At 28.3% G+C, this 72089-nt stretch overlaps 3 protein-coding genes across 3 annotated transcripts; 1 reads left to right on the top strand and 2 right to left on the bottom strand.

Annotated features, from left to right (window-relative positions):
• Positions 1 to 4521: 4521 nt before the first annotated feature.
• On the bottom strand, positions 4522 to 7170 carry LOC136076487 (uncharacterized). Its single transcript, XM_065789850.1, has 4 exons — positions 7052 to 7170; positions 5836 to 5931; positions 5121 to 5537; positions 4522 to 5011 (listed from the first exon to the last, which is right to left on the bottom strand). The coding sequence occupies exons 1-4, from the start codon at positions 7065 to 7067 to the stop codon at positions 4569 to 4571; spliced, it is 972 nt and encodes a 323-aa protein (XP_065645922.1). The 5' UTR covers positions 7068 to 7170; the 3' UTR covers positions 4522 to 4568.
• Positions 7171 to 17214: 10044 nt separating this feature from the next.
• Positions 17215 to 23490, bottom strand: LOC100197005 (TLC domain-containing protein 2). Its single transcript, XM_065790678.1, has 5 exons — positions 23269 to 23490; positions 21559 to 21994; positions 21357 to 21439; positions 20435 to 20514; positions 17215 to 17708 (listed from the first exon to the last, which is right to left on the bottom strand). The coding sequence occupies exons 2-5, from the start codon at positions 21726 to 21728 to the stop codon at positions 17331 to 17333; spliced, it is 711 nt and encodes a 236-aa protein (XP_065646750.1). The 5' UTR covers positions 21729 to 21994; positions 23269 to 23490; the 3' UTR covers positions 17215 to 17330.
• Positions 23491 to 25267: 1777 nt separating this feature from the next.
• LOC100200547 (calmodulin-A) lies at positions 25268 to 27750 on the top strand. Its single transcript, XM_065790679.1, has 3 exons — positions 25268 to 25442; positions 27069 to 27486; positions 27598 to 27750. The coding sequence occupies exons 1-3, from the start codon at positions 25440 to 25442 to the stop codon at positions 27624 to 27626; spliced, it is 450 nt and encodes a 149-aa protein (XP_065646751.1). The 5' UTR covers positions 25268 to 25439; the 3' UTR covers positions 27627 to 27750.
• The last annotated feature ends 44339 nt before the right edge of the window (positions 27751 to 72089 follow it).

Below are 72089 nucleotides of genomic sequence, written 5' to 3'. Positions count from 1 at the left end.
TGGTAAATTAGGTATTTCCTTTCTAAAAAAATAAAACTCGACTTTAGAGCTTAGAAATGCAAAAAAAAAAAAAAAATACCGAGAAAAAGTGAGTTTACTGAAAACTGTATCAGATCCAATGCACAGTGGGCCAGAATTCACTTTTACTGGACAAAATTCATAACTAAATTGATATTAAGGCTAAATTCACTAAAATTAGCATGTGTACTAATATGCCTGCGCTTCTTATAAAGGTCTTATTTTTTTTATTTTGTTGCTATGGTTACCTTCATTTTGCTTAGAAACAACCTATTTGTGGTATTAACAGATATTTTATGAGTGCAATATTCACAAAATTTGGCATGAATACCAATATGAAATCGCGCTTCTAATAAAGTGATTTTTTATTTTTGTTATGTTGCTATGGATATTTATATTGCTTAACTACCTTAGTTACAAAAGGGTAAACTGATTTTTGAATAAATTTGATCAGATATTTGACCCATTTATTTTGAATAACTATTAAATAGTTAGTTAATGTTTTAACAACAATGAAAACAAAAAGTAGTGCAAGGAGACATTGTCAATTTTACATTACATCGAAAATTTATAAAACAAAAAAATCGTTTTAAGATTGTTTTAGTAATTGTTGAACATCTGAACATAATGTTTTATGATTTGTTTGGTGTGACGTTGATTTACGCAGTCATGAAATAACAGGGTCACTGGAAAACAGAAATCTATCGATAAGATCAGTATTTGTTTTTCTGACTGTTTTTCGACTGAGATTTTTGCGATAAGACTTGAAGTCTTTGTTTCTAGCTTCTTGAGCTTCCTCTGACATATATTTTATGAGTAATTTAAGGCTTTGAACTATGTCATGTCAATGTATCGATACTTTTTGCACAGTGTAGTACCCTGTAAAAAGGCGCACATACAGTCTAACAGTGTCAAAACAATAATCATTGAATTTTTAGCATTCTATTTTATATCTTCAAGATAGTGTTACCGAGATAATGTAAAATCTGATTATGTGGTTTTGATTTTTTCAGCTTTTTGTTCATATGCTGCAAAAGCACGTCTTGAAGTATTGTCATTGTCGCTTGATCCAGAACCACTGGATCAACAACAAGTCGAATTTTGTTCATAAAATCAATCTGAATCTTTTGTTTTGCTACAAATAGCTTTTCTTTGTGTTCTTTAGATCTTGATTGCCGTTTTTGGTTTCTTTTTTAAATGTAATGTGCGAAATCATCTCAAAATACGAAACCCATGCATGGAAACTGGAAAGACCGTATTAGAATTCTCTATGAGCATAATCTATATTAAGAATATCAAGACTATTCATATTTTTTGGTGAGACACCACACACTGAACAGCATTGGTATGAGTTTTTTTAGATAATATCGTGTGAATTTTCCCAACAACCAACGTAAGTTCAATAATAATCTCATTTCAATAGAAGATCCGAAACCATCTAATAAAGTCATACCCATACTTTCTATCTCACTTTTAAACTTTTAATCTTCTTCGAGCACAGACTTCTTGGATTCCACTTTGTATGCAAACCTTAATGGTTTTTCTGCAATAGACTGTTGGTGATGACTTTCGATTTATCCAAACAGACACATTTTAAATAATTAATTACTAACACTAACAGCAATTAAATTACTGTTAGTGTTAGCAATTAAATTACAAACAACAACCAAAAATATGTGGTTGCTATGCTTTGCAAATTAAGTTATCCATAGGAAATTAATCAGATATTGGGCGAGTGTGTTAAAATCTCATTTTAATACACTCACTTAATATTGTGTACTAAGCGCAAATAATTAACTGTTAATGTAAAAATAGGTTGTTACTATGCATAATTAAGTACCACAGCAACCAAGTTAAAGCATATATAAAATCTGAACGGAGACTTAAGGAAATGAGCAATCAATGGAAACTCGATTGAAGCATCATATAGCTCAAATAAATATTAGGCAGCACAAATGTGTTTGAAATAACACACAACGTTGATTTCACCAAAATTACTTATTTATAGCTTATTTTTTTATAAATTCATAATTTTTTTTTTTTAATTTCAATATTTAAAATGCTCAGATAAATTTCTCTCAATAAATATAGAAACTAAAACTAAATTAGTTTTCAAGATTAGACAACTAAAATTTTTTCCCATTTTATCGACCAATCGCGCATTGCAAGGCTTATGTTCTTTTCTAAGTCATAGGCCCAGGCCCGTTTTTAGATTATCCTGGCCCCCAGAAAAATAACAATTGTTGCCTATTCAACCTCTCCCCTCCCCAAAAAAAAGATATCATACTTCAACTCAACTTTTTTAAATGGCTTACTTAACAAATATATCTGTAAACCAACAAATAAATGGGGTCAATAATTACACTTAATTATCTACCACGTTTAATCTTATTAAGTTAATCCAAAAAGAGATTACTAAATAAGGCAGGAGCAGCCAGATCTTTGTATTTTACATATATTTATATATGTCACAGTCGGGTAAAAAGAAATTTAACATTTCTTACGTGTACATAGTTTTCATCTAGGTTACGCCATTGCTTTATTAAGTAAATAAATTATTTTGATATCTTGCCACGGCTTTTTAAATAAGCAAAATGATCAATTTCACCTTCCGAGTTAATTTCTTTTAGAAAAATTTTTTCAATTTAAAAAACGGCTAAAGCTGACATGCGTTTCTGTCCATCATTAGACCTGAAGCAATTCTTCAGCTTTATAAAGTTGAAAAGGATCTTTTTCAGGTACAATTTTCAACATTAACAGAGAACAACATCCATTTATGCTTTAGGCTTATTTTGTGTAGTTGAAGCGCTTTATTTAGAGTTTAACTCAGAACCAAGAGATCCAAACCAAAAGGTTCGACGCTGGCCCTAGCTCAATAAGTGAGATTGTTAAAAAAAGAAGCGTGAACTTTCTAGTTAAATGCTCTTCGGTGGTGGTCTAAGATAAGCCTGATGGACTTTTGAGAGCACCTTAATAATCGCACACGCATACACACACACACACAAACTCTGCAAAAAATTGATATGTAGTTACCTTAACTTTAGCCATCATTTCTTTATTCCCAGTGAAGTCTGGTGCCTCAATAGACTCCGATTCGTCGTATTAACGTTTGCACGCTCATTTTAAAAACTTAATCTAACATATCAGGTGCCCAATAAATTTTCAGGCATTACATACCGAACAAGAAAAAGGAGTTAGTCTATGTTCGAGAGGTCTGTTGAATGAACGGTAATTGATTAATATTTGGTAGCTTTTGTAGGAAAGAAATTCGGCAAAACAAAAAATGTTATTTCAAACTTGTCAAGTGCTCTTTTTAAAGGAATTTCCCATGTCAAATAAAAATATACTAGTAATATTTAATTAATTTCAAAATCAGTATTTGATTTTTGTTAAAAGGTCTTCAAAAATTAAACTTTACCTGAAAGTTAGAAATTGATAACAGATTTCGCCCAATGCAACAACATTTTAAAAAAAATGAAGCGCACGTATTCAATCAGTAGATCCTAAATCTCTACTAAAAGTTTGACTCTCCAATTATACAAAGTGTTTATATTACCAAACCTTGATTGTGCACTCTTCTTATTTGAAAACAGATACGTCCTTGATTGTATAAGTTCAACACAAAGCAACACAACGGATATCAAGCTTTAGACACCATCAATAACGTTGACAACTAAAAAAACAAATTCTACCACCATTTGGTTTTTAACACTTACGGAGCAATCTATTCCGAATCTATAAGCTAACACATCGGTTTGACATAGTTAATGATATATTTTTTGCAAAAGTTATTACCTCCCTGTCACATCATTAAAAAATAAAACTTGCGTATGTTCCAAACTGCTTACAAAACACAACCGATAAAGTAACAGATAAGCAGGATCCTGTAAATAGTGACCAGAGCAAGTAACTTTCTATTCCACTGCGCATCAGAGCAAATATTTATAAAACTGGTTATTTATAGTGGGATGTTTCTCTGCTCTCTGTGTGTGTATATTGCACGTATATTTTTTATTCATGCTTATATGACATTTTCTTGTTATGTTTTCAAGAACTGCATCTATAAATTTGATTGAGCATTTTCTTTTCACGATGTGATTACCGAAAATAAGCTTCGGAAGCACTGGAGGGAGTAGTGTAAGAGATGCCTCTCTAACAGCAACGCCCATCAACCTCCACAATCTACCACTCTTGTGCTTAGTTTTTTCCTTCATCTTGTTATATACAACAAGTATATTACATGTAATATACTTTATAGCAATTGTAATCGTTTTTTATTTTGTTAATAACCGGGTAAAATTTATTCAAAATTTAAAAAAATAAAAAAAACAAAATAATGAGCATTTAAACCAGGTTGCACAACAAATAACAATATTAGAGAAATTAATGATAACAGTTAACAGTTAGAAAGAAACTATTCTTTTTTAGACAAAAATCCCAACAGGGTCCTAGAGATATTTGAACTTTTACAGCGTTTTTATATAGCCAACAAAGAAATAATCTTGTTTATATTATAATATTCACAAAAGTTAAATACATAAATATATATACTATTTATAACATTTAAAAAACCTTTTTTTTATAAAACTAAAAACTCTTGTAAAAAACCCTCTCTTTTGTAAAGTTTTACAAATACTGTCATCTTTATTTTTGTCGGTGTTCTTCGAAAGAGAACAACTGGAGTCGGTTACACAACTTTGAGTGGTTAATAAACCATTTTCTATAAGATCATTGCACTCTATTTTACTAACGTTTGATGACAAATTTTGAATAAAAGCTCTATGCGAGGATTTGTTGCATTTTTTCTTATAAACATCCTGATTATAAATCATATTATTGGCGTTTAACGTCAATAGACTGCTGATCAACGGAAGAGATGCTTTAACATCGACGATTTTTGATTGCACACAAACTTCAGATAAAGCTCGACTTTTTGTACTTCTTAATGTTGATAAGTCTGGTGAGGAAACAGATTTCTCTAAAACGTTGATTTCTAAAACAAACAAAAAATACTAAATAATGAATAGCTTATTAATGGCTTTACATTTTTAAACCTAAGTTTCAAATAAACAAAGAACTTCAATATACGTCAAAAAACCAACCTGCGTTACAGTTGTTGTCGACAACAGTTTTTATAGAACTTTGGTTACCGAATGCACTTAAGGTACCTTTTCTTTGAGTATCGTAAATAGACATTTCATGAAAGTTAATCAGAGAACGGAAAAGTGGAAGAGAAAGTCTTTCGTTAACAGTTACTGTTTTGGGTAGCATTTCAGACGCTGCACGTTTTATTTTATGAATACCAATTTGAGAAACTTCATTAGCAACTAAATGTTCTTTGCTTTTTCTTGTATACCTGCATTCTGTTTTTAAAGGCTTCATATCAAAAAGTTCGTTGAAATCAAAACACGAAGTAGTTTGAACAAGTTCAATGTTTTTTGAATATAACAACTCACTCATTTCTTTAAATGCGATAGTTTCTCTTATTGATGAAGGACAAACATTTTGTTTATGAGCCTCTAAAAATGAAAAACGAAATTTAATACATTATATTTTGTTCACTCTATTGATCTTTACCGCTTATTTGAGATTTAAAAAAACTAATTGTTTGGAATAATTTTGTCTAATATCTATCGATGGAAAACAGAAATGTCAAAAATACTTACCAATTAAACAATCAGTCTTATGACGTTATTGCATTACCCCCAGAAAAAGTTTGTGTGTTTACTTTTTTTTGTTTGTGCGAGGGCCCCTAATAACATTTTAAACACAGTTTTGACATTTATTGTTTAAAGAGAATGGGATTAAATATCTTACCTTGCTTAGCTAAGGAATATTTTGATATTTCGAAATCTTCGATTTTTTCATCCAAGTCGATGTGTATTTTAAATTCATTTAAATTTTTTTTTTCGACTAAATAAAAAGCAAACCTATTATGTTAAATATTAAAACATAAATTCGACTAAAATTTATTACGATTGTTTATTACAAATGTTTATTTGCTTAACTTAAAGAGTTAACTTAACTTGCACTGCGAAAACGTTTTTAATGAGTTTTTAGAACTATATTTAATATAAGCTATTTCTGATTATAGTTTACATGATTCTATAAATTATAATCTCTATATAAAATTATATAAAATAAATTTCTTTATATAGTTATATTAAATATCTGCTTGAAAATATTTTATCTTAGTAAATCTTTTAGTTCTTAGGTTATTAAGTGTGCTATAGCGCTAACAAATATTTAACATTTGAAGTAGTACTTTTTAATTGTTCTGCTTTCCTTAAATTTTTTATTATTTTTTGCCTGCCGCAGTATATTTAGATATAAATCGACGTTGTTCGAATATCATATGTTAGGACATGGATAATAGTGTTTTTTAAATACTATGAGAACATGTTATTAGTATAGTATATAGTTTATATTATGGTATATAGTATAGGTCGTGATCCGGTCATCAAAATTCGTTGTAAATCAAAATGTACGAAATGAACAAACGAAATATTTTGTATTTAAATTATAAAAAGAAGCTTATCAAAACTACACCATTTTATAACAGGTTTATTACAGGTTTTATTACAGGTATCGAGATTAAAAAAATAAGAGCATTTTATCTTAGAAAAAGATTAACCTTTATATTCTTTTTAAAAGTTGAATGATTTCAGTTTTAAATAAAAATTGTTTTTCGTTATAAAAAAATTATAAACAAAATCTCGCTTTTAGTCTTAAGTATATTTGAATAGCGTGTTTTTGATCAGCCCTTTAATGGTAATAAAAACGCTCGTGAGATGAAGGTGTTAAGGATTTAACTGTCTTTGAAGGTACAGCAAGATAAAGTTAAAAAACGAATGCTTTAGTAATTTGGATTTGATGGCATAGACTCGTTTATAAGGTCAAATATATTTATATTTTATAAATGCTTACTTAACAAAAACTTAAAAAAACCTTTTTTAAAAAAATAAAGAACTATGTATTCCTTTTAACAAAATAAACAAAAAAAAAACATATATATATATGAAAAAGTATTTACCTTTGGTTTCAAACATCTTTTACTTTATTAAAATATACTTTTTCAATTTTTTAAAGATACTTTAAAAATAATTTTAATTTATAAATTGCTTCTATCACTTAAAATTTTAAAGCTGAAATGTTATAAATATAATTTGTTTTTAAATTATAACAAAACAACAATTTGACGTCATACTTTAGGTTTACATGGTAAGAAAGGTGAAAAATTGTTTTAAAATCATTTGACGTCACTTAATTTCGTCCTTGTTTTTAAAATTTTTACTTATTATATTTTAATTGTTTTAATGTCATATCTTGTTGTACGTGAATATATATATTTAAAATATAAAGTATAAACACCACCTACGTGCCTACTAAATATTTCTTTGTAATATTTCGACCTGTTATTGCCGAGATCGACTATAGACGTATTAAAAAATTACAAAGAACATTTAAAAAATATTACATAAAAACGTTAAAGAAGACATTAAAAAGAAGCCATAAAAGATTATATAACAATGCAAATATAAAATTAGCAAACATTATTTAACTCCGTTTTTTTGGAAAATATTTTCAAATAAAGGCCTCCAACTGTTTGTGGATACTTTTACGCCGTTGCCCCCAGTTAATTGGAGCGTATTTACTTTCTTGGTATGTTGAGACATTACTAATTTTGAGAAATTCTCTCACTTTACGTTCTTCTGATTTTTTTTTTGCAAGAGTTTTGGAATGTGACCAATTAAACATTGCGTTTTTGACATTATTCGGTTGCCCCAGATGCATCCCACAAATCATTTATATAGTTATATAGTTGTTTTGATGTTTAAATCCATTTCGTTAGAACCCTAATTTTGTTTCTCTAATGTATAAGACGTCACCAGTACATGTGATTTTTTTGACACTGGGTTCACATTTTGGAATTAATTTAGACTTGTTTTTCCATAACATTGCATAATGCAGTGGGCCAGAATTCACTTTTACTGGACAAAATTTATAACTAAATTAATATAACACTATGTCTGCGCTTCTAATTATGGAGTTTTTTTTATTTTGTTGCTATGCTTACCTTTACTTTGTTTAGCAACAACCTATTTGTGTTATTTGCAGATATTTTACGAGTGCTATATTCACTAAATTTGGCATGAGTACCAATATTAGACTGCGCTTTTTATAAAAGTAATTTTTTGTTGTTGTTGCTATGGATAATTATATTGGATAATTATAGTACCTATATTATTTATATTGGATAATTATATTACCAGATATATTCCTTAGTAACAAAAGGGCAAATTGATTTTTGAATAAATTTTATCGGATTTTTGAACCACTTATTTTGAATAAGTAGGGTCGTTTCCACACTTACCGTGAGTTTAACAAAAGTTATTATAATATATTAAATTACTCAAAAAGTAGACAAGCATTAGAAATGAATTTTTGCAGCCGTCAATGTAATACGATAAGGGTTAGTTTAAAATTATTCTCACTCTGAAATTTAAATCAATAATGTACTTACTTTGATCAATCTTTTAAAGGGCAGTTTTCCATACTTATCGTAAGTGTTTCACACTTGTCGTATATATTGTCGACACTTATCGTATATCTTAAAATCTGCTTTAGTGTCTGGTTTAAAATGCGCTTGCGGTTTCAAATGAAAATTTAATGCATTAGTAACATTTTATAAAACGTTTTTAGGTATAAAATTAAAAAATAAGACTATTAAATAAATTTAATGTTTATTATCAAATAAACACTAATTATATAGTAATAAAAACATTATTATGAATTAAAATTAAAGATTTTAAAGCATTTCCATTACTTTAGTATACTTATCTTTTAGCCATAACCAATTGTTTCTTTCTCAATCTTTCTTCCTCTACTTTTGACTTTTTATCTTCAGCTTATTGTTTCTTTTTTAATTTTTCATCCTTTATTTTTGACTTTTCTTGCACTTTTGTCTTCTGAATTAGCTGCCACGTTTCAGATGTTATAACCGATGGTAAACGTTCTACTTTGCGCTTGGACAATTGGACTGGTTGTTTTGACCAAATTAAAACTCTTTCGATTAAATTTATTATTTCTGCTGCTACTTTTAAACTGAAACAAGCAGGTTTTGGTTCTATTACAGCTGCATTATTGCAATCAGGCATTTCCATATCGGTTATACCTTGCACATTTTCATACAAGTTGTTGGTAGATTTTTATTACCCTATTGTATTTCATCAGGTAAAATTATGGTCTTATATGTTTTAGATAAGGCTCTTTTCCAAAAGTGATACAACTGGAGATATTCAAGATCACCTTTCCAACCTAAATGTTCGTCAGCCAATTTAAACTGCTTTAAAATACTAAAATCAATGTACTTTTCAATAAAGGTTATGAGAGAGTAAGCTGATAAAGTCACACTTTAATGGTTTTTCTTCTAAGTAAGGAGCCGGAACAACAGTTGACTCAGATAATTTTTGAACAATTTTTTTGTAGTCAACACTATTAGTATCAAATGGAAAAATTCCGATATTTTTAAAACCACTTTCAATATTATTTACCATAGAAAGATCGATTATAAAAGAATTTAATGCTTCTGGTACATTTTCATTGTTTATTTTTTGTCCTTCATGGTCAATGCGCATTCATGGGTCAATGAAAGCAAAGTAGAAATCGGCAAAACGATTTCCACTTTGCTTTCATTGATCCAAAAACTGCCACATCGAGCGACTGCAAAATATGTGTTGCATTTGGGAACAAAGCAACATGAATTATTCCATTTTTAGAGCAAAACTCACTAAGTTCGATAGAAAAATGTGACGCATGACCATCAAAAAAAATTATAACTGGTAAAGGAATTTCTTCTTTTATCAAAAATGGATGAAAAACCTTTGTTATATACTCAAAAAAACATTCTTCGTGATAAACTATCTGGAAGAACTTCTTTGTATTTTCAAAGAAGTTCTTCCAGATAGTTTATCACGAAGCGTCTCATAAAGAATTCCAAGCGTCTTGCTCGCTTTGTACACAACCATACCTTTTTTAACAGCATTAATAGCATCACGTAATTGACTATCTGTAAATTGAAGTTTTCGTTTTGAACTACAAACTTTTGTCTTATATTTTTGTCGTGCCATAGTAAAATAATCTAAGTAAAATATTATTTATTTTTATAGTAAAAAAAAAACAAATTAATTATTCATTGGACATACAATGTGCATAGAATGACATTTTTTTTAGTTCATACTTATCGTACATTCAAAAATACTACATTGATACTATAATGATGAGTTGTTTTAATAATATTAATAATAATTCATGCTTTATTTACCTGATTAAGTCAATTTAGAAATAAAATTTTATGTTATCTTCTTAAATTTCCTTGTTTTATTTGGAACGCTTCTAACAGCTGGTACTTAAAAAAAAAGTATTTTCATAGGCTGACGTTAGGTGTGGAAACGACCCTATTAAATATTTAGTTGATTGATGTTTTAGCAATAATGAAAACAAATGCGAGAAAGCAATTGTCAATTTTATACTACATCGAAAATTTATCGAACAATAAAATCGTTTTAAGATTGTTTTAGTAATTGTTGAACATCTGAACATAATGTTTTATGATTTGTTCGGTGTGACGTTTATTTACGCAGTCATGAAATAACAGGATCATTGGAAAACAGTAATCTATTGATCAGATCAGTACTTGTTTCACTTCTGGAGGTTTTTCGGCTAAAATTTTTGCGATAAGATTTGAAGTCTTTGCTTCTCGCTTCTTGAACTTCCTCTGACTTAAGTCTTATGGGTAATTTAAGGCTTTGAACAATGTCATGTAAATAATACTTTTTGCACAGATTGAGCCGTTTAATACCATGGAAAAAGGCTCAGTAAAAACAATGATTATTGTTTTTACAGTGTAAAAACAATAATCATTGAATTATTAGCATTCTATTTTATATCTTCAAGATAGTGTTACCGAGATAATGTAAAATCTGATTATGTGGTTTTGATAATTGCAGCTTTTTGTTCAAATGCTGCAAAAGCACGTCTTGAAGTATTGCCATTAGTGCTTGATCCAGAACCACTGGATCAACAACAAGTCGAATTTTGTTCATAAAATCAGTCTGAATCTTTTGTTTTGCTACAAATAGCTTTTCTTTGTGTTCTTTAGATCTTGCTTGCCATTTTCTTGCTTCTTTTTTAATTTCCAGATAATATCGTTGAACTTTCTGATCAATCATTGCAAGTTTAATAATACATTTCACCTCAATAGAAAATCCAAAAACATATAACAAAGTCATTTTAAAGCTTTCTATCTCACTTTTAATGTACTGATCTTCTTTGAGCACAGATTCCTTGGATTCCGTTTTGTATGCAATTCTGGTCTGCAATAGATTGTGAATGATTCTGGTCTGCAACAGATTGTGAATAATGACTTTTGATTTCTCCAAATAGACACATTTTCATTGCTGGTGTTAAGTCCAGTCAAATTTAACGGGACTAGGCAAGTAATAAATAACGATTCTTCACATTTGAAATCAATGTTAATGTCAGGTACTGACAAAACTTGTTTATAAATGCTTCGGTCAGTAGCACCATCAAAACCAGCTTTACACTAAGTGTCATTGTTTTTAGCAAAGTACAAACCATTAAATCTTTTAAAGGAACTGAAGCTGAATAGCCTTCCACTGTTATATATCCAGGATAACTTTTCAACTTCATATCTCTGACATTATTGTAAGTGGGGCAGATGTTATATTTTTTCTCCAAAGCTCTACTTCTAATCAATTGATTGGAAGCTTTAGTCAGACAGCCATCATTTATTAAGCCCATTACTCCGTCTGCTGAATACTTACTTGCTTTATCTGTATTTGAAATGTTTAAAATGTTTTTGGCAGCAAGTACATTAGACTTATCTCTTAATTTCTTACTAGCAGCAAAAAGTAATTCATTCGATGAATGAAATTCAAGCAAAATGTGGAATATAAATAACAAAATTTAAAGAAGAAAGTAGTTTATGCTTACCCAAACATATCCTCAATGAATAACTATCATTATAAATATCATTATGAATTATATACAAAATATTTTATACTAAAATCAATTAAATATATTTAGCATTTTATATTTTATAGTTAAAAGACCTCACATTAGACCATATATCTAATATTCGATCTTAAATGGCATTACCAAGTAAGTTCAGTGACGAGAAAAATGCAAGGAACTTTCGGTCTATTTAAACGTATATTAACTTTTTTTGATGTGGAACCGGTGTGTGACCGGTAAATTTGATGTGGAACCGGTAAAATTACTAAATATGACTATTATGAGATCACTTCTTTTTTTTTTTTGTCTTAGTAAATAAATTACTTTTACAAACACAAACAAATTTCTGAAAGACGATCGTACTGATCTCAACTTCAGAACCTTTTACAAGCGTGTGTATATAAACTACATCAAAACATAATCAACAAAATAAAACGTTATTAACAATAAAAGTTCTAAAGAAAATATAAAATTACATTTAAAAAAACCTAACTACATCATGCATTAAGATAATTAAATTTTCAGTTTATATATTTGAAAATGGGAAAAGCAAAATGCATGTCGAAATTAGACAAAACAATTTTATTTCAAAGATAGGGTAATACAAAATACAAAACTGTAATACAAAACTGATTAAACTTGGTTCGACAAAAGGGTTCATATCCACGTCCCCGGTAGTACCGCGCTCAACTTGTTTCTCCGCGCTGCGGCCTTGTTCGTCAAGGTTCGTGTTTCGGAGTTATAATGTTGAGAGAGGGTTATAACCACTATTAAGTAGCCTCCTCATCTGTAGTGGCCTTCTCGGCCTTGAGGAGGTGATTAACAAAAAAAAGAGATCTTTGAAAATGGGTAAAGATATGTCATTTTTCCACATATACATAAAGCATAAAACATTAAAAACATTAAGTTCATAAATATTGCGAATTTTCATTTCAATAGAAAATGGTTTGGAATGAGTGTATCAATCCGCAAAATTTATTAAACGAATTGCATGTTTCTGACGGTGATAAAGGTATTTTAACTTTTTTCAGTGCTTCCCCATGCAACATTAGCATAATTTAAATAACTGTGAATTAATAAATAATAAAGTTGAGTTAGAACTTTTTTTACATAAATATGTTCTGGTTTTATATAAAGTTCCAATATTTTTAGAAATTTTTGTACCAATAAAGTCGATCTGCGTTTTCCATGTGATGTTTTCATAAAAAAAAAACACCTAAGAACTTTGTTATATTATGTCTTTTTATTTCAATATTATCAATAAAAATTTTAGACAAACTTAGGGGAAAATAAGCATTTTCCCCGAAGCACTGGGGGAAAAAGAATCCAATTTATATTTTTAATGCTAAGAGTCAGCTGGTTGCATTTAAACCATTTGGATATACTTTTAAGTTTTTATTACTAGTTGTAATAATTGGAGTTTTTTACCAAACAAAATTGTAGAGGCAAGATCGTTAAATGTTTTCAAAGCGTGAGTTGATAAATTTTTTTGTTAACCTGTGTTTTTATTTGTGTGGGCTGTCTACAACAGTATGCATACATTGTGTTCCACAATTCATTTTTTTATTTTAAATATTTTATTATATTTAAAAAAAATTGTGATTGTTACAACAACAAATATTAGTATTACTATTAATTAATTATACTATATCTAAAAATTATTACAGTTAAGTTTATTTAAGGTCCAAAATTTCAAAAAGAACTTTGTAAAAAGCTTCCATTTTAGTTCAATTTACAGATCTTACCTAAAAAAAATAATCGAAAAATTTTTGAACTATTTGTCAATTAGCAGCCGTGGCTGCTAATTGACGTGGCGTGGCGCATTGGTTAGAGTTCATGGCACAGAACAAAGAGCTCCCAGTTTCGACGCCGGCTCTGGGCCAATAAGTGACATTGGTAAGGAAGGAGGCATGAACTTTCCAGATAATTGCTCTTTTGAGGTGCTCTCTCATAAGACCGTAAAGAGTTCTGAGAGCGATCATACAAAAAAAGGATTAAAAAAATCTGAGAAATTTTATACTGGAAACAGTGTCTAAAAATAAACGAAAATTAAAAACCATGAAAAATTGAAATATGAAATTTAAAAATTTTTAACATAATCACGTAAAAGCAGACAATATGCTACACAGTGGTCTAAGAATCAGAGTCATTTTTGTTTGTCTGTTTACCAATAAAGCCTTTTGGCTCTAAATATTTTTCTTTGTTTTTTACCGGAATAACTTGATTTCTTGTTATGCATAAACGGTCCATAAAAAGTTTTTCATGAACCATTTATGCATAAATGGTCCGTAAAAATCTTTTTATGGACCATTTAATATATCTATATTGACTTTTAGGAAATCATGATCAAGCCATAGCATTAAGTGACTGATTGACATTTGTGCCAATGTGTCTCTTAATTAAGATGAAGTCCTAACTTTTTACAGTCCACAATTAAGGTGAAGTCTTTGCTTTCTTATCACAGAGCACCGCGGAAGAGCATTTAACTAGAAAGTTCATGCCTCCTTTCTTACCAATACCACTTTTTACGCTAGAGTCTTTAGAGCTCTAGAGCTCTAGATCTCTAAAGACTCTAGCTCTAAAGACTCTTTAGAGCTCTAGAGCTCCATGGAAGTTGGTTTTAAAACCAACTTTCATGGAGCTAAAATTTATCTTTTTCGTTTAAATTTTGCTCTCATCAAATTTTTTGTTGTAAATGTAGTTTGTTTTTCACACGTCTTGTATCGATATCAGAACTTTCTGTCCTTTATTAGGTAAATAATTTCTTTAGAGTTGAATATATTTTTACTACATTGACACATAGTGACATATAGTCTCACTTTATTTGCTTTTCTTTTCTTTTAACTATATATTTTTTATTTTATTCTTTATTAAATTTTGAGTATATTTTGCCATTTCTTTACATTCTGGGCAAGCTGAATACAAACACATTTTTTAGGCTATTACCAAAAAACATCTATTAAAAACTGTTTCTTTTCCATATTTTCATTTATTTTTAAAGCATTTGCTGAATGTGAAGCCTCATTTGTAATGGAGGAAACTCTGCAGTTATGCGGCCAAAATTAAGTTTTATTTTTTCTTCTAAAAGTAAGGTGGAGTATAGAAATGCATTTCAAAAAGTAAGGTGGAGTATAGAAACCCATTTCAATAAAATAAACAAATCAATTGCAATAATAAAATTTATGATAATTTAAATATTTGTTATAATAATTTTTATTATCATTAATAAGAAAAATATTTATAACAATAATTTATTTATTTTATATTACAGTCTATATTGCTATTACTTTTATTTTTTTATAATTTTTTTATTTTTTTATAATTTCTTAATTTAAATTCTACTATACTCCACCTTATTTTTAGAAGGAAAAATAAAACTATTTCAGGCCGCTTAGTTGCCAGATTATCGTTTTCTGAAGTAGAAATTTGATTAATTGCTATTTCTGGTGGTGTAAACTAAAATTTTTTTTCCATAAAATACTTTATTTAAAATGTTATAACCTGATTTTCATAACCCATGTAAAACGTTAAACTTTTTGTTTCTGCACTTCATATGTTACAGTATAAGACTCACAAATCGAATTGTAGTTTTAAAAGACAACCTTTGTCTTTCATTAGCTGTCGCGTAAAGTTAATGTTACATTCACATCTTGCTTATTGGAGTAAAATCATAGAAACTCAGCTCATTCTATTTACCTTTGTCTATTGTTATTGGTTTAACACAAGACGATCACGCATTACGTCGTTGGATGTTTGCAGAACCGGAAGTTTGTAGGTTCATAAATGATTTTCAATATGGGATGCGTAAAACCAATGGAGATTTTATACATCATGATCAACAGTAAAGTATTCGGAAACCTTTTAACATGATGTAAATGCCCTATTTGATATGGGTAATCCTTTTCATAATGACAGCGAAGATCTTGTGATATTATATAGGCGGCAAACTGTGAACTGTTCAACAGCCTTATGATATCAATTTGTGAGTTAAGCCAAAATCAGTACAAAGAACCTGTTTTTTTTTTTGGTGTGACTGTAAGTGTGTAAGTTCCCCTGAAATATTTACAACTCAGCTATCAGCAATCTTGTCTAAAAATGGCAAACGCTTGAAATCAATTCAAAGCAACTTTGAATTGATTTCAAGCGATATATTCTCTAAACTTGATTGGACCATTTTAAATTTATTTCCCAACATTGGTTGCCAAACTAAAGACAGCTATTTTGAATTTTGAACATAAAAATCTGTTACATCCCACATCAATCTCTGATTTTGGGGATCTTCGTTTTAGAACCGAGTCTGATTTGCTTACATGTTTTGAAAAGGTCACCTAAAACAGTATGCATGTCCATGGTTTATAAACTTTTTATTTTTCTGATCTTTAATGACGTAAGTGTGAGAGGCGATAAAAAAAAATAGTGCAAAAGTGTACCGTAAAACTCTTACTTATCAAAGTTGTTTTTTTCTGTTGGAAGTTCTATTTTATTTATTTTTTTCAAAGCTTTTCAACCATACTAGACAAGTTGACATGTAATTTAGGTTTTAATGAGAATAGTTAGACTTAGGAAAAAAAACGACTCATTATAATCGAAAGTCCGATAAATTAGTAAACTATTTTAACGATCAAAGTATATGCACTGCAGCACCACATTCACTATCCAGTAACAACTTTTGTATTATTAAAGATAGAGCCGTGGGTGAGTAAAAACACATAAATATAAACGACAGTTTATATTTATAGTTTACATTTCATACAGGTCATTTCCGGTATAGCAATCAATATATACGTAATATGATTTACCTTCTCTGAGATTTTGGTAAAAATTAATTGAATGGTTAAATGCTAATGTAAAGGTTTTAATAAATACAAGGCGGAGGTAACTGCCAAAACCAATTCTGATCATACCACGCTTTGTCACCATATCTCAAAATATTCATCATAGCTTTATGAGTAGTTGGTACAATTTTCATGCTTTTATCCACTTGTGCACAATTTCGGTCATTTTTTATGCTAATCTACTGCGTTATTACCAAGTTTTATGCTAATCTTCTGCGTTATTAACTAACAATGTTTTTTAATTCGACATTTTTATTTAAATATTCATTAGCAACCTTCATTTAGCTTTTATTTATACGTTCCTATGAATAATTAAACAGACAAATATTTCTATGAGTACTTTAGTAAAAATGTAAAATAATTTATGCTACAAATTATTTCAGTAAATAATAATTTATTCTTTAAGTTATTGCGCTAAAACAAAAATTGAATAAAAATCAACTAAAATTTTTTATTTAAAGTCTTTTTTCTTTGAGATTGAAAATCAACAATCCACAAACGTCGCATCATACCTATGTTCATTGGTGTAATATAGAGTAACGCAAGAACCCCAATAAGCAAATTCTGTTTGCTAATCGAATTGGTTGAATTATAAATTAAGTGCTTCCACATCCATAGGCATCCACCAACGCGACACACTAACACAGATGCAATAAGACAATACTTTATCGTCGTATAGATGCAAGAATTTCGCATGTTTGCGATTATTAACAAACGGCGAATGTGTAGAAACACACTGCTATACTCTGCAACAAGGGAAAACACAGCAAACCCAATGCAATGATTATTTTTCATGCAAGTTGCATAGAACATAATTGCCTAAAATATATCATTATTATAAAAACACAGTTAATAATATAGATTATTAAATATATACTATATATATATATATATATATATATATATATATATATATATATATATATATATATATATTATATATATATATATATATATATATATATATATATATATATATATATATATATAATAGGAAAAAATAATTATGCGAGAAACATTCTGCCAAAAAAAATAACAATTGATAAAAACACAATTTATGATAAATCAATTATTGCTGAAAAACTAAACAACTTCTTTACTAATGCTGTCCGAATTCGGCTTTAAAAATTCCTATGAATTCAGCACCATTAAAAAAATACGATAAGTTTATGGATGAACCTAATTTAAAACTAATTGAATTGCAAACCACCTTTTTTTACCTTAAAACTAACAAAAGTGCTGGATTTGATAAAATTAACGTTAATGTTGTAAAATCAGTATATATAATATAATAGAACCCTCGTTATTTCACATATTTAATCTTTCATTTAAAACAGGTATCGTCCCTGAAAAGCTAAAAATTGCACGAATCACGCCGATATTTAAGTCCGGAGATGACTCAAATATCTCTAATATTTGGCCTATATCTATTTTACCTTGTTTTTCAAAATTACTTGAGAGAATAATGTACAATAGGCTTTTTAATCACTTATCAGAAAACGACATGCTGTATTCAAAACAATTTGGTTTCAAAAAAAAAATTCAACGGAGCATGCAGTGATTGAACTAGTAAATCAAATATCAAGTGGGTTCAGTAGTAACTACTTTACCTTAGGAGTTTTCATTGATCTGTCAAAAGCTTTCAATACCGTTAATCATAATAGACTAATAAAAAAACTTAAACACTATGGTGTAAAAAATAACAATTTACTTTGGTTCAAAAGTTATTTGACTGATAGAAAACAATTTATAGTTTATGAACAAAAACAAACATTTCCGACTGCCGTAACTTGTGGGGTTCCCCAGGGCTCTATTTTAGGACCACTGTTGTTCCTAGTGTATATTAATGATTTAAATTTAGAACCAGACCTATTAAATTGTATTCTTTTTGCAGATGACTCCAATCTTTTTTATTCCCATAGTGATATAATTACACTATTTGATACAACAAACGAACAATTATCGAAAGTTAATGAGTGGTTTAAAAGTAATAAACTTTCTCTAAATGTGGATAAAATCAAATCAAAATTAATCATTAATAAATCAAAAAAAATTCCCATCAAATTGCCTAATCTAATAATCAATAACACTAACTTTAAAAGAGAAAACTCAGTAAACTTTCTAGGCGTAATCTTAGATGAACATTTACGTTGGAGTTTACATATAAAAAGTATTGAAAATAAAATATCCAAAAATTTAGCAATGATATATAGGACTAAACCATTTTTAAACAGTAGTTTTTTAAAAAGTTTATATTTCTCATTTATTCATTATTATTTAATTTATTACAATATTGCAATATTGCACAAACCGTACAAAATTAAAAAAATTGTACTGTAAATAAAAACACGCATGCAGAATAATTTTTGGAGCTAATAGAACTCTATCTTGTGAGCCTCTTCTGCGTATACTTGGAGCATTAAATATATATCAAATCAAATTACACCGAGTTTTAATGTTCATATATAAAACAAATATAGGAATATCTCCTAAAATATTTCAATCCTATTTTGACAAAATAGTTCATAAATATCCAACAAAATTTTCAAAGAACAACTTTGTTGTCCCAAAATATAATTCAAAACTAACTTCATATTCAGTTCTTTATCGTGGACTTGTAGAAAATGTTTCCCAAAATTGTAAATACTTATAAAACTAGTATAGAGCAGTTTAAAAATGAATCAAAACATTCTTCCTTATAGATTTTAATAAATCCGATTTTAAATGTTTTTTTTAATTAAAACTCAAATACAAAAAATAATTAATACAAAAATTGTCACTGAGTGTATCAACATTTTTTTTTTATTACTTTAATTATGGTATTCCCTCTACCCAGGAAAAAAAGTTTTATAGAATTTCTATAAACTTTTGGAACATATGGTCTATAAAAGTTCTATAGAATTCTATAGAATTTCTATAGAATGTCTATCAATTTCTATAGAAATTGCTATAAAACTTTTTTTCCTGGGAATGGCGTTTGCTAATTTGTTTACGTTATTTCTATGAAGTAGATTAATTTATTTATGTTATTTTTATGGTGTATATTAATTTATTTACTTTTTATTTTTAAATCTTAGTTTAAATTTTTAAGTTTTAAGCAAATGATAATATTTTGTATTTTTTCTTATTCACTTGATCTTACTCTTTCCTTAAATTTTTATTCTTTAAATTTTTCTTTAAAAGACAACGAATTGTTATCTATTTTACTTTTATGTTTTAATTCTATTTTTATAAATTGTTTGTTAACTATAGATATTTAAATATTACGGTTTTTGTAAATACGTGAGAATAAGGCTCGATGATAAGGCTAAATTAGTCTTCTTCTTGCCCCGCCAATATTTATTTTTATTTATGAGTTTCGAAACTGTATATATTATTTAACGGCAAAAAAAAAAAAAAAAAAAAAAAAAAAATATAAATAAATATATATATATATACACATATATATATATATATATATATATATATATATATATAAATACATATATATATATATAAAACACTTTTATAGAAAAAAAAGATTTATTAAAACCAAGTTTGCTTACCAGTGCATGGTGTGCAATGACAACCAATTGATTACCACCATCATACATTATCATATCTCCTATATCATATAGGAAGTAACCTACCTCAAGAAAAAATAAGTTAATAAATCATAATTTTTATATATAACTTTTTTCTACTGTAAAAAACGATCGCTTAAACGTAAAAGATAATTGGAACAACTTAAATATAAAAAAACCTGTTTTGTGTAGGGAGAGCGGGGTTGGTTGTTATACTTTTTACATTTTTAGACTGCTCTGCTTTTATTTTTCATCAAATCAATGCCAAACTTTGAACAAAAGTAATTTTACTATTTCCGGTAACTATTAAAATATTTTTATGACATTGAGTGAAATATTTTTTGCAAAAGACCTCTTCCGTGCGACAACCAACCCCACCCACGGCATTGGTTGTCACATTCTATGGGGTTGGTTGTCACATTTGTTGGTATGTTTTGATTATATTTAAAACTAGCACCAATAAATTTTGTTTATATAATACAAAGAATAAACTTGAATAATCTGAAAAAAAAAAAAAAAAAGGCTATATACTGAAAAAAAGAAAGTACTATATACCGAATAATATATTTTTTTAATATAACACTATAAGCACATTTAGTTTAGGATTATATAAGTGTTTTCAAAAATGGTGATTTATAAAATGAGTTTGGCTCACTTAAACACCGAAGCCATAGTAATGCATTACTTAAATAATTGTTCAGTTGTATCTCAAAGAGTCCATGCCCGTTTCCATTTCAGTTACCATGTTAATTGAAACGGAAACGGGTATAATAAGACTTCGAGCTACAACTAAGTAAGATATAGGTTAATAATATTTTTTTATTAAGTTTTATCTTTTTTACGATTTAATAACTTTAAATAATATTAACAACAACTCGGACGTTAAAAAACCAATATTATGTACCTGAAGAGAACAGCAGTAATAAGTGTGCAAGTTTTGATGAAGTGTTTATAAAGTTTTGAGAGAGTGTTGGCGTTTCAACATAGCTAAACAAAAAGATTTGCGTTTTGGGTAAATTTTAAATATCAATTCTATTTAAAAAACTTGTTGCATATAAATATTTAGTTATTAACGGTTTTAAGCACAGAAACAAAAGAAACCTTACCATAAAACGGTTCCGATCGACGAAATAGTGGAATGGATAAGTGAACAAATAGTGTTTCTCACCAGCCGATCGTTTTTAACCGTTGTTAAATTCTTATGTTTCAATATTACCCCAATTGATTTGTTAATAGAGCAAAAAAATGCGCATGATCCGATAAAATAAAAAGCCATTATGATCAAAATTATTTTCAAACTTTTTTTGTTTAAGCAAATAACTTTGCGATACTGAATCTATATTTAAGTATAAAAAATCTTTTCCTGAATTTAAATGTTTTTTCACGTTTTATATTTGTAGTTTAGTACTCAGAAAACAAAAATTAAAAAAGGTACTTCCTAACAGCTCTACCGAAAAAATACTTCGTCACCTGTTGACACTACAAATTTCCGTAAATTTTCCAAACTTTGTTACAGATTTCCGTGCATGTAAGTAGTTGTAGCTATTAGGAAGAGGGGAAAGCCAAATTTATTTTTGGATATAAAAATTCAAATATTTACTATAAGTTTTATAATATAGTTTTATTATATAAGAAAACTTTTTTTAGATGTAAAGTTCAAATACATTAGAACCTATTTCATTTATAGAACAAAATTGTATAAATATTTAGATTTACTTTTAAAGTTAGAATCAATGAAGTGTATATTATAATTACTACATTACTACCTCGAAATAATTTGAGTTTTCGGTCACTTTCGTAATGTGTTGTTAAAAAATCATTTGAATCTGTGATCACTTTCGTAATAAGAAATGTTATAAAATGTGATCACTTTCGTAATAAGAGATGTTAAAGCAAGAGTTGATAAAAAAAAAAAAGTAATTTTATTGTTCAAATTCTTTCAGAAAATTAAAATTAGCATTTTATTTATTTAAGATACATTCAAAGTTTTAAATACTGAAATATATGAATAGGAGGGCAAACTATAAAAGTATTTTACATGAAATCAAAAAAAAAAAAAAGTTACAACTTTTGTTTTAAATTTTTGTTCAAAAAGTGTTTAAATCTGCGTTCACTTTCGTAATAAGACATGTTAAAAATTAATTTGAATCTGTGGTCACTTTTGTAATGAGAATTGTTAAAAAATAATTTGAATATGTGATAACTTTCGTAATAAGACATGTTAAAAATTAATTTGAATCTGTGGTCACTTTTGTAATAAAAAATGTTGAAAAAAGTATTTTTATTGTTTCAATTCTTTCAAAAAATTAAAAGTTTTTTTTTATTTAAGATGCTTTAAAAAATTTTAAATTCTGAAATAAATGAATAGCAGGGCAAACTATAAAAGTACTTTACAAGAAATCACACATACAAAAAAGTTACAACTTTGACATTAAATTATGATCTTAAATTTTTGAATCATCTATTCCGGTTGATACTTACAATGAAATTACCGAGTTACACAAAACACTGTGATCAGCACAGTAAAGTATTGTTAAACAGATAATAAATGTTGTTTAACAAGGTGAATTAATTTTAAACTGACAAGGTGTGTCGATTTTTAACTACATACATAAATTATCATATATTTTACTTTATGATTAATTATTTATTTTATTATAGCCAAGCAAATATAGCGAAAAAGGAAAACTCCTGCTGCTCTCGTTTTTGTAACAAAAGAATAAAAAAAAGATTTTTTAAGTTTAATAAAAAAATATTCTTAGAGTTATGTTATTTATTGATGTTTTTTTATCATTAAAAAAGATAAACGATTTAACCTAAAATCACATTGAAATCGCAGTTTTGATGTTTGATTTTTATTATTGTACTTGTGGTCTTTCCTAAGCCACTTTAAGACTAAAGACGTTTCCGTTTCTAATAAATTTCCATCTGGAAATGTTTAGTTTCAAAATTTAATCAATCAACCGATAACAAAACAATCAATCAGTTAACCGATCAGCTAAACAATCAATCTATAGACCAATCAACATAACGAACAACTAATCAACCAATCAATATAACAATCAATAAAACATCCCACATCAACTAAAATTTTCTCACCAAGCTTTTCAAAAGGTTTTGGCATCGGAGAAAATATAGTCAAGCAATAAAGTAACATAATTAGTTCAATTTTTTTTTAAATAAAAACGTCTAATATTATAAACAAGATAAAAACGCTTGCAATAAATTCAAGTATAATTCTCTATAAAATAATGCAAAGACCTTTTTTAGAGACAAGGATTATCATTTTTGCTTAGTTTAACTAATGCATATAAAGTTGGAGTCGAGGGATTTAAAACAACTCAGTCTTGATGTTTGTTGTCAAAATATTATAAAGTAAAACCCCATGGTTATCAACTCTTCTTAAACCCGCGGCTGAAATTATTCGTAACCACCCACTTCATACAAATAAAAACAAGATTTCTAATGAAATTGTTGTCCAAGTCTAATCTAATACAAATAAAAATTAGTAATGAATTTGAAAAAAGAGTTTTTAAAAAATCACTTTAAATATTAAGAAATATACATTAATGTTAAATAAATTAGTTTAAGTTAGCTTAAGATGCAAAAAATCATCATCAGTGTTTAAAACCTTTGCATCTTTATTTAAAGAATAAAAAGAAAAGAAAATAATTCATGTAAATAAACGTAAAATTAGGTAATTTTTTTATTTTGGTTGACCAGTAATAAATTTACATACAAATTAAAAACAAAAACATTTTTTTTACATTTTTTACGCTTCTAAATCAAATTTAAAAGTTTTAAACGCTGCAAATGATTTTTAACATTACGTGCTACTTTAGTTTATTCACGCTCATCATTGTGAATAAAATAATAATAAATGGTTCACTCGTTTTACTAGGGTTATAACTTAAAGAAGTTAACAGAAATTGAGACTAAAAAAAATCCAGAGATTGGGTGAGCGTTTCCTACCACTTAAATGCATCTTAGGTCCAGCAGTTTTTCTTATCACGTAGGGCCGACGACACGGATTTCGAAGTGGACACGGATTTCGAAGGGGCACAACCGTCAATTTCTAAATAAAATCTAGATTTTTCATAAAAAATAAATTAAAATAAATAAGGTCCTTAAGAAAAAAAGTGAGGAACACTTGCATTCTCCCGGCCCCCTGGTGTCGTCGGCCCTGTCACAATGGTATTCAACATTAGCGTTGTAATTAACTTGCGCATAATAATAACGTATAATAATGAACTTTGATGCATACTTAACTTAAGGAGCTATAAATTTATGTGAAAGGATTTTCTAAATGACATACTCTGAAAAAACTTTTTATCTTTGAATTAGATAGTTTATCATTCATATATAATTCATCAATAATATCCATGATATTTTAAGTTATTATCTTGAAGTAACGTGGAAATAAAACATTTCAATAGATCAATCGATGCGCATAAAAGATAAATGTATAAATAAATAAAAAACCTAAAAACTGATCAACATAAATATCATATCAACGAGATAAAACTTAGGCGATTACTATAACTGTTTAATATTTTAAATTCATGAGTTATTAAATTGCAGAAGCAAAAATTGTACAAAGTTTAGTTTAAAATATTATATAAAAAAATAAAAGATTTATAAAATGAATTAAAAAACGAAAATCCTAATTGTTTAACTTAGTGTATTTTCTAATTAAATGCTTTTATTTCTATAAAAGTTTTTTTTTCTTTTATTTTTAACTGCTTGACGTTACTTGAAAAGCTGTTCTTTTTCGTAAGCCTTCCATTTATTTACTTTGTTCATTGGTTGTTAAGTTAAGCCAATTGAAATTCATAAAAAGTTTGAAAAACATTTATTGAAATCGCTTGCCTTCTTTGGACATTCATGCTTTAAAAATATTTTTTACTTCTTCAGCTTTGAAACATTCACTCGTTCAACGGCGTTGTTAGCGTTGTCTCTGCGTCGGGATATATAATATCAAACAGTTATGGTAAGTTGTAACTTGTTTTGGTAGTATTTATGTAGGTATGAGTTCATATTTATTTGTCAATTTATCAGACCAATAAAATTGTTTTAAATTTTGTATTTTGGGTAAAAAATTACAATAAAGTGTTACGTCTAAGTAATACTGACGACAACAACTAGTTTTAAAGACATCACAAATGAAAATTCAGAATGTCGCTAATGACACTTTGACGTACTTTTTTACTCTTGCAATGCAAACATGACCATGCAAATCTGTTTTTATTTGTTGCGTGTTTAAAGCGTAAAAATAAATATTTTGGTATTTTGGTATTTTACATTGCTTAAGAATACATTTCTTTTTATTTTAATGTAGTGTTTGTAAATTATTATATATTAATCAATTATAAGGATGGGCAAAATATATGTTTAGAATGGATAAAATTTACTTGAAAAAATACTTCATTTTATTTTAAAATGTTATAATTATTCTTTTTACTACTATTGTCACATATACATACATATATACATGTACACACACACACACACACACACACACACACACACACACACACACACACACACACACACACACACACACACACACACACACACACACACACACACACACACAAACAAACACACAAACACACACACACACACACACAAACACACACACACACTAATAAAAGTAAGATAGTAATTTAAGATTATTATATATTTACTATTGCTATTATATACGTTTTTATATATTTATGTGTACATTTTTGTACAGTAATTATGTAAATTATGTATAGTTTATACACAAAAAAAGTTTTATCTGGGGTAACATTCACGTTATATATATATATATATATATATATATATATATATATATATATATATATATATATATATATATATATATATATATATATATATATGTATATATTAAGTTTAGCAAAGCTTTTATGTATATTAAGTTGACATATTCTACAAAAAAAGAAGGGAATAAAGTAGATAAACTAGCAAAAAGTAGTAACATATAATTTAAAAACACTTATCTAACTTCTTTTTATTTACTTGCGTTTTCATTTGTAAAGAAATATATATATATATATATATATATATATATGTATATATATATATATATATATATATATATATATATATATATATATATATATATATATATATATATGTATATATATATATATATAAACAATTTTAAAATGTATTCTACAAAATAGAGTTCTCAATGTTCTTAAAGAAATAGAGCAATTATAAATTAATACAAAATCACTTCAACAAAGACTCATCGGAAAATTTTCTGATGAGTCATTGTTGATGAAATATAGTGTAAAATGAGAAAAATTTTTGCTAAGTCATTTTCTACTAATTTATATATATATATATATATATATATATATATATATATATATATATATATATATATATATATATATATATATATACATATATATATATATATATATATATATATATATATATATATATATATATATATATATATATATATATATATATATATATATAACATGAATGTGACCCCAAGGATACAAGTTCTATGCACTTATACAAACAGACAGATATGTTAATGTGTGTGTTTAATATGGTAAAAACAGCTTTTATACATATATTGTTTATTAATTAGGCTGATACTCTCACTGAAGAACAAATTGCTGAGTTTAAGGAAGCTTTTTCTCTCTTTGATAAAGATGGTGATGGCACAATTACCACTAAAGAACTTGGTACAGTTATGAGAAGTTTAGGCCAAAACCCGACTGAAGCTGAACTTCAAGATATGATAAATGATGTAGATGCTGATGGCAATGGTACAATTGATTTTCCTGAGTTTTTAACAATGATGGCAAAGAAGATGAAAGACACAGATTCAGAGGAAGAGATTAAAGAAGCTTTTCGAGTTTTTGACAAGGATGGCAATGGTTTTATAAGTGCATCTGAGTTGCGACATGTCATGACAAATCTTGGAGAAAAACTAACTGCTGAGGAAGTTGATGAAATGATAAAAGAAGCTGATATAGATGGGGATGGACAAGTGAATTATGATGGTAATTTAAATAAAAATCTTTACATTTGTTTTTTTAAACACAAAAGACTGATATTATGTTGTAATGTTTGCTATAATTGTACTATAAAAAACTTTATTTTTTTATTTTTAGAGTTTGTGAAAATGATGGTCTCAAAGTAAATAGGACATTGAAGACTACATAAACCATTGTAGCTTTTTGTAGATAGTTCATCATCTCCCTTATGGAGTTTTATTTAATTTACTTTTATTTACAGAAATATATTTGAAATAGCTATAAATTTCACTTATTTTTGTATTTATTGCTATATAAATTATAGTTATTTCGAAATGATCTAGCTTTCATATTTTTATTAAACAATAGTCAAAAAGATTAGTTGTAAGGTGAAATTAACAAATTTTTATTAATTTTGTACTTGAGTAATAATTAAATTGAATTTTTTTCACAAAAATATAATATCACTAATGTTACTTGTGATTTATTATCTTTTAAAGTGGTTTTAAGATCTGAAATCATAACTTAGTAAAAAAAAAAGTGGCCAGTAACAATCACAGCTTTAGGAGTAAAAATAAGACAACTCTGAGATAATTGTTGCACAATCCTATTCTTTCTTTTGGGATCCAAAGCACTAATGCTTAAAGGTATTTGGGTATTTAATAGTGGCATACCTTCTTTTGATGCACCCTGTTGAGTATTTATTATTGTATTTACAGTTGTAAATACTACCTGAATTATCACTGTTGTTTAAACTCTTGTTTAAATTATCTCTCAATGTTTTAAACTAAGAACTTCCTTTACAAATGAATACGAGTGTGTATATATGTATATATATATATACACACACACACACACACACACACACACACACACACACACACACACACACACATTGATTATGATTAACAATGATAACATTGATTAACAACATTGATTAACAATGATAAAATATGTGTATATTTGAAGAGATTTGTTTGTATAAATATAACCTTTTTCTCTTTTTTTCTCTTTGAATATGCAAGGTTTCACATGTATTTGTTTAATTTTTTAATAACTAACGTTTTTAAAACTAACAAAAAGATAATAGGTGATTAACGGCATAAAAACAACTTTATAAAGAATTTATTTTCGTTAAAAATCAACTCGTTATTTAAAGAATTTCAGAGAAATTTAAAATTTTGAAAGGTATCCCGCTTTCTTTAGGCTGATCTTTAAACTAATAATGTAATTCAAAAATCCTTCCATAAAATAAAAATCATTAATGGATTTTAAAGTTATTGAGTGTTATAAATTGGACAACTGTTTCTTTTTTAAAGTGACCGCGCCTGATAACTGTTTAAATTGTAGAGTGTTTTGTTTTCTGACAACGAAGATTTAAATAAACTTTCTTATATTTTATTACAATTAGTAATTAAAAATAGTTTACTTACAAACGATATTTATTTTGAAACGATATGCTAACGTTTAAGATAACAGTTTAATAACGACATAAATAACTTTTAAACCAACAATAATTTCTTTTTTACTATTCTATTGTTGTGAAACTTAAAAATAATTACATTGATAGCGTAATTTTAAAATGGCAATATTGTAAAGGTTGTAATATGGTCGTCTAGCGCGCGGTAATAATGAAAAAAATACCATTGGCTTTCAGCATCCAATATAATAAAAAATAATCCCGATGTGTATGGATGTATATGATTATCGTTTATTATGTTTCTTAGGTTGTCGTTTATTTGTTAAACATATGCATGTTACGTTTACTTTTTCTTAATTTAGTTTATTTAAGAATGTAATTTAAGTTACTTTTTTTTCAAAAATAATAAATGATCATAACAACTTTATGCCAATAAAGTAATGTAATCTTCTGTCTTGTCAATATATATATATATATATATATATATATATATATATATATATATATATATATATATATATATATATATATATATATATATATATATATATATATATATATATATATACACTCACACGTTACGTAAAAAGCTGCTTTTTTGTTTAATTGCATATTAAAATAAACTTTGTAATTATAATGTGAAAATAACTTTTAAACTTAATTCTTAATTTTAAAAATATTTTGATTACAGTGAAGTGTTATTTCTTAATTATTCTTCAATACAACGAACGTAGTTGGTATTGAGTAATCTGATTTTGTCAATTTTTTTTTCTTCACTGCGACCTCTTAACAATCGTATATACTATAATTGCTATAATAATGCTATAATTAAGTTTCTCAAAAGCACAATCTAGTTTACAGATGTTTATAAACCATGACGATTTACATAATCTTAATGATTATTAGTAACTGAAATCTTGATGTCGATTGTTTAATAAGCCTAATTAAAGTGCTTAAAAACCGGGTGTTGTTGTTGTTTGTTGTTTTTTCTTTAATTTCTTTTATTTGTTTTTTTTTACAGCGGTTCTTCATGGTAAGTTAGCCGATTTTCTTCGAGTTCTTTTTATGCTTAAAACATTTTATTTTGTTAGTAGTATTTATATACAGAGTTATTGTATTTTTTTTTATTGTAAACTGTGTTGATTGTTGAATTTTAATAAAGAAATTATTCAATAACAAAGTTAAACAAGCAGCTTGATTAAGTTGTACACTCATTCAACTCATATGTGCGATTTTAGCAAAATGACTCATCGCTTCATATTCTTTATGAATCTCATGAAAGGAAACAATCTTTCGTTAGTTAAATTAAATGTACCCTTTCCTTGTTTTTTTGTGTATCTTTATAAACAGCTTTACTTGTAAAATTCATCATTCATGTTAACAAGTTCTGCATTTGATTGACTAACTCTCATTATGGATGGTTACTTAATTTTGATAGTCTGGGCATTTACCAACTTGAATCAAATTTTTTTTGATAATTGAATATACATATAATCAAATAATCATATGTCACTGATTTTTGTTATATTTAAATGTTCCGAATTTGTTTTTGGCACTTTTTGTTATATTTAAATGTTCCGAAAATGTTTCTGGGCACTGCATGATTTTTTTGGTAAAGCTGTTTTTATTCTTTCATGTGGTTAAAAATCGAATCTTGTGTGCGTGTGTGTGTGTGTGTGTGTGTGTGTGTGAGCGTGTGCGCATAGTGTTTTGAGATTCATTTATTTTAAAAAATCTAACACAAGGGAATCTCAAACGTTCAATTTTGAATATGCATGATTAGGTTGCAATAATACTCTAAAGGAAAGATTTTTTCAAGGTTAATCAGCTAAGGAAAGTGGATTAAATAGGGCTAAATAGGTTATTTATGGAAAAATTCGTCTAATTGCGAAAAAAAAACGTTTAATATATATTGTTGACGGTGATTGTTAAAGCATAACTAATACTTATAGCAAAAATTCTAAATCAAAATGTACGAACAATTGATAACAATTATACATTAGTTCATACAAAAAGTTAAAAAAAAAAGATTTATCGATTAAAATGTATTTTCTAAATGTTTACTCATAAATGTATTTTCGGCTGAATCTAGTTTGTCTCTTTAAAACCCAAATGCTAAATAATATTGTTGCTATTTCATATTATTAATTTTATATTCTAAGTAGAACTTAATTGCATTTATATAATGTAAGACAGTTGCTCTATTATAGGAGTTGTGATCAAATTTAATGTATGGCTTTTGTTTTGAAACAACCTAATAGTAATAGGGTATATATAAGTTATTTAAAAAATGTGAGACAATATAATAACTTATAAGTAGCTTATACAAAATAAATTTGCATTGTATAATACTATACTTTAGGAATTTATAAGTTTTAGATGATATCTTGCTATTATGATAAAAAAATTTTAAAGTTAATTTTTTTTTGCAAGGTGTAATTATAATTATAGTCTCAAAAACCGATAGTAAACAATTACTTAATTAACTACTCTTCACTTTTGGGTGGCATTAAAGTTTGCAAACGCAACTGCAACTTAGTAGAATAATTTAAGCGGAAATAAAATTGTACTACAGTACTGGTGTTAATGCTGGTGGTTATTATTGTTGCTGTTGTTGTTATTGTTGTTATTGCTTTGTTAATGCTGTTGCTGTTGTTGTTGTTACTAAATTTGTTATTGTTGTTGTTATTGCTTTATTAATCTTGCTACTGTTGTTGTTAATGCTGCCTTTGTTGTTGTTGTTGTTGTTAATATTGTTTTTAATTTAACTTTTTATTTTAAAACTAGTACCAAGTTAAATAATGGCAAACAAACGAAAGCTCAGAAGGCCGAAAAAAAAGTCTGGTATAATAGCTGTAATCCACATACAATTTTAAGTAACACTTAACAACAGTGAACAGCTCAAAACAATTTCAAAATAACGCAAGAAGCTGTTCAAATAGTGAAACAAATCTGAGAACTAATTTTTATAGTTCAGTATTTATCAAACATTGGTTCAATATTTATTCATACTTATTATTTTTAATTAAAGCATGCTAGAGAATTTGGTACAAAGTGTTTCCTGTCCAGCAACCAATTTCTAGCAATTAATCATATAGCAAAAAAATCATCTGTAATCAATCAATTTTTTCGTTATTTTAAAATTTCCTGATGAGGTTATTTTGAAGATAATAATAACAAACAAAACAAACTTGGATATAAACCCAAAGAAATTACCATTCAACTTGATTAAAAAAGGTGAGAAAGAATGTGACCTTTTAATTAACTTTTAATTAACTTTCCGCCACGTTTATTCAATATAGTTTTGACTCCGCTATTTTTTTTTTAACTTTTATTTTTTATTGAGCTAGGTTTCTGATACGCAAACCCAGTGATCATACTTTTTACGTTTTTTTAAAATAAACTTGGGAATAAAACGTTGGCATCTTTATCCGCAGTTTTATGCAGAAATAGAATATCCCATAATGCGTTATAACTTGCTCAAGGTTAGATATTTTAGCTGACTATTTTGCAGATGCCACTTCAATAAGTTTTTTAATCATCACCTTGTTTAAATTGAGTCAGTGTTAAATAAGACATCTGAACTTTTATTTTGATATTTTTTATTTAATTCGGCTAGATCTTGAACCACAGAGCTCTCGATTCGTAGCAAGCGACCACTGTCTAGATAAGGATGAGGCTTCAAAAGACTTAATGGGAGGCTTTAACTTTCATGAAATTTAACTCTCTCTCTTCATAGCAATCACAATTACCACTCACAATTCGTAGCTACTAACCACTGAGATATGTATGAATGATGCTAAATATTCGTTAAATTGATCAAAAGTTTTACGCGCATAATTTGTGCTGATCATATTTCGAATAAAGGGAAGGAAATTTTAAAACATTTGGATGGAAGGAAAAAGACTTTGATGAGTTTATTTTAATTAGTAGTTGGGGTATTGGACGGAATATCAAGTCACTCAAAATACCATCAATGTTTTAATGATTCCAATCAAAAAATCTTTAAGATTCGGATCTGTTAGTTACGGCACTATCACCTCTTCGACTATACATACATTCAAATTCAAAAAGTATTTTATGAAATAACATTATGTCTTAGAGAATTAGATTCTGTGGACCATTTATGCTGAAGTATGTAAAGGAAAATAAAAAAATGTTATTAAAAATTAAGAAAGATATTGAAAAAAAAAGAAATTCTTAATTTATATCCTGTTAAAATTCACCATCTAGGGTAAAGGTATGTTTTCATCAGCTATAAATTTGTCCGTTCAATAATTGATAGGCAAATCTTAATTTACATCACAGACACTTCTTCAACACAAGCCACAGTGGGCCAGAATTGTCTAAAAATGGCAAAACTGTTTATGCGTTAAATATAGACGTATGATACATTTTATAGAAGTTTTTATAACAATACATAAACTTGGTATCTGAAAGAAGATCCAAAAGATCTTGTCGTCAGAACCATATAAAATATATCAAACGTGTATATATAATATAATAAAAATACAATTGATTTAATAATTATTAACAATGTAGAATAAACAAAAACAGAAAATAATTTTACATTTCAAAAATATTTATATATATTGTCAGTAGAAAGAATAAAGTTTTTTAATTTAGTTTTAAAAACAGAAAACGAAATTGACAAATCAAAATTTGAAACAACAATTTTGTTCCACAAATACGGTGCTCGATAGTTTATGCAAAATTGATTAAACTTTGTTTGACAAAAGGGTTCAATTATTAAATTATTATTTCGTAAAGTATATTTGTTTATAGCTTTATGGGTAAAAAGATCTTTAAAAATGAACAATGGTTGTTCACTTTTACAACGAAACATAAAACATAAAATATTATAGACATTAAGTTCGTAAACGTTAAGTACTTTAATGTTTTTAAACAAAATATTAGAATGAGAAAAACGATTTTCAAAACATATTAAACGCATTGCGTGTTTCTGACGATGGTAGAGATTTCGTAACTTACTTTTAGAGGTACTTCCCCAAACAATATTGGCATAATTTATATAGCTATGTATAAATGAGTAGTAGAGTTGAATTAAATTTTGTTTATTTAGATAGTATCTGACCTTATATAGAATTCCAATACTTTTGGCCAATTTAGTAGAAATAAAGTCGATATGATACTTCCATGTAATATTTTCATCAGTGTAAATGCCTAAAAATCTTGTGACCGACTCCTTTTTTATTTCAATTTTATCAATGAAAAGTTTAGGTAAATTATTTGGTAAAAAACGCTTTTTTGCGAGGGAGTGGAAAAGGATCCATTTTGTTTTGTCAATGTTTAACGTTAACTTGTTGCACTTAAACCAGTTGGAGATGTGATTGAGTTCTTTATTCATAATTGAAAAAAGCTCATAAATGTCACTGTTTGACAGAAATAAATTAGTATCGTCCGCAAACATGATACTCATAAGGTTAGAAGCTTTATTTAAATCATTTATATAGACTAAAAACAAAAGTGGGCCTAGAATAGAACCTTGTGGAACACCACATTTTATGTCAATTAATTTTTCATTTTGAAAATAATCTCCATAGAAAACAAATTGTTTTCTATTTGTCAAATAACTTTTATACCATTTTATTAATTTGCCATTAATTCCATAAAATTTGAGTTTCTTAAGTAGAATTTTGTGATCGACCGTGTCGAATGCTTTTGATAGGTCAATGAAAATACCTAGTGTATATTGTGATCTACCAAATGAATTGGAAATTTCACGAATGAACTGTGTAATATATATATATATATATATATATTACACAGTATATATATATATATATATATATATATATATATATATATATATATATATATATATATATATATATATATATATATATATATATATATATATATATATATATATATATATATATATATATATATATATATGTATACATATATATATATATATATATATATATATATATTATATATATATATATATATATATATATATATATATATATATATATATATATATATATATATATATCTTTAAAAGTCATATCTTGTTATACGATATGTATGTAAATAAATTGATTTTAATAAATCAGGCAGCGTACAATAATTTTTTTAAATACATTTTAGGTATAATAATATATTTACAATATTTCGTTGACCTATTGTGGTCAGCGTCATCAGGTAATGAAAAAAACGTTACAAAACAACAAAAAACCAACCGTTTAAAAAAGAAGACATTAAAAAGCAGAAAATATAAAAACCAATAAAATAATATAATAGTGACGTCATTTAAATTTTTGTCAAAATTGGTCCCCAAGTTTTTGTTTTCACACTATCCCCGTCATCTCTATTTAGAACAGTTTGCCCATATATATACTTCCGTATGAGCATTTAAGCATTTATTTTATTTGAGCTTAAATGCTCATGCGGAAGTATATATATTGGTGAGACCAAAAAGAAAATCAGTTCAAGACGTGCGAAACGCCAAAGAGCCAGTAAAAATCAAAAATGGTCGAGTTCAGGAGCTACGGAACATTCTAGAACATGCCGTGGTACTTTTGATTGGCTGAATCCTAAAACCTTGGCAGTCATTCCAAAATACAGGATAAGAAAAGTTAGAGAATCCCTGGAGATAAATAAAGCAAGAATTCGACACGAGATAGGTATTATTTGATTGGTTTTTATATTTTCTGCTTTTTAATGTCTTCTTTTTTAAACGGTTGGTTTTATGTTGTTTTGAAACGTTTTTTTCATTACCTGATGTAAATATATTATTATTTTTAAAATATATTTAAAAAAGTAGTTATACGCTGCCTTTTTTATTAAAATCAATTTATATATATATATATATATATATATATATATATATATATATATATATATATATATATATATATATATATATATATATATATATGTATGTATATATATATATATATATATATATATATATATATATATATATATATATATATATATATATATATATATATATATATATATATATATATATATATATATAGAATCTAGGTGAGGACATACATCATACGTTAGTACAACAAGAGCCAGTCGGCCTCCTCAAATTGATTGGAGTCTTTGACTTTTCCCTGACTTTTTATTCTGGACACCTTAGTAATGTTGTTGCAAAGCATTTTCATCATAAGATCATAGTTTGTTTGAGGTCTAGAGAATTTCATTGGGTAGTGCTCTCTGTTGTTTTAGTTTAAAACATTAATAATAGGGTGTATGAAATGACTATTTTTCACAATTAATTTACTATTTTTCCATTTTATGGGTGTTATTTAATTGAACAAAACGCATCTGACACATTTAAGTACAATTCTCTAGACGAAAACGGCATTTTAGAAAAGTTATTTAGAAAACATTAAAACTAAAAGTACTCGCTTTCAACACAACAAGCCTCAACAAACAAGTTGAGAATAGTACAAAAGTATTTTATCAACTTGTTGTCCTCACGTTTAGAGTGAGGGGGTGAAATTTTGGGGTTTATTTGTTTCCAGCCTCCAAACCCTTATTTGTTCCTTTTCACAATAACATTAAAATTGCTATTTAAAAAAGGTTTTAACAAGATTTAAATAATTAAAACTGTTCTTTATACGATTTTCTTCAGTTTTTTAAAGTAAAATCTACGATTGGATATCATTTATAATAAAAAAAACATAATACTTACTGTGCTCAGCTGAGCTCATAAAATTTGGTTGCAAATTTTTATCTATAAATGAGAGTGTAATTTAAAGTAGATCACATGTGCGGCCTAGTGCGGTCTAGCGTTTTTCTGCTTGCGTAAACGTCAGTGTTAAATAAAATATTGCGCATTTAAGAGGTTTTTATTGAAAAACACTTTAAAAAAAAAGCAAGCATAAAAAATAAATTTTCATATATATCAGTGGACTAAAACTGTTAAGAAAGAAAGCTGTTGTAAAATTATCTTGCTGGCCTCATATTTCATTTTTATATGATTTTTTACAACTTCATCAATATTTGAAAGGTAAAATATTGCCATTTATTTGGTAAAATTGATATACTGAGCTCAAAAATTACAGTAGGGAAAAAAATATATCAGCTGGGGGTTTCTAAATTATATTTGACGAAAAGAAATTACTCCAATATAAAAGTTGGTTTTGAAGGGTTTTTCTCACCTCTAGCCCACTGTGCAATGTTGCACGATTTGGTACGTTACACCTAATATGATAACATCTAAAAAATCTTTAAGGAAAGATTTGTTACAGATGAACAGGTATTGTGATTTAGCATTTCGCTACTACATGCTTGGATTAGATTTTTTGAATTTTTTTTACATATTTCATATAGAAATGAAATAAAAATTTGGAAAGTCAAAAAGGTTTTAAAAGATCTATAATTATTGAAAAAAAAAATTATTTATGATAGGATGTTTGAAGAATTTAGTTTGGGAGTTGATGAACCAAGAGCTGGCGGATCAGGAACTAGTAATACCGGAAATTTATGCTGACAAGCTTTTTCTGATCCTCTAGACTCAGCAAAATTTTATAAATTTTTGAAGAAATTATTATCAGATTACATAACATTCTAATTGCAATCAATTAAAAAGACCCGATTGATCCGGTCAAAAAATTGAATGGAAAAAATTGAACTGGAATGATACATATAAGAAGTTGTTAGAGACATATGGTCGGTTCAAGGTCGCAGCTTTCGTTCACATATTCGTATTAGCACATGCTGGAAATCATTATTACTTCACCAGCTCCACTTGGTTTAATGGGAGAGAAAGCAGTTGAATCTCAACACAGATTTAAAAAAAAAAAAAAATTTATTTGACATTTTCATTCACAAGTTGACAACGTTGACGAAAATCTAGAATTAGATATAGATGGAGGAGAATAAAGTTATAAACTATATAATCTGTGTAATATATAAATTTATATTTATACTTTTATTTTTTTGCCTAGTATATAAATTTATTAAATATATAAAAAAATATTAAATAAAATATTAAAAAAATTGTAGTGATTCGGTTCAAATCATTGGAGTTTGGAAACAAGAATATCCCAAAAGTTTATTTATTAGTTTTACTATTATTATTTATTTACTAGTTGAGAATTAAAACTAACTCTCATTTAAAAATCTTTTAAAGTTTGAAAGATATAACTTTAGTAATTATAATAAAGTTTTCACTACTAATTTCACTAATAAAGTTAATTTTCCATCAGGTTGTTTTTAACAGTTTTGCTAATACAACCCTTAAATATGGTAATAATTAGGAAACAAATAAGAACATAATCTGACTCGATTAATTTTGATCTGTTTTCAGAAAACACAGAATAAAAAAAAGGGAAAAAAGATTAAAAAGGTTGAAAAGCTACTTTTGGTTAGAATTGATAAAACACTGCAGTTATTTTTTAAATTCACAACAACAATCTTTTCAGAACATTTTTTTTATATGATATTTATTTTTTCATCCAGCTAGTTGCCTTACTGACACCTATCTCGTAATTGATCTGAAAAGTTATTTTACCTTATTTAACTAACATATTTGCCAGTATAGGAAATTATTTTAACGAGTCAAAAAGTTTACAAGAAGGTAAAGATAAAAATAATTATATAATATAATTCAAATGCTTTTTAAACAGAGCGTATCGGTTCAACAATAATCTCTCTCCTGAAAACCTTTACAACAAGTTTGAAATAAATAGAAATGAAAATTATTATCTAAGAGCTAACATAAGTAACTCATATAAACTGCCTCAAAACGTTATTAAATATACTGAATATAGCATTGCATATTGAGGTTCAAAGATATGGATTATCTATCAAATAGGGTAAAAAAGTATGGCAAAGTCATTAATTTTATTTTAGTTTACAATCAAACAAGAAATTTTTAAAGCTTGAGTAACTTTGTTGATTCTATTTTTTCAGTTTTTTATCTTTATTTGATTTACTGATCAGCGCAGCAGTTTTATGTCCATCAGGGTTATTAATCTAATATCTATATTCTATTGAAGTATATATAGGGGTTCTATGAAAAGATTTCGATGATACATTGTCATCTTCATCTTCTTTGAGCCCCAGTCTGTTTAATTCTTTATTTTATAAAGATCAGTGTAATAGGAAAAAATTATATATTATATTGTATATACAAAAACGGTGCTTGTCGACAAGATTTTACTGTCTTCTTCGTTTTTACGGACATATTTTTTCTTTCTTGTATATATGTATGTTGATTATTTTTTTTAAAACAGCAAAATAAATAAAATACAAAAATATATAATTACCTAAATATTTTTTGAGAGTAGATTTTTCAATTTCTTTTCGTTCGCCATGATTATTCATGAAATAAGAATCTCTTTTATTACTTGCACCAAAATGAATTATTTTACATTTCTCCAAATTCAAACCCAGTTTCCATTCAACCGACCATTCATCAATTTTTTTTATGTTATTTTGAAATGAATTTAAATCAACCTCGGTATAAATAGGAGTGATTATTTTATTGTCATCGGCATACAAACAACATTTATTAAGAAGTTTGCTGGGTAAATCGTTTATGAATATCAAGAAAAGGAGTAGGCTAAGTACAGAACCATGTGGTACTCCACTTAACCTAATTTGCCTAGCATTTTCCCATCACTACTCGTTGTTTCCAATTCGATAAGAGTGATTCAATCCGTTTAAGAGGCATGCTAACGATAACAGTAGCATAAACCTTAGCACATAGTTTTATGTGCGATACTCAGTCAAAAGCTTTTTAAAAGTCGGTATACAAAACATCAGTTGGAATACCGTTTAATAATGCGCCTGTTAAGATATCAAGAAATTCTAGTAAATTTGTTGTGCCAGGGCCAACGACACGGGTTTCGAAATGAAGGAGCATAATCGTCAATTTTATATTTTTAATTAAAAAAAGTCCTCCATATCTAAAATTTTCTTTAAAAAAAAATAAAGCTCCTTAAGAAAAAAAGTGTTGGGGGAAGAGAGGGGGTTGGTACGTACCCCTCTGGCCCCGGTGTCGTTGGCACTCTGTGCAGCTCTTGCTTTTCAGAAAGCCATACTGTTCCTTTACTAATAGCTTGTTAAATATTAATTTTTAAAAAATTGTATAAAAAAACACTCCGATTTACAAAGATGTTTTATAGACTTGTAAAACTCAGAAATATTATAACAATCAAAAAACGATTAAAAAAAAGATTATAAATAAACATTAGACAAAAACGTAAAAAAGAAAAACGCTAAAACAAATAAACGAAAAATATAAACCGAAAAAAAAATTGAGGACTTTTTGACTAGTTAAAATAATTTCGTATATTGACAAATAAGTTAGTTAAATAAGTTAAAATAAATTTTCAGATCATTTTAATCAAATTATAATTTTTAATCAAATTATAAGCCATGCTTTGATGTTAAGCTAGACCACAATTAAAATACTAATTTTATTTAAAATTTTATGGTCTTTCTTTTGATGTATGTATGAAGAAGAATTTATTTTCTATTATTATTATTACAATCACACTCTAAATTGTTAAAAAATAATTCAAAATATTCATATTTATTTGATTTTTATATAAAATTCTTTGTTTAAATATATGAAAGTACTTATTATAAAAATTTTTAATTTGCCAAAATGCATATTTTGGTAAATTTAAAATCTATGTAAAATGCAAAGTCCTCTATTAAAACAGTATGTTTATAGTATATTTTGAACATCTATTTGTGGCCTAATATTATCAACTATATTTTGCTAAGAATATCAGCTGCGAGTAAATAAAATAAAAGAACTTATACTTCAAAGTTTGACCGCATTGAGACTATATTTGTGTTGTTTTTTATATTTTTATTCATAACTTTCTTATTCTGTACTGAAAGCCGTAAATATATATATATATATATATATATATATATATATATATATATATATATATATATATATATATATATATATATATATATGTGTATATATATATATATATATATATATATATATATATATATATATATATATATATATATATATATATATATATATTAGGTTTATTCAGAATGAGAGAATTTAAAAAAAAAAAAATATGTATCTCGTTAAATATGGTGCAAATATATAAAAAGTAAATTTTAAAGCATATCGGGCATTTTCTGACCACTCTAGATCCTCAAGGCTCATTTTTGTGAAAAAAATGTCAATTTTTTTGTCAAAAGTTGCTGATTTCAGTGACGTTGAGGGAGGGTCTAAACCTAGTTGGCTGAAGTAAAATAAAAAGGGCCAAGAGATTTTGAACCTAAAATCCGTTTTGGTTTTATTACCGAGCATTTTTTATTCAAGTTATTAATAGATTCACAAAATTTGTGAGTTTGTTGTGTTACTAAGAAAGAATTTGAAGTATACAAATACATTTTTTCTAATATAACAGGACTATTGAACCGGCCTTCAAAGTGAAGGGGGGGGGGGGGCATTTTTCAATTTTATACATTAAAAAAAAAAAAAAGGCAGGGGGGAGGGCAAGCACCCTCTCCCCTCCCTGTTTCGACAACCATGTGTAATAAAAATATTTTTTGGTTGATAATATTGTAAATTGCTTGTTACTTCAATTAGTAATGTATTTGCCTTACCTCTCCCCTCACCCTTATCTACCCCCGGGTCCCTCCTCATTTTTTTACTAATTAAAAATTGATTAAAGTTTTTACGCCAAAATCAATTTTTGAGTTACTCACGCCAATTATGATAAAAACTAGGTTTTCTATTTACCTTACAAAAAAGCCTACAAAAGAAAAAAAAAAGTAATCTAATCACTTTTAAATTTCTTGAAATTATTAATGTTATTTAAACCTATTTCCATATTCCTTTTTGTCATTTTGCTGGAGCTTTTTTCAGGTTTTTTCATGGCATAACAAACTTTGTCTATGGTTACCAGTCTCACTTGTTTTTCTTCTTCACTAATGTATCTATGGATACACTCCTGCATCATGCCTACATTTCTTTTTACATGATCGTTTACTGCATAGGCTAAAAACTGGTTGTAATATGGTTGAGTGTGCCAGAAAGATGGTGGAAATGACAACTAATCGCTTATCCTCTCTTCTGTAAACCAATTTACTGCAAAAATAAACTAGGAAAACTTGTTAACTAACACTGCAAAGTTTGGTGGATTACTAGCTGTTGTGCTATCTAGGTTGATTATCTCTTTGATATACACATTCGGCTTATTTTCAATTTTGTAATTAGATGGCTTTAAAGATGGCATTTTGTAAGATAAAATTGATTTGGCGATTAGTGTTTTATCTTTATCAGGAACTTCATAATCTAGAAGCGAAAGAGGCATCAAAGTTGAGTCTAAGTACCAAGAGTGTTTTAATATTGAGTCAATGACTTTATCTACAGCTTCTTTTACTTGGCAAACATCTTTATACAGAGTCATTTGATGTAGAGTTGTAATATTAAGGTATGGGGCTTTAATAGGATTGTGGCTTTGCAAGTACCAAGGAGCATAAAAACAATGGAAATGGACAAATTGGAGATAAACAATTTGTTCCACTTGAGATAAACAGTTTCTTCTATCAAAAAGTCTCTTTTATCAAAAAAGTCTATTTGTTTAGATAGCAGATGTAATTTTGTATAATAAAGAGCTAAGCTAAGAAATCTTGCATGATGAACTGCCATTATTTTTTTTATTTTAACAATTCTTGATACCGATAAATGAATAATTACAAGCTCTGCTAGTTCTTTTCTGTCTTCCCTAGCAATATTTTTCTTTTTAATGTACTCTTTGCAATATTCGAGTGCATCTGTTGCTGCTTTTTTGACTACAGTATCAGCCTTTAATGACCAATTAAACCTTAGTATGCTTTCAAGATTGTAGTGAAACTCTGGATTGTCAAACTTATTTCTTAATCTTTTAAAAAAACGATTTTCTGGTCCAACCTTCTCTTCATGAGTAACATGTTGCTGAAAATGACTTATTCTAAGCTCTTTAACATAGTACCTGCAAGCAAGCTGGAGAATGTATTTACCTAAAGTATACGTAATTCTAAAAACAGTCCCTTTCGTAATGCCAGTATTTGTGGCTGTTGCGTCAATCCACCAACATTTGATTTAATACCATATTCATCTGGCAACTGCGTTATTCCCTTATATTAATCGTCTCCTGAAGAGCATGGTAAAGAAGGCACACCCAACAAGTGTGATTCACCATTAATATTTACTAGTACAGCTAGTCGCTCGCATTTTAGTTTCTTTCCTTTAATTGTCTCAAATATAGTTTTTCCATCAAAGTGAATTACAAATGGGAATGTAGATAAACGTACTTTTGTTTTAATATCTTCTTGAGAAATATTTGAAATTTCTTTATTTTCTTTTTTCATTCTCTACAGTCAAGAGACTTGGTTTGATGGCGTTCATGTCTACTCATGCAGCTTGAACAACCGCCGTTATAGTTCTCTGCAGAACTATTGGAGAGATGTTATTAACAGTCGAATTAAGGCAACACTTCCGGAATAATATCTTTAGGAATGTTGGCCCGAATTTTAGTACTGCTAGGTTTATTTTTTATTTTTATCCATTCGCCTGGCTCAAAGTCAAAATCAGAAAAGTTATCTGAACTTAGTTCGTCATTACTGCTAACGCCTTCTTCGTAAAATTTTAAGATTTTACTCGGTGATCCATTTATCATTGCATTTTCGCACTTCTTTATATTTAATGATTTTACCTTATAAAAAAATAAATTTATTAGTTATAAGTTGTTAGAGTGACAAAAACACAGTTAGAGCATATTTTATAAATTTATCAAACTATAAAGAGTATATTATTTTAAACTAAATGTGTGGATGAGAATCAAAGTCAAAAAACAAAAGTTAGTTAAACCAATATTTTATATAATGCTTCACTTCATGTAGTAATATTATATATATAATATTATAAATTTTATATACTGATGCTTCACTCCATGTAGTAAAGTAACTCAATAGTTCATCTACCTCGAAAGCATCATTTAATTAAGATCTGACGCAAAACTGCCTAAACATTTTAAAAAATAAAGCTTACACTATGCAAATTCTCACAACCAAAACATAATCAAATTCCTTTCTTAATATATTTAGTGTCTAGAAGACTCAAATGATATAATCTTGGACCTTCTTGATCTTCTAAGAATTGTAAATCTTCTATTTTAGATTCATTGGATCTTAGCTTGTCCCTTTGAATAAAATCTTTTAGTTCTAAAATTCCTATCCAAATAACAAAATTTTCAAATCCTATTTGATTTTTAATATCTTGTTTTGAGTTTCTTTTGACATTCTTTAATAAATTAGAATGTTTTTGCTCAAGATTTTTTAAACTTTTTCGAATATTTACGTCGCTAATAACTGGAAACCATGCTTTAACCCATGGATGTTTTATTTCCGCCATGGTGCATTTACATTCAACTAGTTGACACTTATCAACTTTTAAGTTTGACTTTGGAGGACAATATAGAATATCCTCTTTTAATAATTCTAACTTTTTTGTAATTCCATTTGGCAAAATTGATTGACAATATTTAAAATGCTGCAAGAAATCCATACCCGTTGGAAATTGCGTTCCTAAACCATATAGGTTTTTATAAAAACAGTATTACCAATACAATATAAATAGTATAAATAAGCGCGCAATATTTATTTTACAGAGTATAATAGTGTGATGGATTGGTGTCGATATTGAGATGAAAATGTGTTTTAGTGACCATGACTTCTTTTTAGGTAAATACAAAATATCATAAAACCGAATCGATAACTGTACATTATTTTTATTTCCATGCAACACATACCTGAAATAGCAGGCGTAGCTTTATCGATAATATAAAAAATCTTTTTAGAAGATCTCAAACTGTTATTGCGCAAAACCTTGTGTTTCTGATAACTCATATCAGTACTTGTTCATTTACTTAAATTTTTGATTTTGAATTTTAAAATTCAAAATAAAAATTTAAATTTCAAATTTTAAATCAATATAGTGGCTTCATGTTAATTGTTTTTTATTTAAAAATAAATTCATATGAAACTTTAGTAAAAGAACATGAAGTGTATTGGTTTGCCATTTATTTTATTTTGGGGAATGGCAGGCGGAGGGGGATAGAAGAATGTCAAGGAAACTTACATTCTAATACGTAACTAATTAGAGTAGCAAGCAATATACAATATTTTTAACCAAAAAACATTTTTATATTTACTTTGTAAAAAACCCTGTTATCACAATTATTTAATGCTAAACAAATGGTAAATGAATTTTGTCACGTGACATACTTATACTTTTAAAAATATGGCGTATCTAAACAACCCCACAGTCATAGAAAAGGCTAAAAAAAATCAAAGAGAGGAAAAGAGAGTTTGCTTGAGATCTAAGATTAAATCATGTTACAGGAATACCATGTAGTTATGTTAATCTAAAGTATTTTGAAAACCACATCAGAAGATGATAGAATAAAGTTAATATCGTATTTCAATAACTCGAAAGCAAAGGGTGAGCAGGATTTGTATATTTCTTCCCTTATTTCTGCTCATAGCATTAAGTGTCGACAAAGCATTAAAATTTTGTTTTTAATCATTAGGTGTAACTTGTAATTTGGAAATCCTAAATAAGATACTAGCTTTTTTTGTGACCAAACAAAGTAAAAAATTAGACTCGATAAATTGTCTGATTCTGATGCTGCTAAAAGTAGATTACAAAATAACAATGCTTTGAGTGCATCATTTGAGTGCATCATTTGAGTGCATCATTTGAGTGCATCATTTGAGTGCATCATTTGAGTGCATCATTTGAGTGCATCATTTGAGTGCATCATTTGAGTGCATCATTTGAGTGCATCATTTGAGTGCATCATTTGAGTGCATCATTTGAGTGCATCATTTGAGTGCATCATTTGAGTGCATCATTTGAGTGCATCATTTGAGTGCATCATTTGAGTGCATCATTTGAGTGCATCATTTGAGTGCATCATTTGAGTGCATCATTTGAGTGCATCATTTGAGTGCATCATTTGAGTGCATCATTTGAGTGCATCATTTCAGCTCCATCAAAGAAAAGCTAAAACAATTTATCAGAGAAAAAAACAAATCAAAAGTTTTTATCAGAAACACCAGATGATTGGAAGAATGTTTTTCAGATCTCTCACAAAAAACCAGAGCCATCCGATATTATAAATAAGACAAGTTTCTAAAATTTGCAGAGTTTTCAAAGTCAAACTTCTTTGTTGTTTGTCTATTTAAGATATATTTACCTAAAGAAATTGAAATATTAAAAGCGAGTTGTAATTTAATTATATATGTTAATTATTTAATTATGTAGGGAAAACTGGAAATGTTTTGTTTTATGTGTGTTACATATCATATATCTGTGTCAAAAATTAAAGTGCCTGATAAACAGAAACAAGCATACATATCTCTGTTGCCCCTTTTTTGTTTAAAATTCAAAGACTTATTAGAGCTAAGTAATTTCTGAACAAAATAAGACATTTGATCTTATTGCAAACTAAATTGAAAAGTTAAAATTATACTGAAAAGCTGATAAAAAATTTGATATTTTTTAAAAATAAAAATAAGCATTTATTTTTATTAAAGTTTTGTTCTTAATGGGGGTGTTTGTCTGGCTTTCACATACTCGATATAAAGTGATGGATTACAGTCAATATAATAAATAAGGTTGGAAAAGAGTTAAGGTTGCAATAGTAATTTTTAATATATATATATAATATGAAACCGCAAGCATAAAATGTAAACATTTTTAGAAATTCCTGACTTAATTAAACTAAAAATAGTAAAAATTGCACATTGTAACATCCAGTGAAATATATGTCATTCAACATCCAGTGCAATATCTGTCTGCTATTTCTTATGATATCTTTCTAACTCGACTTCTTCTGACATTCACTCTGACATACTTCGTACTTCTTAAACTCACTTACTCTTGGTCATCTAAGCGGGTGATAATGTTCTTTTGTGAGTTGAACTTGTCTTCACGAGCCCTGGTATCAGGCCTCTATATGGCAATTAGCCGCACGAGGATAAAGCACAATACCCAATAAAAAACGGTTTTTAAATCAAAAACGGTTAAGATTTGGATTCGACATGATCAAATTAGTATTTAAAAAATTACAATCTCAATTTCGGCCTAAAATCAAGTTTAAATCAAGAGCTACGACTTAATTCGGGAGTCTTCCAAAGTTTTAAATGCAAAGACGATTTTTTCGAAAGTCCACCAAAGTTTAAAATGCAAAGACAATTTTTTCTTAGACAAATATCTGGTAAGAACCTCTGACACAGATTTTGTAATAACGGTACAAATTTTGATAAATTCTTCATCATAATTGTTATTTGTAAAGTTGTATAACTAGTACTTAAGTAACTATTATAATTATAAAAAGTTGTTATTCCAGGTAAAGCTTGGAATGCTGTAGTTTTCTGTTAATTTATGAATGTTTTTTTGATGAAATTTTCCAAATATTCCAATTTCAATTGGAAATTGGTAAATGATCACTCGTGAGAAAAAATAAAGGGATTACAAAACAATTGAAATTAAAAAAAGAATTGAAATTAAAAAGAGACTTCTTCAATTCAAGAGACTTCTTCAATTCAAGAGGCTTCTTCAATTCAAAAGAATTTTTAATAAATATTGAAGTCGAAAGTTATGTAATTTCTTTTCTTTTCTTTGCTACCTTTGTGATATTTTGAGTAAAAAGAAAACTGATATTTTTAGGCGCACTACCAGGATGTCTGCTTAATATAATATTTTTTTTATTGTTTAAAATTTTGGTTGTAGCAATATTTTTATCACTAACAAAAACGCACATGTCATACCAAAGGAAATGTAATAATAGAAGTTAATTTTGCTAAGAAGCGTCAGGAAACATCTGTGACACCCGGTATATATTAACTAATGAATAAGTTAATTCAGTTTCTAAACAATTTAATTATAAGGTTTCTTGATTTTTCTCTTGTTTGTTATTGTTATTAAGTTGACCAATTGCAAGTTTGATTTAAAGCTGATAACTGTAGATAAATAGATTGAACAACTTCTGCTGGTGGACTATTCTATCCAACAACGACCCTAGGCTGCTCTTCGTTGACGTTTTTCTAGTAAAATAATATCTTTTGTATAATATGACTCCAAATTTGAAAAACTCAAAATTTAGTCTAACATATATACAATATAGTGTTTTTATTAGTTCTTTATCCTTGTATTTGAATGTATTATTTAGTAGTGAGATCATGCTATTTGCTTTACTTGTTGCATGTTTTACTTGTTTGGCCGATTTCAAATCATTTGATATATAAACAGCAATGTCGAATACTCTCATTATTTGAACCAAAAATAGTTTTATATTTTTCAAAATTTAATCTTAATTGCCATTTTGTAGACCAGATACTATTTTGAAATAATTGTGAAACCTTTTGAGAAGAAATTGGCTCAATTATCTTATTATTATGAGTATATAAGCAACATTCATTAATAAAATTTTCTGGTAAATAATTTATATATACCAGAAAAAGAAGAGGACCTAGAACAGACCCTTGTGGTGCACCACTAAGTACATCAACCCAAACCGTCACACTTTCACCTAAAACCACTCGTTGCTTTTTGTTAGCTAAGAAACAGACTATCCACTTAAGAAGATTACCAGAAATACCAGAAGTCAATAACCTGGATAATAAATTTTTATGTAAAACGCTATCAAAAGCTTTTTAAAGGCTTGTGTATAATACGTCTTCCACATATCTGGTAGGATATCTGTTTCAATCAAATTTGTCAACACTAAATATAATGGATATGATATAGACGAGCTGCATTTTTTTAAAACATAAGGGTGAACAAAATTAAAACCGACCGATTTCAACTTATCGAGTGTTCTAAGTTTAGTTTGAACATCATTTTGTGTTATTAAAGCTGTGTCTAGTATTAAGTTTACAGGTATACTATTCAAACCAATAACGCTTGTATCATCTACATACACAGAATGAAAATATTTATTTAGTTGAGTAGTGAATTGATCGTTTATGATTTCATCAAGTTCATTTTCTAAAGCTCGAAATTGAGTTTTCTCTGATTTCTTTTCATTGATTTATTTATAAAGCAATTTAGGATTTGATTTGAATTTGCTAGCAAGAATACTTTTTGTATAACGTAACTTTGTGATTTTTATTTTAATTTTACTCTGTAAATATTCTATTATATATTACTTTTATTATTATTTTTGTAAAGATTAAAGAACAAAAAAATTTAAAAAAAAAGAAAAGTACTTTCTAATTATAGAGCACTAATAATATTTTTCTTGATATCATTTTTTATTCCAAGTTTTTAACTTATTATATTCAGTATTGATTAGTCATTCAGGTAATGCGTTTATTAGAAAGCCATATATTGTTTTTTAGTTTTTATGTTTCAATTCAGGAGTAATCTATTTGTTTTTGTTCATTTTATTTTGATAATTAATTCTTTGGATAAATAGTTTAGTTGCATAATTGTAATGATACAAAAATAAATCATACATTTCATTCATAGATTTACTTTTAAATCTATTTTCGCAATCCACATTATTAAAATGACTCGATAATACACTTTAATAATTGATGATCCTGTTTGACTTTGAGCTTCTCTGTTTGACATTCACTAAAGAAGCTGAGTGAGGTAAAGAAGCGATTTTGTCCTTATCATTTGTAATATTTCTAGAATATTTCTAGAATATTAGTTGATTCCATAAGTTTATCATAAGGTAATAATAATTAATAATATGGTCTAGAATATTAGTTGATTCGTAGTTTGGTTTTTTGGAATGTTGGCTCATATACACATCGAAACAGAAAACATTCTTCAAGACATTCAATAAATCTATTAGCTTGAGATTCATTATTAGTCGCTGAAAAATGATAATGATTGTCAGACCAATCTATTGTATTATAGTTGAAGTCGCCTGTAATAAAAATATCGCTGTATTCTTTTTGTTAAATACTCGTCCTACCAGCATTAATCAAAACAAAGTTATTGTACTCATATTATATATATGGTGGCCTATAAAATTTGCGAGGCAATACTTAAATTAACAAACAACATGTTGTTCAAGATAGGTAGCTAATAAGCATGGGGCATACTCAAATTTTTAGTATGTTGATACTGGTAGCAAATGAGGATGACTTGCAAAAAATTAAGGTAATTGAAGCTAAACCAACCCCGCCCCGATCCCTAACTGCCCCCTTCCTAGAACTACGTCTCCTTTAATCGTAATTTTTTTTTGTTTTATCATAAAGTAGATCAAAATTCATCGACAGATTTCAAATTTCATTGAAAAATCTCTTTTCGTTTAAGATTTATAACAATGCAAAGCCTAAAATTACCCCCTGAAATAACCTTAAATGGTCTCAACTTTTAAACGAAAAATTGTTTTTTGATGTAATTTGAAATCTGTCGATGAACTTTGATCTAGTTTAATATAAAACAAGCAAAAAGTTGAACCATACCCTGGGGAGGGCTATAAGGGGTCGAAAAGGGTTTGCTACAATTATTTATTGCAGTAAAAAAAAAAAAAACTCTGATTTTTATGGTTACATTATGATTGATATTTTACATTTCAAAGTCATACTAAATGTTTGTTCATAGGAGATTTAACACTTAACAATTTAACACTTACTTTTTACAAACTACATTCCTGCAAATAGAAAGCTACTTTAAAAGTGCTTGTAGTTGTAAGCAAGTTTATTTAATAAATATTCGTCGTAAATTATCCAAATTTTACGATTCAACTGTTGAAATAGAGTATTTAATTACTAAGATTATAAATTATTTTTAATCAAATTTAAAAGTTATTTATCATACCAAAGACTCCACCTTTCATGTTGATAAATTCAATAACATGTTGCTCAATGATGTGTACCTTCAAAGGAATTGTAGCCCTTAGATTTCTATAGCTCGTAGAGAACTCCTCTAGATCTTTAACATACGTGGAGCTTAATGATTTTCCAAAACAACCATGGACTATTTTTTCAAAATCTCTAAGTACCTTAATATATTTAGCAGCGGAAACTCCAAGACTAAACTCTTGAAAAAACAGTTCAAAGCTGTCTATGTTTTTAAGCAATTTATGACAAGCATTGCCTTCCAAACGATGCTGCCCTTGGTAGGACACTCTGCAGATGTTTGTTTTAGACAGATATTGATTAACAAACTGTAACACACACTCCTTGTTTTCAAATAAATTTTTTTAAATCTCTTTTAAAATTTTGTCTACAACACTTAGCAGTATATGTAGTCCAGGAATATTTACAAGTTCTAGTATTTTTTTGTTTTTGTTGCCTGTTAATAAAGGGGAGTTAACAACATTAGTGTATTTTTTAGCTTTTTTTAAATTTGCACCATCAGCCATCCATTGGTCGTACAATGTACACAAAGACTCTAGAGTATAATGATCAGCTTTTTGAAAGTCAGGAGATGACGTCATGCAATACGGACAAGGGTGTTTTGATGTTGCAGTTTGTTTTCCAACCATTTGAAGCAAAATCTTTAGATCTTCAGATACTGTGTAATCTAAGGATGAAATGTTTAGCTTATCCAATATTAACCGCAAGTTATGGTATTTTTCGTTCAATGAAGGCAAAATGGCCAATATAATAGTTTTGTGGACGCTTGAATCTTTAAAATCTTTGCACGCATATCCGTCACTCTTGCTCAGTTTCTCTGGAATTTTATTATTTTTTAACTCTGGTTTTAGGGTTATCGACAGTGTAACTTTTAGGAATCCCTGCCCTCCATCTACACCTAATTTGATATCAACATCATTTGTTTCTTGACTTCTGTGATGAAGTACCATTGCTACGAGTTCTTCAATGTCATTGCAATACACAATAGGAGTATCTTTTTCTACCAACTATACATTCATAAAAAATCAAAATGAATAATTCAAATTGCAATCTAGCTATAAAATAATTTTTTTGGAAATAGTTTACTAACCTCTTCGCTTTCTTTTAATTTTAATAGCAATGGGAGTTTATCACAATTGAATAAATTTCCAATTATTTCGTTGTCCTCAATCAGTTTAATATTGAAACCGGATTCCACACTTTTTCGTCCTGCCTCACTTCTCAGAAATCGTGCAACTTCAATCATGTTGCGATTACTTATAAATCATAATAAAGTTATTACAAAAATTGGCTTTAAACTCATAACAAATTTATTTTTAAAAGTATTTTTAAGCAATAAAAATTTACCTGGAATGTAGTTTTAATTGAAGTTTGTTCAATTTATCTAAAGAAAAGAAAGGTTTCTTAACCTCAGTCTTTCCGAAAGAGACAGTGAGTTGCTTCGGACCAAAGGTTTTCAAAACTAAGGTGTTCTCTGAGTCATTTGTGCTGAAATCTTTGATAGAGCTGGACAGAACTTTTCCTTGCGTTGTTGGGGATGTTGATTTTACAATGGCAGTCAAATTCTTTTGTCTTTCTAATTTCGTACAGGGATGTGGAATTCCCTGTCCCACTTGGGCATAACAATGTTGACAAACTAGTCTTTCTGCAGGTTTATTTGAAACATCTTCAGCGCCTTGATAAACAAGCTTTCCCGAAACACAATCAACCATTGGGGCCAATATTTTTTCCATTTTTGATTTGCGCCCATTTTTACAAATAAAACATTCACATTTTTTCCCTCTAATAACTCTGGTATTCAAGTCTAAATTTTATAGCACTTGTATGACAACTATAATAACTAAAATAGCGAAACTAAATTTAAAATGAAGTAAATTAAACATCAATATAGTTATAATTACCTTCATAACACGGCCGCATAATGAAGTAAGGATCAGTCCCTGCAAGCTTTTTTCTACATTTTGAGCAAAGCATGGTAGGAAGGTCAGGATTATCCGCTGAATAATCTTTCCAGAATATAGTTTTGATAAGGTTTGAGTAGTCATTTTTCTTTTTATTTAGATTTAAATAAGTTGTTTCAGGGTTATTTATTGGTCTTAAATCCGTGCCTTTCCTGAAGCAGCAAATGCAAAATTTTTTTACAAAATCACTATGTTCTTTTGCATGTTTAGGCATTTTAAATGAATGCTTCAAATAAAAACTTCTGATATGGATTGATAATATTGGCATGATATATCGGTTATATCAATCAAATGTCAATATAATGCCTATAAACACATGTCAATATAATGGCTAAAAACATGCTTTCAGTTCGTATATCAACGCGTGCAAAGAGTTATTATGCAACTGTTAACAATTAGCAACTGCTAACTTTTACTAATTGTTAATAATTAAAGGTTGCTTTGCTTTGTTTTTATTTCAATAAAAATGTAAATAGAAAGTAATAAGAATTACTTATCCGTCTGAAAATTTAAATGTTAAACAAAAATTTAAAAAAATTTTTAAAAATAAAATTGATAAATCTATCACAAATATTTCTAAAAATCTAAATATGGGGCATGGGCATGATTTTGTGGTGTTCGAGAAGATTCCCCAAATCCCCCCTAGAGTATGGTTCCGAAAAACACTTTTCAACTTTTTGCTTGTTTTATATTAAACTAGATCAAAGTTCATCGACAGATTTCAAATTACATCAAAAAACAATTTTTCGTTTAAAAGTTGAGACCATTTAAGGTTATTTCAGGGGGTAATTTTAGGCTTTGCATTGTTATAAATCTTAAACGAAAAGAGATTTTTCAATGAAATTTGAAATCTGTCGATGAATTTTGATCTACTTTATGATAAAACAAAAAAAAATTACGATTAAAGGAGACGTAGTTCTAGGAAGGGGGCAGTTAGGGATCGGGGCGGGGTTGGTTTAGCTTCAATTACCTTAATTTTTTGCAAGTCATCCTCATTTGCTACCAGTATCAACATACTAAAAATTTGAGTATGCCCCATGCTTATTAGCTACCTATCTTGAACAACAAAATTCCTGGGCACTGCCCTAAAACGTGTGTTTTCTCCACAGGCCCCCACTAAAAAAAGTTGTCGTTTACATTTTTTGAATGAGGAAATGTTTTCTAATGATAATCAAAAATAAAATCTCTGGGGATGTGTTGCAAGGTCTTAGAGTATGTTCCTATGCACCGTGACCGGGAGGGGGAATCAATTACACAGGTCAACAAAAAAATTTTTTTTTCTGGTGCCGAGCAAACAATTTGTTTTTTGTATAGCATTTTTCATTTTGATTTCAAATATGCAACTCTTTTTTTACCATCAGGTCAAGTTGTAAAGATATTTAGGTTCAAATCTTAAGTATTTAGGGTAAAGTCCCTAATATTGTCGAAAAAAAAGTTATTCAAAAGTATGTCAACCTGGGTCTCAAAAGAAGCGTATTTTCATAGAGATTTTAGAAAACATAAATATTTTTCCTTAAAATTTATTGACAAAAAAATTATGTAAAAAAATGCTAAAGACTCTTAAAAAAAAGTCAACAGAATGTTATCCACCAAAAATATTACAAATGAATAACATTTTTAAAATCTCTATGAAAATACGCTTCTTTTGAGACCCAGGTTGACATACTTTTGAATAACTTTTTTTTCGACAATATTAGGGACTTTACCCTAAATACTTAAGATTTGAACCTAAATATCTTTACAACTTGACCTGATGGTAAAAAAAGAGTTGCATATTTGAAATCAAAACGAGAAATGCTATACAAAAAACAAATTGTTTGCTCGGCACCAGAAAAAAAAAATTTTTTTGTTGACCTATGTTATTAAAGTGCATTCCCCCTTTCTCTTCTCCCCCTCCCCCCCCCCACCACTTTTTTTCTAAAGGACTTTTTTTTAAAGAAAAATCTAGATATGGAGGACTTTTCTTACAAATTGATGATTGTTCCCTCCTCCTTTACTTCGAAGCCCGTATCGTTGGCCCTGATCAATTCAAAAAAACAAGAATAGCTGTTTTATAGTAGAGAAGAGTGGGTAGAAGTGAGACCCGTAAATTTTTTTTAAGGTAATTATAATAATTATTTTTATTTTATGTATTAACTGAACCAAACAAGTTTTTATAAATAAACCTTCTTAATAGGCACTGATTCAATCCCCTTAGGTTTCCAGCTAATTATAACTAAGTATATAAATTTTTGCTTTTAGAGAAACCGTGCCATTGGGACAAAGTGGGACAAGTGTAAGTAGAAGTGGGACAAATAAATTTAAAACAATATTTTAACAAAAATTATTAAATGGAAACTGATAAAATTATAAAATTACCTAATCAACATAAAAATGCTCAAGAGCTTTTACCAATCGAAATAATCAAATAGCGACGGGAAGAAGCGGGACATAGATATTTCTTTTTTCTGTCCCACTTCACCCCAATGTAAACACTTTTTTAAGGTACATTTTAAAATAGGACTTCTAGCGCACGCAGGGAAAAAAAGCAATTTCTGCTAAATAGAGGGCAAAAAGTTTAATTGTTTACATTGAATAACAGTATTTAGGCACCACTCCTGATTAGAAATTTCAGGCTGTCCTATTTCTCCCGCGTCCCACTTTATCCCACTCTCCTCATACATAATATATATCATGTGTATCAATATATTGTGTATATGAGACACCATTACTTAAAATTATTAAATAAGCATTTTTCAAAATCACAATAATGTGATTTTGAATATTAAAAATGCTGTTTCAGTTTTTGAGAAACTTAAATGAATACCTAGTAAAACTCGAATTCGAAAATTCAAAAAATTCGAAAATTGGCTTTCGAAATGAATCTCGCTTACGCAAGGTTTTGAATACTATCACGAAGATAAAGTGGGACCAAATGAATTTCTGTGTATACTAGTCTTGCGGCAGTGTGTACGATAGCAATGATACTCAGGGCCACCAAGAGCCTTCAAGCCGCCTGGGGCAGCAACCCTGATTGGTGCCCTATATTATAGGTGAAGGACCTTTTTCTTTTTTTAGGTACCTTCTTTTCATGTAGCACTCCTTGGATATCTGACTCCCGGGACAAAATATCCCTTTTGCCTCCCCCCTCTCTCGGTGGCATTGATGTTGCCTTGACATAAGCGTTCGCGTTAAAAGCGCCCCGACAATTGCGCCACTCGACAAAAGTGCTCCAGATAATAAAGATGTAATATTTTTGAGTTTTTTCTTATATTCATTTCTTTGTTTTCTTATATTCATTTCTTTGTTTTCTTATATTCATTTCTTTGTTTTCTTATATTCATTTTTTTGTTTGCTTATATTCTTTTTTTTTTTTTTCATGTTCATGTTTTTCATTCATAATAATTTATAAAATTCGCCTTAACGTTGATGCCACATCCTCGTACGCGCCCAATGCAATACTTAACCTGCTTATCGCTTTTGTGAAATATTAGTTTCAAGTTTATACATTGTTTGACCTAAACACAAACACCTACTCCATGAGTCCTTCTATCGCTTTTGAAAACATTATAACTAATTTTGTTTACATCTGATTCTGCTTTAAACCAAGTTTCTGTAACAAAATTAACATCCGGTTTATATATTTCACTTAGTAACCTTAATTCATCAATCTTTTTATTAAGAGACGTTGTATTTGTGTATCAAATCATCAGTTATCTTCGTTTTTGTGTATTGTGCTTCTTGTTTATACTTAAGTCATAGTTCTTACGCTCATGAAAGTTTACTAATTCAATATCTAGCAGTGTCTTATCGCTCAGCAACTAATTAAGGTTGTAAACTCCACCACTAAACTAATTTATTTTGTTGTTAGTTTCAAAGTTGAAGCATTTTATGTAAATTAAGTCTTTTTTGGCGTTTAATTGCCATTTATATTCTTACTACCTTGTCATTTGTAATTCCAAAGTAGTAGTTTGGCGTGTCAATGTTGTCATTATTTAGTTTTTTCTACTCTTCTCTCAACAGCTGCTCTTCTACTATTTTTCTACTCTTCTCTCAACAGCTTGTCTCAGTTTCTTTATTTAGCGCAAAGTTTTAATATACGTCTCCTTTTTTAGCCTTAACCGTACACAACAAAAGCACAAACAGAGACACTTTCCATGCGCAACACGGTACTGAAAATACTTTGACATTTTACACCTGTTGATTAAATTAACCTCTCTGATAGCTACCACAGGGTTTATGAAACCTTAATACTAGCCGGACAAACAACCATTAAACTGATTTTTTAGACCTGTACCTTTATTAGGAGATAACAGAGTTAGGTAGCCTCTATAATGGAAGCACAAGCCAAACCCATGAGTAGAGTAAAGATCCAGCATTCATCCTCACGGTTAGCACGGATCCTGATAATGCTTACCTAGCTGACCCAAGAACGCCACTTATACAGAAAGATAGCGTACACATTAAGGTACCCTGTGTTGCAAATTTTGAAATCTTTTAATTTTGTCCGCGGAAAAAAATTTAATTTGAATGTTCAAATTAAGTAAAACTTTGACTTCATAGTGCGCCAATAAAAACATTTGTAGAATATAAACCACTCTATATAATTTGATAAAAATTGGGGCAAATGTAGCCTATAGCCACATCAAACTCTTGACAAAATTTCAGTTTGATTGGTTGACTGGTTTTGGATTTATGGCAGTTTTAGTTAAAATTTTGTCAGTTTTTTGTTATTTATACCTCAAAGCGTTACCGATTGCTTCGATATTTGGTCACTATTTTTAAAATAATGGTTACATGAATGTTCTACTATGTAATACAAACAATTTTCATTATAAATATTTTATTTGTACACGTACCATTTTCATTTTATAGACCAAAATATTGATTTGCTACTTAAAGCGTGGTTTGAATCCGTCTCTATTTCTAAATAAAAACAACATTTCTAAAAAAAGAGCCAACATTTCTCAAACAAAAGGTCCTCAAAAAAAAAAGTGGGTAGGCCATGGCCCCTGGCCTCCTGGCCATGAATGCATAGCGTGAACATATCAAAATTTCCTAAGGTATAAACTACATCCAAAATGCTAAAAAAAGTGCTACACCTGGTCAAATGACTACCATATTTTTGCATTAACTCTTGAAACCATCTTAAATACATTTACTTTCAAAATTAAGTGAAAAATAAGTATTTAAATTCTATTTTTTATATTGTATTACCATAAAATAGTATCTGATTACATTTTAAGAATTGTTTTTTGATTTTCTCCGCAAAATATTTATTAATAAATAGCTCAATGTACTCTTTTTATACAAATACTCTATAATACTATTTTTAAAGATGGTGAAAATGTTCATTACAAGCCGTATGCTATGAATTTTAGCTGCCCAATCTCTAATAACTCAAATTATTTTAGCAGTTCTTTAAAGATGCTTACTGTCTAGATCAATTACGCAGCGCAAAAATCTTTCTTTGTTCTCTGGATAATTATTGTTTCGCTTATACCTCAACCAATGTTAATAAAAATCTTGATGAGAAGTTTCGACAGTTTGTTCACTATAGGGCCCCAATTGGGATACTTTGTGACTGATGAAATCCTTGATGTGGAAGAAGACAGCGTGAATTTTAGGTGCTACGCTTGCACCAGTTATCATTAAGTAACACTTTTTGAAATTTTCAATTTTTTAAGCGAAATCCGGCTGAAGGATGTATCCAAAGCAAGCCTTCACAACTAAATTGATGCTTTTGAATGCTTTAATTATGCACAAAATGTTGGGAACCATGTTTGCACCAGCAAGTTGTTGCGGCTCCTCCACATTTTTAAAAAGTCTTCTGCATTCATTTCCCTCAAACTAGCCTCCATGATATGGGCTCAGTTGAATGTGGAGGGCGGCTGGCTACTTAACAGCTTCTATATAAGCAGTTTTAAGGATCTTGAAAAGATGGTTGACCACTCCTAAGAGGAGATGCAATTCCATCGGTAGGATGGTTTCCAAAATCAGAACATTAACAGGCCCGCAGATGATTGGCTTTCAAATGACATTGCTGCACAGCTTTGCATTAGCAACAACCCCGCCAGATTGCCCAGTGTTCACAAGTTTCCAGATTTGGCAAGACGCTTGGATTTGACATCAAACCATGTGTAAGGGTGCGTACTTGAATGGGTTTGAAGACCACAAATTATATTTGCAACTTTCATATCACAAGCCAAAATTAGTTTAACTATATTTGCATTAATAAGTGAACAGATTTGTTCAATATTGGAGTGTGTTTCTGGAAAATCTTCTGATACCCCAACAAGAATTTGTCTCTTGACTCCAGTGTCTTTACCAGTCCTTTGAGTGAGAGGTTGTTGTTGTCGCGGTGAGCTGGTTTCATCTCGTAACGCAGTATCAACAATGCGTAGGTAAAACCTGAGAAAACCTTTTCCACAATCAATTCCGAGCTTAACAAAATAGCCTCCAGAAATTTTGCGGGACTGAATAACATGATTCACAAGATTGAATAAATCATTGCAGTGAGCAACAACCCAAACTGTACCAGAATCTCCTTTTCCGTCCGTGATTTTTAATTCACTGCAGGTGAAGAAATCGCTCAAGTGTTTACCTGCTCTTAGAAAATTCATGTAGAAATTTGGTTCTACCATCTTGCTGCTTGATGTTTAGTTTACAGTTTTAACAAGTTTCTTTAATCCGTTATTTGAAAGGCCCGTATTTAATTGTACATTTACAAAGGCTATAGTGGTCAATTTTGAAGCACTTGATGGTGGCTGACCACTACTTTGACCTAAAATCAAAACATACATATTTTATCCTTAAAATAAACTTTGTTTAGTAAGGTTGTGTAAAACTTTCAAAATATTAGTCTTTAAAGAAATTAGACACTTTTAAAGAAATTTGAAACTTGTCAATAATATACTTCCTGAAATCTATCTGGTGTTATTTCAAGACTTTATTTCAATATATATGTAAAAATTATTTGAGTATAAATATTTACCGGGGGTAACTGTAAGTGGATGCCCGCCGGATGCTTTAGCAAGTAGAATGGTTCCTTCCGGAGATAATACTTTATTTGAAATAACTCGAGATGCGATTTGTTCGGCTGCTTTGGCATCTTTTGCTGCTAAAGATTGAAGGTTTTCCCTGAACATTATTTGAGAGCATTGGTGGGGCAAACCCTTTCCTAAAGGACTGAGGCATGTGCTGCAACGCACATTTGGTTTTTTCTCAATAGTGGTTTGCTCTACAAGAGGATGTTTTTATTGCAGCTTTGAACGATCAATTCGGCATATTAGGCAACAACACATTGTTTTTCTTGTTTCAGGTCTCGCTTGTATTGTCTTATAATCAAACAAAGGAGGGAGTTCAACTTCTTTCCCCTCTTGTTTCCTGCGCAAGTAGTTCTACATGGTTTACAAAATCCTTTTGGTACCTGAGTATCACTGATATTGATTTTTGTCTTGTACAGTTGGCATATTCGATCTGCTTGGAAAGTAGTAAGCTGTCTTAAACGTTTTTTCAGACAGAGCAAGCACACAAACTTTCGATTTTCATCATGAATCTTGACTTGATTGCAGATTTAGTGAATTGCCATTGTGGCAATTCACTAAATCTGACTTCACTAAATCAAACTCTGCCTTTTAAAAAATTTAACCTAAATTTATATTTGATAACAATCCACTTAACATAGTAACACGTATTATTAATTAAAAACTTTTAAAATCAAGGAAATATTTACTTGATTTAATCGAGGAAATATTAAATTACAAGCAAATAATTTTTAAATAGTTCTTTCTATGGTAAGGAAATAACATTAATGATAATTGGCACACTTATTAAATTATTAATACTTGTCACACCTAATGTCAATTTAGATGAGATTTTTTTTGCATATTGGCAGTAGTTTATACCTTAACAAATGTTGATATATTCACGCTATGCATTCATGGCCAGGAGCCATGGCCTACCCACTTTATTTTTTGAGGACTTTTTGTTTGAGAAATGTAGGCTCTTTTTTTAGAAATGTTGTTTTTTATTTAAAAATTGAGGAGTTGCCCCCCTCCCCCTTCCCTTTCATGTAACCATTATTTTAAAAATAGTGACCAAATATCAAAGCAATCGGTAATGCTTTGAGGTATAAATAACAAAAAACTGACAAAATTTAAACTAAAACTGCCATAAATCCATAACCAGTCACCAATCAAACTGAAATTTTGTCAAGAGTTTGATGTGGCTATAGGCTACATTTGCCCCAATTTTTATCAAATTATATAGAGTGGTTTATATTCTACAAATGTTTTTATTGGCGCACTATGAAGTCAAATTTTTACTCAATTTGAACATTCAAATTAAATTTTTTTCCGCGGACAAAATTAAAAGATTTCAAAATTTGCAACACAGGGTACCTTGATGTGTACGCTACCTTTCTCTATAAGTGGCGTTCTTGGGTCAGGTAGGTAGGCATTATCAGGATGTGCTAACCGTTTCCTACTAGATAAAAAATATATTTTAATCTAGGTTTACACAAATAGAAGGGGTGCACGATTGAACAACAAAATATTTCTGTTTACTCTATAAGTCTTTGTCTTAGAGGTCACTATAAAACAGTAGCTGGATGCAGTTAATATCTGTCAAAGAAGAATTAACATCTGTCAAAGAAGATTTTTATTGAGACAACGCCTCTAGTCTTTACTCAACAAAAAGCTTCAAGACGGGGGTATTTTAAGTCAGAGTTAACCTCTGCTAGCTTTTTTTTGTCCTACAAAGCAGCAGGACATAGGATAAATAGTACTAGATTACATATATGTGTATATATATATATATATATATATATATATATATATATATATATATATATATATATATATATATATATATATATATATATATATGTATATATATATATATATATATATATATATATATATATATATATATATATATATATATATATATATATATATATATATATATATATATATATATATATATATATATATATTTACTTTGTGGTTTAACATAAACAACCTGCAGTATTTATGTGACTGTATAGGTAGATTAGAATCAATTTCTTCTAAAGTCTATAATAAAATTAGCATCTAAAATTAAAAAAAGTTACATATTATAAAGAAACCGTGTTGCCTTTATGCACGGCTATCCCGGCATTCACCGGGATAGCAAGTCAAGTTTTAATTTTTCCCAAATAATCATGCAGAATTGAAGATCTTCAATTTGACTGCCTTGTAATTTCCAAACACCTTTATCTAATATTATGCTTATGTTGCATATTTAGCATATGATGCATATTTAGCATATGATGCATATTTAGCATATGATGCATACTTAGAATATGGTGCATATTTAGCATATGATGCATATTTAGCATATGATGCATATTTAGCATATGATGCATACTTAGAATATGGTGCATATTAGGCATATGATGCATTTTTAGCGTATAATGTATTTTTACCGTATTATGCATATTTTGAATTAAAGGTGTTTAAAAATCAGATTTTAAAGCTTTTCGCTTTTTTAAAAAGAAAAAAATATGTTTTGTATTTAAAATAAATTATTAGCTAATAATTTATTTTGAATATAAAACATTTATGAAATAATAAACTTATTAAATTTAAATGACGGGAAATATGGTTACATTTGTTTGCAACATATTGCCGTAAGTTTTAATCACTGGTACGAATAAAGATCACTGCTTAAGCTTGTACTTATTTCATCCTATTAAAGGGTTTGAAACCGTGAACCTATTGCCACTCTCATTCGGTTGTGCGTTGAAAGGGGCGGCAAGTAAGTTGGGGCGAATTTTGTTGTTTCCGTTGTTTCAATTTCATTTCAATTGTTAAAGTTATGTAGGACATTGCATTTTTTATGTAAACAAAACTTTCTTTTTTATGATATATGTAAACTAAATATTTCATTGCGATGTATTATTTTTAATATAATCAGCTACTATTTTCCATGTAAATTACCAGCAAATTTGTAAAAGTTATCAGGCGCTGCCGGAAATATTTCGCCCAAGATAAACTAAACATTTAGTTTAATTGATATCTGGTTTCCGTGAGCAAGATATCTTGATGGGATTCTTTCCCTTGTCTGTTACTTGCTACACCTGAGTTTGAAACGGAAAAGTCAAGATTTGGGCGCAGGTAATGCATTTTATACGGCAATCTGCAACTTTTTCCAAAGTCTTTAGTTATTTGTTCAACTATAGCAATCGTTTTGTCATATCAATGATTTTTAAGATATTTTTTGATGACAAAGAAATTCCTGCAACTCCAGTTCTTAAAAGGTCTGCAAAACGTTGTTGTTGTGCATTTTTTGCGTATTTGACCATACAAATACAAGCTTTAAGTTTTAATTGAAAGTTTTCTTATAATTAATCATCATTTATCAATATTTAACACAATTATGATGTTTAATACAATTATGCTCTTTCAACTAAACTTTTAGTTTAATTGATATATAAGGACAATTTGTATTAATTATGATTTAAAACTCAATAAACCACACAATAAGTGAGGTTATTTTATGTTTGTGCGAAAAGGTTTGGGTTGTAAGGCGATTAAACAAAAAAAAAAAGAAGTTTAAAAACAAGTTTTTAAATATATAATTAAAGAATAGAACACAGTGTGCCAAGTTTTATGTTGTCTCACTCTGAGTATTTTAGACTCCTTAATAAGATACTAAATATTTGTAAAACAAAATTTTTTTAAATCACACCTAAGTGTGGTTTAAAAAAATTTGGGTGTCAGAAAAATTGCTTTTTATAGATACCTTGACCCTTAAAACAGTGGGGTGGATATAAAAGTTGTGGTGTAGTGGTTCAGAGACTTAAGGTTCAGAGCCAGTTCTGGCTCTGAACCTGAAGTCCATGGTTCGAAGCCAAATCTGGCTATATATGCATCATTGGGAAAGAAGGAGGTTTGAACTTCTTGATTAAATACTTTGTGATGAGACCGTTATTGTTGACTTTAATTACACTTTAATGTGAGTGTCAATGAAGGATGCTCAAGGAGAGTTTATGAAAGTACGTGTTATATACGTGTTATATACGTGTTAGCGTCTTTCATATCAATTAATGAGAGACATGAGCTTTCAAAAATCAGTATTTAGATGTTGGTGTTCAAAATGTTTATTTTTTGGCAATTGAGACAAAAATTCCAGAAAATCACAACAATTTTAGAAAGATTACTGAGCAATTAAATCTTGATAGACTTTCTTCAATTTTACTCTCGAGTCCTTAAAACAAGGAGGAGGAAGGAGGGAGGGGGTAGATCAGATCTAAAAAACGGGGAGGGGGGAGGAAGGGAATTTAATAAAATAGGGAAGGGTTTACGTTACAATATAAGTATTTTTTATAAAAATGTTCAGACTATTAATCCGAACTCATATTTTTTACAAAACACGCAAAAACTATTTAATGATAGCGTGGCTATAATTAATTTTCGAACATCTGTTTCATTTTCGAACAGCTGTTTTATCATAATTTCAATAAGATTTAATATGCTGATATAAGTTTTATGCATTGAGGTTCACGCATTGAGGGAAGGGAAGGGGTCTCTTTATAAGCTTGGGGTGCGTGGGAAAATTTTCCAAAAATTAATAAACGTCCCCTCCCCCTCCCCATTTTTTTAATTTGTAATACATATTTGATTAATGTAAAAAAAAATTTTTTAAATGCCAAGAACATTTAGAAACCTTAGTAATAATAAATATTTCTTAAGTTACATAAAATAAGAAATGGAATGATTTAGATATTACCAGCTTTAAAAACTACAGATCAACTTCGATTTTGATTGGTACAAAGATGAAAGTGATGAAATACTATAATTATGTGATTTACAAAAAGTATATGTAAATAGTATATTTAAATAATTAAATAAATACGTAATTTAAAGGCGGAAGTGCTTTATGATGTAAAAAATATTTTACCAAAGTTTAATAGGTTTAAAGTTAGATTTATTTTATGAGAATATACTATACTAAATTATTCCTTATTTAGTTTGAAATTAAACAACAGTTTTACAACCTGCAATAAGCATAATTTTGTACGTTAATATTTGCTAGTTTTATTTATCTTAATGCTGGTCGTTGGAATTCAACATCAAAATTTTATCCTAGAATTTACTTTTTTTAATGGACGGTGTAAATGCATTAGGAGATTTAACTTTAGGCTTTCTTTTTCAAAAATTCTATTTTAATACATAGATATCAAGGAAAGCGATTCTCATCATTTTAAGATAGTTGAATAATAATCTTTACATTTGTTGTAAATTATTTAAAGAGATAATTAACTGCTATTAGGATTTAATTGGGATTGAGAAAATTCCGAGCGTATATTAGAGAAACTAGACTAGTTGGAGGAGGAGGATTTCCCACCTCGTTTCATTCCAACAGTACAGTGCTAAAAGAAATTTTGGGCAATTGTACATTCTTGCTTTGGATATGATTTATTGGGAAATATTATTGAGTTTTTTAATGCATATAAATGTTCATTTCGCAACACTCAAGCTCTTGCAAAAATCTGTAAAACAAATTGCCTTCAACTTGGAAAACCCAAATAATAGTAAATCATACTATTCATTTGTATCTATTAATCTTGTGGTCAGGGTTAGTTACTGAACAAACAGACAAGGGAATTCATGCTAAATTTAAAAATGACCTATGTATGTAAAAAAAGAGATATTTCTCATCCTAATCATGGTAAAAAAAGTTTGAAATGAAAAGATTTTAGCCATAATATACATAATTTTATGAAACATTCCTTATATTATTCATATGTAAAATAATTTTTAAAACAATAAAGTAATATATAGTGTTTAATCTTTTGTTGTTTTATACTAAATTACTGAAAGATAAATGTCGCTCCACATTCCATTTCTAATTTAAATTTTTATGACATGCTTAAGTTTTTGTTTAATTTCTGCAAGTTTTTTGCTAATGGCACTCCATTAATTGCAAAAATCAAAAGTTTATCTGATCTAGAACAAGTCCAAAAAGATATAGATGTCTTACTACATTGGTCTAAACTTTGGAACATGGAATTTAGTATAAATAAATGCAAAGGGATAAGATTTTATGGCGATTTCAATGTTTTAGACTACTCTTTTGGTGTGTTTAACTCATCACTTATATTCCTTTTGAAATTGTCGATATTGAAAAGTCACTAGGAGTTTATTTCAAAAATAAAATTAAGTGGTCTGATCAAATAAATAGTGTGGCATTAAAAGCTAACCAGATGCTTGGTATTCTTAAAAAAAACTTTAATTAATTGGAATCCAATTATGTTTTTAAACTTATACACTACCTATGCATGCCCACTATTTGAATTTTGCGCTCCAGTATGGAACCCCTATTTAAAAAAAGATATTGACTCGAAAAAAAAAAAAAAAACTCGAAAAAATTCAACGCAGAGCAACTAAACTAGCCCCACAATTAAGAAACATGAACTACCAGGGCCGCCCAGAGGGAGGGGGGGGGAGAAAGGGACAGTTTGTCCCGGGCTTTAGATATCCAAGGGATATCTATGCCGCCAAATGAAAAAAAGGTACCTAAAAAAATAAAAAAGGTCCTTCATATATAGTTTAGAAAAATTTTAATAAATTAGGGCGCCAATCAGCGTTGCTGTCCCAGGTGGGGTGATGGCTCTCGGTGGCCCTGTAAACTTCAAATCTCGGTTGGCAAATTTGGGATTAACAACACTTTCAGAACAACGAATAAAAGACAATTTGATTCAGTATTTCAAAATCTACAAGAATTTTAATGAAGTCAAGTTCCTAAATCCAAGTGTAATACCCACTTGTTTTTCTTTCCAACCTAACAGAATTGCATCCGAATGGAATACCTTGCTTTCTTCTGTTGTTTCCTAAGACTCTTTTAACAAATTAAAAACAAATACAATAGTTTTGTCGTTCCAGTAGAATAGAGAATAGTAGAACAGAGTCTACTATAGCAGGGCATCGTTAGATGTCCAGTTTATAGAAGCTAACTACTTCTATTGTAGATTATTTATAACGTCTTATTTAATTATTTCTCTTAACAATTATTTAACAATTTCTTCGAATAATTATTTAAATAATTTCCTCCTAATAATTATTTACTTATTTCTTCTAATAATTATTTAATTATTTCTTTTAATAATTATACTATTAAAAACAACTAATTAATATTTGATAATTAGTATTGTTAAACAAATCGATTTGATTGGTTATATTTTAAAGGAATCATGACATTATTACAGAAATATATTTAAACTTATACTACCTAAAAAAAGCAACTTTTGTGACACCCTTTAATAGATGTGATTTAAAAAAAAAATTTAATATTAAATAGTTCTTAGGGAGCGAAAAATATTTAGAATGGAATGACATAAAACCTGCCGTTCAGTTTATCACATTGTCGCAAGTAATCCTAAAAACGGCTATATATAGTGGTAAGAAGTAACTCATAAGGTTTTCTGTGCTTAAAATCCAGAAAAGTTAAAGGTTACCTAAAATATACAGATAAATTTCATCCACTATTGGATGTTGCAAAGTATGCGTGCACCTGATTATACTAGGGTAACTTTAACAGTTTGAGAGTTTTATTTCATGCTAAATAAAAATAAATTAAAAAAAATTTATTTGCTTAATAAGTTGAATTTTAGTTTCTTGCTAGATTTTCCGCTAAAATTAAAAATTGAAAAATTCGTCAAGTAAAAAACGCCTCCAATCGTTAAAACAAAATACAGCAAACGCACTAGTGCGATTTTGTTTTATATTATATACTGCCTTACGTCAGTTTTTTTTCGTATAAACGTGGGATAGTACTGTTATGAAATGCTAAACAAAAACAAATTTAAAGATAAATAACAGTACTTTCAACAAACTTAATTCAACACAATTTGAATGTTCATACACATATTACATGACATATTTTTCATATAAGATTTAAAATTTATTACTGTTTTGCAAAAAAAAATTATTTAGATACACAGACACACACAGACAAATATATATATATATATATATATATATATATATATATATATATATATATATATATATATATATATATATATATATATGTATATATAGACACACACATGTTTATATATGTGTATGTGTTTATGTTTATACACACATGTATATAAATATTTATATATCTGGGTGTGTTCAAATACAGAAATAATGTGTATGTATGTGTTACTAACTGTTTATACAAATGATAATTTAATTTTTATTCATAATAATATTATATATAATACATGTATGACAAAGAAATTTTTTAAGTTGTTTCATATTTTTGACTATTTATGAACCTTATTCAAAGTTACCCCATATGCGAAAAAATGTATACAATAAAGTATGATATGTTATAGCAATGGAACATAACTATAGTAAGCTAACAAACTTCTTTAGATTTTACATGCCTAATAAATTTATAAACAAAAATTATGCAACTTGGACAACAACCTGCTACGCTAGCTGAGGTTGTGTACAAAGTATTCTGACTATTTTTTTTGAGAAAAATATCCGAAATATTTAAATCGTTTTTTAAGGAATAATAAAAACCAATAAACAGAGTAAAACTTTAAATAATCAAAATATAAACTATTTTTAACATTTTAATGCTTAATGTTTGAACAGATTCATATAAGTACTTGCCATAATTACAACTTGAAAAAAAAATAGATTTGTATTCAAAGTTACCCCGCTATTCAAAGTAACCCTGGTTTACGGTACTTAACTTAATTTTTGCTAAAAAAAATTTTTATCCATATTAACAATATATTATATAATATATGATATATACAACATTTAGTATTTTTTTAAACATAATTCTTTAATATATTTTTATATTATAACTCTTATATCTTTAGAATAGGGTAGGGTGGGGCAAGATGCTCCCCTTAACAAACTTTAGCGAATATAACAAATACTTTTACATTTTCTTGTAATTTTTCTTTTTAATATCAAAGTTTACTTATAAGAGAAGACATTGGTAAGATAAAATAACTACTTTTTTACTGGTGATAAACTTTAAAATTAAAAAAACTAATAATTGTGCAAGGAGACATCTTGCCCCAGCCGTGGGGCAAGATGCCCCAAAGAGTGCATCTTGCCCCAAACCTTTAAAACAGTTGCTAAAAATAACTATCAGTTAAAATAAAAGCTATTAATAGTTCTTTATAAAAACTCTTTACATTTTATTAAAATAACTGAAATATAAACACTGCAATTATTCTATGCAATTGTCTTGAAGATAAATAATTTTTTTAAATTTATATCACTAACATAAATGTTCAAATAACATATACATGATTATGATTCACAGTAGTAGCATAAGTCTGAATCATCTGGACCACATGAAAAGTGGTACCAAGATGTACATTTACTACATTGTGTCCAATCATCAAATGGTGGCACATTGTATGGACAAGAGCATATGGTGCATAGTTTCTGCTTTCTGCTTTTCAGGCTTTTTCACCTTTTTTGTCTTCAAATTTATTGATTTCAATTTTTGCTTGATCACCTTATCAAGTGCAGCTTTTTCTTTACGCAATATGACTGCTTGTTGCTTTTTTTTTTTACATTGTTTTCATGCTCTTCTAGTCGCTTCTTGAAAGGTGAAGAAGTAAGGTTTTCAGCTGACTCTGTCTTCCTCTTTTGTTCAAAATAATTAAGGGAGAATTAAGGCCAAGATACTCATCAACAATTAGCAAAACTGCATCATCAACAGCTTTCAATATTGCAGCAGTAGTTGTTGTGCTCATGACATTTGCCAACTGTATAGGTGCAACAAGAGGCAAATTAGGCAATTCACTAGATTGCTGACAGATTTTCAATGGCTCAGCTTCATTAGTGAGCAAAGCTGCTTCAAAGGCTTCATCATTAAAAATAAGGTCATTTATTGGGTATAAACCAGAGCATCTAAAACCATTGATTGCTTTGTCAATGTTTGCAGTAAAGTTGTAGGCAGTTGCAAAAATACCTGCCATGTCAAAAAATGAAATTCTACGCCCCTGATGTGATAACATCCAGTTGCTTGCTGCTGTATTTTAGTCAACTTTCAATGGTTTAAAAAATGTAAGATCTAAAGGTTGCATCTTGTGTGTACAATGAGGTGGAAGAGTTATGAGATGGATCCCATTGTCACAACAAAAGTTAATGGCCTCAAGTATTTTGTGACTGTGATGACCATCAAGTACAATTAATTGCTCATTAGTTTTAGATGCATGAGTCACAGCAACAAAATGTGTTAACCATTCAATGAATAAAGATGAATCAGTCCATCCACTGGAGCTAACTCTAATGATTGAGCCTGAAGGTGCACCAACAGCCAGCCTATCAGTCATTCGCTTACCAGGAAATATAAATAAGGGTGGGACATAAGTACTACTTGCACTCATTGCACACACAACTGTCACAGTAGCACCTCTTTCTCCACTAGTTATTTTCGAAACTTGTTGTTTGCCTTTCGTTGCAATTATTTTTCCTGGCTTATGGACATTTGTGATTCCTTCAATCACTCCTGCCATTTTTGACTCTTTATTAAAAGGATTATCGATTCGCATTTGTTTAGCAAAATCATATGCTAGGCGACGCACATCGATTGTTGTCAAGCCAAATAATGCTGTTTCCATAATCTGAACTTGTGTAACAATTTTTAATTCAAATTCTTTACTAAAAACAGGAAATTTTCCACCCAGAGACAAACCACCAGCTACATTTACTTTTCCATCTCGATGACGTTGTAATGTTTTTTTATTAATACTAAATTCTGATGCAACATTCTTTAGACTGCAGCCCATCTTTATTACATATAATGCTGACTTTATTCTATCATTTGTTGCACCTCTCTGTGTTTTTCGCACATAATTTCTCACCATTATTTGTAATATTTAAATATGTATCTAAAGAAATATTAAAACCTTAAAATTTTAATTATATAAACATACAAATACATACACAGTATTATATAATTACTCAATTCATTATTATTTTATACATTACATAACATCTATAAATTAACTCTCTTTGAGTTAAATAAGAACTTACTAAAGTTACATGTACATACAAAATTACTCAAGATTATTAACAATAACACGATGTTGCAATTATTAACATGATGTTGCATGCTAAACACAGCTCCTTTTATTAAAAATTGTATTGCGCATGTAGTAATATATGAAGTTGTATTAATACAACTTCATTCAGCTGAATGCGATGCATATTTGTAAAAGTTTTTTATAAATATGTATAATAGTTATCAACATATAAACCAACATATAAACATTGTCAATATCTAAATTAGTAAACGTTTTGATGTTCTAAAACACTTTTAAAAAATGGTAAAAATTCCGTAAAACCACGACGCAAGATGCCCTTTGAGGGCATCTTACCCCACGTCACCGAGGACATCTTGCCTCATCTGTAGTGAGTGCAAGTTTAATACAAATAAAATTAATTTTATTGCTAAGTTATAAAATTTCTTGACTATATATTGTTGTGGGATAAAATTCTCTATAAAACAACACATTTCTTACCTTAATCGCATAAGTATTGCCAATCCAATAAACATTCAAAATTAGAAGCAACTTACTAACATAATACTCCAAAAAGTAATAAACCGATTTAAACCTCACCTACCAGCAATATTAAAAATATTTTTTATTCCACGATTTTGTTTTAACTTTATGAATAGTATTATAGAGGGTTAAACATTATCGTTCTATGATCCTCTCACATAAGCAAAAAGACTTCTTGCCCCACCCTACCCTAATATTTGCCCAAAAAATTTCCTGTAAATCAATTTGAGTAAATTGCAGTTAATCTTTCTTTTCATTTCTTCATCATTCGGCATTTTTTTGAAAATTTCAAGATTTTCTAAAAACATCTTCCCATCGAATTAATTAAATTTTTTTCAACTTAAAACTAAAGTAAAAAATTTAAGTAAAATACGCTCTTTACTTAATATTTGCTGAAAAAAATTTTTTTTTAATGCAATTCTTTAATATTTAATATATATATATATATATATATATATATATATATATATATATATATATATATATATATATATATATATATATATATATATGTATATAATGTATTAAATAAAATATAGTATATACAATATATTATATTTAATACTTTTTATTATAATTCTTTAATATATTTTTATATTGTAATTCTTATATCTTTATAATAATTTTTGCCAAAAAAATTTCCTGTATACAAGAAATCAATTTGAGTAAATTGCAGTAAATTTGCAGTTTTGCAAATTGCAAAATTGCAGTTCGAGTAAATTTGAGTAAATTGCAATTGTTAATCTTTCTTTTCAGTGCTTCATCATTAGGCATTTTTGGCAATCTTCAAGATTTTTTAAAAACATTTTCCGATCGAATTAATTAAAATTTTTCA

Source organism: Hydra vulgaris, chromosome 02 (assembly GCF_038396675.1).
Source record: "Hydra vulgaris chromosome 02, alternate assembly HydraT2T_AEP".
Taxonomy (NCBI): domain Eukaryota; kingdom Metazoa; phylum Cnidaria; class Hydrozoa; order Anthoathecata; family Hydridae; genus Hydra; species Hydra vulgaris.
Note: the sequence above shows the minus strand (reverse complement) of the source record. Positions and strands in the feature narration are given on the sequence as shown.

What these genes read in the sequence shown, in the direction of transcription:
- LOC136076487 (XM_065789850.1), bottom strand. An exon ending in ATATTCCTTAGCTAAGCAAG is followed by an intron (nt 5,538 to 5,835) that starts GTAAGATATTTA and finishes TTTCATTTTTAG; the next exon opens with AGGCTCATAAACAAAATGTT. An exon ending in CGACAACAACTGTAACGCAG is followed by an intron (nt 5,012 to 5,120) that starts GTTGGTTTTTTG and finishes TGTTTGTTTTAG; the next exon opens with AAATCAACGTTTTAGAGAAA.
- LOC100197005 (XM_065790678.1), bottom strand. Translation starts at nt 21,728, where the DNA reads ATGGCTTTTTATTTTATCGGATCATGCGCATTTTTTTGCTCTATTAAC. An exon ending in TCGATCGGAACCGTTTTATG is followed by an intron (nt 21,440 to 21,558) that starts GTAAGGTTTCTT and finishes CTTTTTGTTTAG; the next exon opens with CTATGTTGAAACGCCAACAC. An exon ending in ATTACTGCTGTTCTCTTCAG is followed by an intron (nt 20,515 to 21,356) that starts GTACATAATATT and finishes TTCTTGAGGTAG; the next exon opens with GTTACTTCCTATATGATATA.
- LOC100200547 (XM_065790679.1), top strand. An exon ending in TGGACAAGTGAATTATGATG is followed by an intron (nt 27,487 to 27,597) that starts GTAATTTAAATA and finishes TTTTATTTTTAG; the next exon opens with AGTTTGTGAAAATGATGGTC.